This window comes from Nyctereutes procyonoides, unplaced genomic scaffold (assembly GCF_905146905.1).
Source record: "Nyctereutes procyonoides isolate TBG_1078 unplaced genomic scaffold, NYPRO_anot_genome, whole genome shotgun sequence".
Lineage (NCBI taxonomy): Eukaryota > Metazoa > Chordata > Mammalia > Carnivora > Canidae > Nyctereutes > Nyctereutes procyonoides.
Genome location: NW_026575158.1, coordinates 1682998 through 1755086, shown reverse-complemented (window position 1 = coordinate 1755086; position 72089 = coordinate 1682998).

The window sequence follows — 72089 nt, the reverse complement described above, 5'->3', positions numbered from 1 at the left end:
CACTGCTAGATATCTACCCAAAGATACGAATGTAGTGATCCAAAGCAGCACCTACACCCCAATGTTCATAGCAGCAAGGTTCATAATAGGCAAACTGTGGACATCATCAACAGATGAATGGATAAAGAAGACATGGTTTATATATATGATGGAATATTACTCAGCCATCAGAAAGGATGAATACTTACTATTTATATTGATGTTGATGGAACCAGAGGGTATTATGTTGAACAAAATAAATCAATCAGAGAAAGACAATTATCATAGTTTTACTCATATTTGAAATACCAAAAATAGTGCAGAGGATCATAGGGAAAGGGAGGGAAAACCGAATGGGAAGTCATCAGAGAGGGAAACAAACCATGAGAGACTCAACTATAGGAAACAAACTGAGGGTTGCTGGAGGGGACCAGGGGAGGGGGAGGGGGTAATTGGGTGATGGGCATTAAGGAAGGCACATGATGTAATAAGCACTAGGTATTATACACAACTGATAGATTACTTTATCTGAAACTAAAAACATACATAAACACACACAAAATGCACACACACAAACACAAAGCAAAAGGATTGGTTGTAAACAAATCTGTAAAACAGAAGGAAATAAATCATATTCCTACTAAAAAACAAGCAAAGAAACAAGTAAATGTGGAGAACAAGTTGACTTTGGCTTCTAATAACTATGGGTATTTCCACATGACTATAATCTGACTGCTTAACATGACTATGTCCCCAGGAATTCCTGCCTGAAAAATAATTACATTCAATCCTGTTGAAATAAATTTTTAGACCTAAGATGGAACCCCTCCTGGCCATGTGTCATGTCAGCAAACCAAATTTTCCAGTTGCTGTAAATGCTCCACTTGACCAGAAATGCAGTATAACCAGTCAGCCAATCTCTAAATGTTGAGTCATCTCTGGGTCCTGTACTTATTTCCTTGTTCCTTCTCATGATAAACAAGGTTGACTTGACTATGTGGCCCCAACAAGTCAAATATTTTCTATTTTTCTCTTCATTTCATTATTTATCTTATAAATGCTTCCTACCTTTTGTCCCATTTGTAGTTCTCCATATGTAGACTGTCCACTTCATAAAGTGTTGAACAAAGTAGTTTTCTTTTCTCTTCCTTAGTGTTTTTGTTTTGTTTTGTTTTGTTTGAGACCAAGAGAACAAGTGAGCCCCACGAGGGGGAGGGACAGAGAGAGAGAGAATCTTAAGCAGGCTTCACATCTAGCACAGAGCCCAATGCAGACTCCATCCCATGACCCTGAGATCATGATCTGAGCCAAAATCAAGAGTCAGACACTTAACTGACTGAGACACCCAGGGGCCCCTTAAATTGTTTTTCTTTAACCATTTTTTTAATAATACATAGATGTATCTTTTTCAATTTCAGAAACTGGTAAAATTTATTACATAGCAGATCCCTTGAAGATGAGGAAGACGATTCATCTCTAAGAGGCAGTAATATGTAATGGTAAAGAGCACAGGTAGTTGGCAGTGATGTGCAAAGACCACTCATAGTGGTTGCAAGAGCTAATTGGTAAACATTGAGGATTTTTATGAGCCAGTTGTTAAACCATGATTTAGTGCTTGAAGTTTGCTGTAGTGGAAGTGTATCTACACCACGGAAATGTGGAAATGTTACAAATACTTTTCTTAGAAAGCCCATTTACCAGGTATTTGATCAATTGGGAACTAGTCCTGGCTAACCCAGCTTTTATGGGGAAAATTAGGTAGCACTAATCATTGAAAAGCTACATAAGCCATTTGGACCTCAGTTTCATCAACTGAAAAATGGGTGATAATAATGATAGACCCAGTTTCAGAGTATTATTGGAAAAGTATATTGAAGGCCATCTGTTTTCTGCCTAGATCCTTCACTGACAAATATTTCTTCAAATTTCTGCTATTCCTTCAGAATATGATTATGTTCATGGGGGACAATAACCTTTACCTAATTACACTGATAATAACAGTATTTCAAATTGGATAACATTTTTAGAGGTTAATTACTCCTTCCTAATAACTCTCACATTATAGCCCATAACTGTCTCTCTACACAGGACAGCCTTGAATTTGAATATTAAAAATTGAAGACTCATATACAATTTAATTAGATAAGAATGGCTACAAAATTTATCAGTGGTATATATGTATAGAACACTAAGTTCCAACTAAGGGCACAATTATATTTTGCACAAAATATTTATATATAAGAAAATCTCAGTCCTATCTTTATGAAGCTTGGTCATGCGAGATTTGGAATCAGACAACTCCAGTTTTGGTCCTAACTGATCACTATATATTGTGACTTGTGGATAAATCATATAGTCTTCAACTTGAATTAAGTACCTGAAAAATAGCGCAAAAAAAAAAAAAGTTATTCAACCTTCAAGCATATCATGAAGACTGAATTAGAGAATATTTGCATAATCATATTCTAACTTGCAAATCAAAATTTAAAAGGGCATTATTATGATGAAGTTCACCACCAGTAATATGGGTATCTCTTCATTTTTTTAAAAATAAATGTCCTAGGCCGTCTATATGCATTAAGTCTCTGACAGAAGGGATAAGGAAAGCACAACAACCTTTCATATTCTTAGTTTTTAAATTGTAAGATCTTAAAATATCTATTCTTTGAACTGCAAACTGGCAGAATTCAGAGGAAAGAGTTTTAATTTATAAGATGTTGGTACTAAGAAGTAATTTGAGAGTTCCAAGTAAATCACATAGTGTATCGAATGAATCATGAACAATTAATTCCTTAGATTTTTTTAGGAACCAAAGTGCTCAACCCCAATGGAAAGATGTTTATATCCTAAAAGAGCACCTTATTTGGTGACAGTAGCTCTAACTCATTGTGAAATTCATCTTAATCTACTGGCCAAGAAACCGATAATGTAAAGGAAAGCTAATACAGGTAAATTAATAGTCTTACCCTGGTGACAAAAGCCACAAGTACTGTAGTTATATAATATTCTTAAAAGAAAAGCTGCTCTCTTAACGTTTTAAGTAGTTATTTTTGAGTGATGACGTTGCACAGTGGTTTATTTATCTTTTTTTTTTTTTAAGATTTTTATTTGTTTATTCATGAGAGACACAGAGAGAGAGAGGTAGAGACACAGGCAGAAGGAGAAGCAGGCTCCATGCAGGGAGTCTGATGTGGGATATCCCAGGTTTCCAGGATCAGGCTGTGGGCTGAAGGTGGCGTTAAACCGCTGAGCCACCTGGGCTGCCCTGCACAGGTTTAAAGCATAGTATCGCAGATTCTAGAGTCAGACTGTCCAGGTTCGTCATTGCTTCACCACTTGCTAGATGTGTGGCCTTAGGCAAAATGCTTATTAATCTTCTGTGCCTCAGTTTCCTTACCTATAGAATGAAGATAACAAGTATAATAATACCTTGTGCATAGTGCTATGAGGATTAAATGTGTTCAGTTATGCAAAGCACCTAGAACAGCATATGGCATTCATTGCATTATTTCTTGTATTATGTAATGAAATGCTAACACTACCTTTCTGCACTCTTCCGGCATGACCCCTAGCCCCATTCTCCAAAAAGCATACACTCATACAGTAGTCTAACACTCTGTATCCCCTGCCTTTACCCTTTTTGTTTCGTTGGTCTTTAGATTTACCCCTTACCTAAACAGTATACGCCTACCAAACCCTGTACTACTAGTTTATAAATATGAAGTAACAATCTTCACAAATATCTCTAATGCAGGTATGCTATTTTCCCTGTTCCAGAAAGAAGAAAAGGAGGCTGAGTTTAAATAACTTGCTCATAGTCATTATGTGTGGTGTGTGGGAAGCTGAAATTTGACCCCAGATTAGACAATTCCAAACCCATTGTCTTAAACTAAGCTATGGTGATGAAATCAGAACAGCGGTGGCCTGCAAGAGGTGGGAGAAGGACCAAATTGGCTGGAAAGCAGTAAGAGGAAACTTACGGTTAATGATGTAGGGGAAGAAAATTAATTTTCCCTGCCCCTTCTGAGACAAATTAACAGAAGAAAGACAGAAGTTTATTAGCATGTAAACCTCGTATATGCACATGAGTGATACTCAAGGAAAAGGAGTAACTCCCCAAGGTGGCTTGCAACTCACGTTCATTTTATTTTATTTTATTTTTAAAGATTGTATTTATTTATTCATGAGAGACACAGAGAGAGGCAGAGATATAGGCAGAGGGAGAAGCAGGCTCCCTGCAGGGAGCCCGATATGGAACTTGATCCTAGGACTCCGGAATCACAACCTGAGCCAAAGGCAGACACCCAACCCCTGAGCTACCCAGGGGTCCCACAATTCAGGTTTAAATGCTATCTTAACAGGAAATGAGGGGAGCAAATGATTTTTAGGAAAGATGAATGGGCCTTAAAAGAATAGGTAGGAAGTATGACAGCTTGTGACTGTTTATCTAAGGGTGTGGTATCAACTTCTTGTCTCCTCTCCTGTGATAAGAGTTAATTTTCCTACTCAATGAAATTCCCTAGGAGAGAATTTATGACCACTGAGTTCTTTTTGGAGAGTCTGTCTTTAGACAGAAAGTCCCTTTCCTCATTTGTTGCTTTTCAAATGCCCATAGCTAATAATAATCAGTATCCCAGAGTGGCGTATTTTGAGGTAGCATCCTAGATCCTACAGTCACAATTTGGGGTGGTGTATTCTACTACTTTTTAATGAAAACTGTCTGCATTTTGATTGGGGTGGTGGTTACATGGCATATATATTTGTCAAAATTTATCAAACTATACACTTAAAATTTCTGTACTTCTTTGTCAAATTGCACACTTCAAACTTGCATATTCCACTATATATAAAATATAAGACCCCCAAACTTTGTTCTTTATTCTACTTGGTTTGCTTACCCCAAGAAGTCTTGATAGTTATCCAAAATAATTGTTCTCAAAAACCTAATGATAATAATAATTGTTCTCTTACTATTTTATTACTGCAGTGACACTGATTTTGAGGTTAGTGTTTACTTATATTCTCAAGGTTTTTTCAATATGTATGGCTCTTTCTTCCAGAATGGACTTCTCAACAGCTGTTTACATTACTTTCTCCCTCATTCAGTGCATAGTTTTATATAAACTCATAAAGAAAGATGATATGTAAGGGAAGGAGGGAAAACATTTTATATTTTTGGCATCTTTTTATTCAAGTCTATTTTTAGGTGGTGAATAAAGTATTAGTGGGAAATATTTTTTCATATTTTCATAGGAACCAATGTCACTAATTTGGGGGGGAAATAGTTTGCAATAACTTATAAAGAACATTTTATTTTCTTCCTTACTGTGATTTTAACTGAAAATGCAAAGATCTCCCTAGATATGCACATGCACACACATACACACATACATGCACCCACATGTACAGATACACAACAGCAGGGGTTGCCTTGATGGGAGAATAATAGTTCCTCATATTGTTTTCCATTTACTTATGAAATAAGAGTCTGCAAAAGCCACTGCTTTTAGATGTGCCCTTGCCTTAAACATAGAAAAAATGGTCACTTTAAAGCCTGGAATAAGTCTTTGTTTAGCCAAAGGAAGACCATCAAAAAAGCAGATGGTCCTGCTGCTTGAAAACAAAGTGTAACATTGGGCCTTATTTTTCATGCACCTGTAGATTACTATGCATAGTTTAGAAATGGGAGAATAACAACAACATCAAAACGGTGGGAGGTGTTTCCAACATTTCCATTAAAATATGTATATATATAAAGCTTTATCCTCCATGCAGCAAGGGTATATAAGGATTACAAGGTATTTAAAAAAGGATTATGTTTAATTTGGGTCTATATTTTACTGTCTCTGGGATTTAAGGTTTGTTGTTGGGAGAGTTAGATTGTGTGCCTGTGTGTGTGTGTGTGTTTGCGTCCCAAACTATTAGAAGTAAAGAGGACTACAAGAAATTTGCATTGGCTAGAAAAAATTAATGGGGTCAGAACTCAAGAGTACTAAATTTCATCCTGGACCATGTTATAAAAAAAAGAAAAAAATGCCACCACCTGTACTCTATCTCACGTATCCTAGAATTAATAACTTAGACTTTGTCTTATATACCATTCATTTTGTTCAGAGATTTTTCAGGTGGAATAAGGAAGATTAAACCTAGAGCAAAACCAGCCCCTGTATATTCTCTTAAATCTTATAAAGGAGAGATGTAGGGCAGCCCCGGTGGCGCAGCGGTTCAGCGCCACCTGCAGCCCGGGGTGTGATCCTGGAGACCCGGGATCGAGTCCCACATCGGGCTTCCTGCATGGAGCCTGCTTCTCCCTCTGCCTGTGTCTCTGCCTCTCTCTTCGCTCTCTCTGAATGAATAAATAAATAAATCTTTAAAAAAAATTAAAAAAAAAGGAGAGATGTATATTTATACCACAGAAATGGAAGAAAGGGAGTGAGTGGACCTGGGCAAGGCAAGGATCTAGGATATGTGTCTTTGAAATGATCATTTCCAAAATGTTTAACTATTCTCCCTTGGGTTACAAAAGCAGACTCAATTGGTGTGCGATTATCTCCACTTTTTACATTGTCTTTCTGTCCAGCAACTCCCAATTCTTCAGTTGAGTCTGATGTGCTTGTATAGTCTTGTATAGTGGTGGTGTATATAATTAAGGGAAAAGACAGTGAAGACAAGTGTGGATTACACTTGCTTACCCACTGGGGAAATTAAAAAAAAAATTCTATAGTTTATTGATAGCAGAGAAGTCAGGAATAGCCTATTGTCGATTTGAAATTTCTGGAAGAATCCCACACAGAACAACGGTAGCCATGTGGCAAGTCAGAAATGGACTTTCAAAAGGCCTTTCCTTCCCAAATATACTAAAGAAAGATTATCTTTGAAAGTGATGGTAAAGATAATGCTAGGGTTGCAGGTCTGTCTGTCTCTTTAAAAAAAATCCTAAATCTTGTACGGTATTATGATCTCTACATGATGGAATCAAAGATAAACCTATTCAAAGAGGTTGGTCCATAATGTGTTACTCTCCTTAGGAATGTCTGGGTGAGCCAGGGTGGTCAACTATAAAGTACAGCCGAACCTTGGACAACATGGATTGGAACTGCACACGTCCACTTATACACAGATTTTTTTCAATAAATACAGTATAGTACTGTAGATGTGTTTTCTTTATGATTTTCTTAACAGCATTTTCTTTTCTCTAGCTTACTTTATGATACAAATGCAGTATATAATATGTATACAAAATATGTTAATCAACTGTTTATGTGATTGGTATGGCTCTGGTCAACAGGAGACCGTTAGTAGTTAAGTTTTGTGGGAGTCAAAAGACACATGCAAATTTTTGACTGTGTGAGGAGAGAAGGTGGTCAGTCACCCTAACCCCGTATTGTTTAAGGGTCAATCATAGTTGTATATATGGGATATTCAAACAGAAACTGGGCTCATGCTATTGTGCTTATTCAAAATATAAAGTGTCAGTATAGCTACCATTTTATTTTTATGACATGTCATCTGACAAGACAATCACATCTTTTCAACTCAAATGATGAATGAGCATTTGAGCCATACAAATGTATTTTCCAGTTGAACTTTTTATTTATTATTTCAAATGACTTTGGTTTTGCTGTCCTCCATATAGGCCCCATAGATTTTATTCAAGGGGAAAAATACTTCATATATTCACAGACAATTTGTATTGCAAAGGAACTAATAAACCTCTAAAAGCCTATTATCTTCATAAAGTCAAGAGCCTGTTGTATGCAGGACATTAAACATCTTTGCTCTCAACTTGCTGATAATCTAGTTAGGGAAGAAGAAAAAAATAAGATAAAGAACAGTGGAAGGTAGCATTTGTTAAATACATTAATTAAATTTAAAAACATCTTTCAAATAAATGCATTTCTCTTCTGTAGTAAATGAAGAAGCATGCTAGCCATTGTAGAAAGTTAAAAGATTTAAAGGTCCTTCTTTTTAAGGAGTGTCCAATTCAATGAGGGAAAGAAGTGGAGGATGTGAATGTGAACAATGATTTAGGAAAGAGAATATGAAGACTCACCAGTGACCCTCAGATTTAAAAAGTAAGCCATTGGTTTTATTGTGCTTCCTTGAAAATCCTTGTCAAATATTTTGTTAGGAAATCCTTCATATGTGTCTTGATATGGAGAACAAGCCATATGAATACTAATAATGACAGTTTATATTTATTGAGCATCATCTACATGCCAGGCACGACATTAGCACTTTCACTGCCTCTTGGACCTCTAAGTGCTACATGCTTCCAGCAATTATAATGCAGCCTGTCTAAAGAATCTCTTAATTGCTTCGGGAGAATAAAACCCTAGAACAACATTTTCCTTTTCTAAAGAATCTAAAAAGTGCCTCAGTGGATGAGAATAGTAATGAAAAATTAAATCAAAAGTGTTTGTCTTAAACTCCTTAAGGATAACACAAAATCCTATACAGGATAGAGGGATTTGGAGAGGGATGACCACAAAAAGCTTTAGGGAGGACACAGCTTTGAATGATGGGTTGGACTGAAGGGTGGGATCATGGGATTCATTCAAGAATGGCATTTGTAAAAGGCTTTGAGAGTTGAGAAGAGACAAGTCAAGAATATTCAGCAGTTTTTTATAAGAGTTTTGAATTCAATTTCTACTTTAATGTTTTCTTACACCTATAATCCCTCAATTTCTTCCTCTATAAAACATTGACAATAACATCTTTTACAAAATTAAATAAAATATTCAAAGAACCTTCCACATGCGAGGACTTTAAAAAATAAAAATAACAAATTAGTAAATTAACGTATTTCTAACAATCACACGGTGATGAGGAAATACAGGTGAGTATAACTTAGGTTGATAATGTTCCTCCAAGAGTGTGTCAACTAGTAATAACTTCATACCCTATAATTCTGTTACCTTTGTTTGTATCAATAGGTGTCTATACTACTTTATAAAAGTGCCATTATTTGGAGCACAGGGCAACTTGACTAGCCACTTGATACCTGTCAATTTTTGGCAAATAAAAATATGCCTATCATTCCTAGATGCTCAATAAATGTTATTTTACTACTTTACAATGGTTTGTTTATGTTGATTAGCATGGAGCCCATATATGAGTGGGAGATGTAGAAGATAGGATTAAAGAGGCTTTTAAACATAGTTTTAAATAATTTGTGTACAATAGTGGTGGATTTTTCCTTTCACAGCAACCTACTTGCTCACCCATCTTGGCCAATGAATATCTTCATCTTACAATCACCTCCTCTATGAAGTCCTCATTGTTTCAGGTAAAACTTATTCATTCCAGTCATGACATGGCTAAATTCTAAATGTTTTGTCATGGGATATATACTATTTTTTTCACTTTGTTTCCATTTTCTTCTCCTTACCCTGGATGGTGAGTTCTTTTGTACCTAGACTATACTTTATTAATGTTTTCATCTCTTAATATTTATAGTAAATGTCACATAATAGGTTCTCAAGAGGGGCACCTAGGTGGCTCAGTCAGTTGGGTATCTGCCTGGCTCAGGTCATGTTCTCAGGATCCTGGAATCGAACTCGATTCTAGGTCTCCAGGATCAGGCCCTGGGCTGAAGGCAGAGCTAAACTGCTGAGCCCCCCGGGCTGCCCTTTTAACAAGTTTCTTAAAGGTTAAACATAGGTAAGTGGACAAGTGATAAAGATGAAGCAAAGAAGAAACTTCTTAGCATACAGGTAGAGCTAAGCAGAGGAGGAGACCGTGTGCCTGTATCCAATGTCCTTGGAATGGGAAGATTCTAAGACAATGATATTCAAAGATGCAGAAGGGAGAAGTGGGGTTGAAAACATGAGAATAGTTGGAGGTCCACACAGGGAATAATTTTCTTTAATCTCCATCCCTGCCTGTCTCCCATATAATAGAAACTCAAATACAACCCCAAAATTGTACTGTTCTTTCCTAAGTAAATTGAACAAACATTCTGGGTAGAAGTAGGGCAACTAGAAGCAAAAGCTTCTTTATCTCAGCATTTAGATGTCATTCAGAATAATATCTGACACCTTACCAACTTCCCCTAAAGTAACTTGATAGGGTCTTCCCTGTCATATAGAACCCAAATAAACCTTTCTACTGACTTTATTCTTAAACATAAACAACAAGGGTAATCAGACTTTAGAGTAAAGCATGCAACATGATTTTGGAATAAACAGCTATACTTCACTCACAGAGAAATAAACATCGAACTGATGTCAGACTGCAGACTTCCAGGATATAATACTTTCAAAGACCATAAAGTAATATCTTCAAAGCTATAAGAGAAAATGTTTTTCAGTCTTAAATAATATATATAGCCAACCTAGCAGTAAAGAATAAGGCAGAATGATGACGTTTTCAGACTCTTAGGTCTCTGAAAACTTACAGCTTTTCTTACAAAGTTAAATAAGGGTTCTTAAGAAAACCAAGGTAGTAAGAAAAGAAAAAAAATGCGGAAAAAAAAAATCCCCAGGAGAGCAGTAAAAGAAAGGCCTTCACTCTGTTCTTATTCTCTCCTATTCCAATCAATCTCTTCTTCCTGAATGTAAGTCCTCTGACCCAAAGCCACCATAGTCCCACCATAAGATGCAGAAGCAGTTCCTTCCTCCCATAGACTTCTCTACTGGTTCACCTCTTGACACTCCCCTGCAACTTCCAGTTGCAGCACATGGTTGGCTTCCTAAATTCTTTGCAAGGTCCAATCTGTCCACTCATGCCAGTGCTATAGGTAGGCTAGTCAGGACTTTTGTTATAATCATCCTATTCTCCTTTCCCAACCCCACTCCCTTAGCATCTCTAACAGTTGTATAAATTCTAATTTCTGTAATGAATCCCTTATTAATAATAGCCATAGTAGATCTACTTCTCTAATTCAAACTAGATCGATACAGACCCCTTGGAAAGGAAATGTAAGCCTAGGACACTACGTGGCTGCACAGCAAACATTATTTAAAGTCTCATAATAAAGTAAATACTGATTGCTTTTCAAATTTTAGAATAAACTTGTAGAAAAATCATAAAGAATTGAACTATGGTACCACAACAGACATAGCTGTCAAGATTTTGGAGATAAAACAGAGGAAGGAAGGTACAGTGAAGATTGGAATCACTGACACCTTCAAAACTCATGATGAATAATAAGAAATTGAAGCATGCTGTATCCAGTTGCAGAGTGGATTAGTAAGAGAACTTAGAACAGTGATATAATTATTTGGTAAGAGAGAAAGGAGGAGAGCAGAGGGCAGTATAAATAAGCTAAGCCTCATAAGTCATGGTAGAAAATCAATATAAAAAGTCTAAAATTGATAAATCAAGAAACTGCAAGACAAGCATAGTATTTAGAAATATGGATTTGGTGGCTAAAAGACCAAATATAGAAATATGTAGAAGTGGCTGCCTCCACAGGATACATAATCATCTGATAAGATTGTTTCCTTTGGAAGAAAATCAGGAGACAGGGGTGTAAAGACTTTTCTTCTTCTCTATACACACTTTTGTAGTGATTGAATACTTTATCATATGTGTATTAGTTTGCTAGGGCTACCAGAACAAAATACCACATACTGAGTGGGTATGTTAAACAAATAGAAATTCATTCTATGCAGTTCTGGAGGCTGGAGGTCAAGATCAAGATACCAGCAGGGTTTGTTTCTTCTGAGGGTTCACTCATTGGCTTTCAAATCACTGCCTTCTCTGTGCAAACTCATTCATTCCTGGTGTCTCTTCTTATAAGGACACCAGTCGTATTGGATCAGGGCCCTACTCTTACACTCTCATTTAACATTAATTACATATTTAAAGGCTCTATTTTTCAGATACAGTTATATTGGGGTTTAGGGATTCAACATATGAATTTATTAGGGACAAAATTCACTCTATAACTATGTGGAAGATGAATTTATTTATAATAAATAAATTTTAAATTTGGTTAAAATAAAAATAATTTTAAAGATTTTATTTGTTTATTCATGAGAGACACACAGAGAGAGGGACAGAGACATAGGCAGAGGGAGAAGCAGGCTCTCCTTAGGGAGCCTAGTGTGGGTCTCAATCCTTGAACTCCAGGATTACATCCTGAGCCAAAAGCAGAGCTTAACCACTGAGCTACCCAGGCACCCCAGGTTAAAATAAAAATTTAAAAAACTGTACCTAGAGTGCAAAACTGGGTGTGATGAATGAGACAGGGAATGCCTCAAATATTATTTAATTATCATAATTAGGTATAGATGGTTTTATATATTAAATAAATAAACTGTAAAGAGAAAGAACTCATCAGCATTGCATTCCACGTAAAACACAAAAGGTTGCTATTAATAAACTCCATGAAAAGATTTCTTCCTTTGTTTACTGTCATGAGTTTGTTTTTATTTTTTCCCATCTTCTTTCCTTAAGTGTCCTTACACTGTGAGTTTTATGTAGATATTCTAATCTTTCTTAAAACAACAGAAACTCCTTAAGGACTGGAATGCTATGAATTTTCCTGTGTTCTTCACAAGAGTGTAGTGCTTTATACATAGGACAAATTCACAGTAAGTGAGAAATTGAAGAAGAAATTAGGAGGAGAGAAGTGACAATGCTAGTGCTAGTGAAGAAATTTGCCAAGGATATAATTCTACCTTCCAATTTTCTTTCCATGCTCTAAAAAAAAAAAAAAAAAAAACAAAAACAAAAACAAAAACAAAACCCACATATACCAAAACACAATATACTTGAGGTTAGGCAGTTGGGTCTGTGGAGTGAGCAAAGGACAATATGTTGTTAGGATTATCTAGAGACAAATAATAACAAAGCTAAAGTGCAGAATCTGAAATCAATCATTCAACATTCAGCTGATATAAATAAGCGAAGGAGAGTTACAACAGAAAAGCAGGATCAATGCTGCTAAAATGCAAAATGAAATCAACAATAAACCCTGGGGTCTAGTTAGACTTTAAACAAATCTGATGTTCATTTGATTGCTGGTCAGATGATTCTTGGAGAAGAGAGAAGGTTCTATGAGTCCTGAGGAGGGGCATAGAGAGATCAAAGGTCTGAACCGTTCAAGCCTATGGGAATTGCTCTGTTCCATCTGATGCCCTATTTATAATGTAGAAATGTCAACCCCATGCTTTTGGGTAAAGCTTAATGTCTATTTATTGTATTTGCATTCAACAAATTCTGACACTATGGTCTTAGTTGATATTGGTATCAATTTCATTTTAATTCTAAATTCAGAGGAGTCAAAGATGAATGCATACTTTATCAAGGGGAGGCTTTATTACATATTTAAATATTTATAGTATTTGTCAGTTCACTGTGCATCGAAGACATTGATCTAACTTCAAAAGTCTAGCACAGAAACTGAACTGACTGCTGAGAACATATTTATCCTTAATACAACACAAAGAATGATATCATGCTGTCATTGTTTGTTTTTTTTGTGCGTACAAACCACATTAATTCTATTTGAGTCAATGTCAAAACAATCCTTGTAGCTTCAAACTACTAATCAAATATTCAAGGTCATTTTTTTACAGTTTGTCACTTAAGAGATATTTATTGAGATCTGTACTAGGAACCGTAGGGAAAGAATCCACTACCCTCAATATGCTCATGATCTACAGACGCAAGACTTACATATATTTTAAAATAGTCCCAAGAACACTGCAAGTTAATTTAGGATAAAGTACCAACCAACCAGCTTTCTTGATTTCCCATGTCCCCCTTTTTATGACTCAAGAGGAATTTAGGAATAATATATTGGAAATAAAAAGGAATATTAAGAAAATTTAACTTTTTCCTTCAAACATATAGTTCACATGGTATTGCTATAGATCAAGCTTAAAGATGGTGCAACATGTTTTTCTCTACAATTCTGAAAGAAGATTTTTGGTATTTCTCTCTCTGTGTGTGTATGTGTGCACGTGTGCGTGATAATTAGCTATCCACAACCTGAGTTCACATGAGATCATGTGTCTAATAAGAGTAAACTTAAAAATAATAGCAATAGTGATACCTGGGTAGTTCAGTGGTTGAGAATCTGCCTTTGACTTAGGGCATGATCCTGGGGTTTCAAGATGGAGTCCCACATTGGGCTCCTGCCAGGGAGCTTGCTTCCCCCCTGCCTAAGTCTCTGCCTCTCTCTGTGTAGTATCTCATGAATAAATAGAGAGAATAAATGTGAAAATAGTTTTCATTTAAAAAAAAATAATGGCAACAAAAACAGGATCCCGAGTGGCACATACTAAAATATTTCTAAGCTAAGAAATGATTTGTATGCCAGGACTGCCCTCCCAAATTCTCCAGTTCTCTAAAACCCTGGGGGTTAAATAATCCCAAAGATTCAGGATCTTCTGATTTTCAACACCAAGCAGACAGGTCTCTGGGCTTGCTAAAGGTATCCACTGCCCTAAGATGGTGATGCTCCACCCAGAACCCCAGTTTTGTTTGCAGTGCTGCTTTGCTTGTCCAACTTCCTACACAGCCTGGGATCTTAAAAAGGAAGAACTTCCAGAGGCCTGGGTAGCTCAGCGGTTTAGCGCCTGCCTTGGGCCCAGCACGTGATCCTGGAGTCCTGGGGTGGAGTCCCACATCGGGATCCCTGCATGGAGCCTGCTTCTACCTCTGCCTGTATCTCTGCCTCTCTCTGTGTCTCTCATGAATAAATAAATAAAATCTTAAAAAAAAAAAAAAAAGAGGAAGAACTTATTACTCTCCCAGGGTCACACTTATTGGATACTTGGGTTTATTTGCCAAATTATTTTTAAAGATTTATCTATTTAAATAGATAAATCCCCAGAACCCCAGGATCACACCCTGAGAACCCCAGGATCACACCCTGAGCAGAAGGCAGAGGGAGAACCCCAGAACCCCAGGATCACACCCTGAGCAGAAGGCACTCAACCACTGAGCCACCCAGGTGTCCCTTATTTGCCAAATTACATGCCTATGGTCAACCACATTTTCCGTCAGAAAAGGATAATTAAGCACTGTACTTGGGCAGCTGTGTCTGGGGAGCTTCCAGCATTAGGCACACTGTAGGCCAAAGGTACACCTTATTTGGCCTTCTAAGCCTCCTGCCTTCATCTCTTGTCACCTGCTGATCAGCTCAGACTCCCAGAGGTTTTTTTTTTCTGAAGTAATTTTATTTCAAAGAGCTCACAGCCATTTTCTGAAGGCCTGGTGTATCTGAGAGGTTTCAATGATTTTTAACCCAAAAGAGAGACAGTTGGAATCTTGATTCCCCTTTGCCCAGAAACTGTTGTGTTCCTATGCAAATCTGATCCACTTTTCCACCATCTCTTATACACACACACACACACACATACACACACACCACATCTTACATACCAGGAGGCTCCATGGGTGAAACCTTGACTGAGTCACTAAAGATCTTTATGAGTAAGGCCTCTCTTTTTTAAAAGATTTATTTATTTATTTTTAGAGTATGTGTGGTGAGGGGAGGGACAGAGGGAGAAAGAAAATCGCAAGCAGACTCCCCGCTGAGTATAGAGCCCCAGAGCCTGACATAGGGCTCCATCTCATGACCCTGAGATCATGACCAGAGCTGAAATCAAGAGTCGGATGCTTAACCAACTGAGCTATCCAGGCACCCCTCACTTTGTCTTGTATGTGATTAAACTGAATGGGCACTCAAACTGACCTATAAAGATAAGGTTAAGTTAACTAGCTTAAAGTTAAAAAGCTATAGATATTGAAATGGCTACAAATATCAAATCTTATAAAAATTACCCAATCACATAAAATTAATTCCTCAAGTATCTGGTAAATTAGAAGAATGTTATGTTCTCGGGGGGGGGGGGGGGGAACTAAGTCCATCAACTATATTCAGTATTAAAATTCTCTCTACTCTCCCTCAATTCAGGTAGACAGACGTAACTGAAGATACTCAGTTAAACTTCCCAACACAAATCTAACTCTCCTGAAAACTTCCATTTACTTCAGAAATGCTGTTATTTTGTTCTGTTTTCTCATATTGGTCCCATTTTTTGTACCTCCTAGTCTTCTCCTTGGTACTTGTGTTAGATTGAAAACTATTCTGTTTTCTAGCCCTTTCATTGATAGATGGAGTCTATTCTACTCCCCTTTGGCCAGCCTTAATTGCTTGACCAACAAAATGTGATAGAAACACTTTTATTGTTTGTTTTTGTTTGTTTCAACTTCCAAGCTTTGGTCATAAGAAGCCTTCTGTCAATTGCTCTTGGAACGCTCACTATGGGGGAAGCCAACCACCATGTAAAAAGTCCCACCTCCATGAGACTGGCATGCTATGAGGAAATCAAACAAGGAGCAATCCACATGAAGAGTGAAAGATGTCCAGCCAGCCCCAGCTTTCAGCCACCAAGTCCAGAGTAAGACGTGCATGGAAGAACCTTCTTGGACCTCTAGCTCTAAGAAATGCAACCTGGAAAAACAAGGAGCCTGAGTGACAGAATCAAAGATTCATAATCTTACTACAAATATCTAATTTGAATCCATAGTGTATGAATTTCCTGTGGCTGCTACAATAAATTATCACAAACTTGGTGGTAAACTGAATGTATTCTCTCACAATTCTGGAGGCCATAAATGAGAACTTAGTATAACTGAGACAAAATCAGGGTGTCAGCAGGGCCAGACCTCTCCTCCATCCTTGCCTCTTCCTACTTCAGTTGGCAACCAGCATTCCTTGGCATATTGCCACATCACTCCAATGTCTGCTTCCATCTTCATAACACCTTCCCTCTACATGTGTCTGTGTGGAATCTCCTCAATCACATTAAGGGCCCACTCAGATAATCCAGAATATCCTTAACTTAATTATATATTTTGTCATATAAGGTAACATCTACAGGTTCCCAGGATGAGGGCCTGATATTTGGGGGGACATTTTTCATTCTACCGATAAGCACATTATGTTCTTTATTCTCATTTACATCATTCATCACAAAACCCCTCAGATTCGCAACTCACCCTTCCTCTCCTATGTTCTATAAGATTCTATATCTGCCCCCTCATTTCTGCTTCTTTCTTCCATCCTCCACAATTTCTACAAGACTTTCACATTGCCTTCTCGAATCCACAGATTGTTATTAGCAATTTCTTCTCTATATTTGGTCTTTGCTTTGAACATTCCATTTACCTTTTTGCTCTAATGGAAACATGGCTATCTATTAAGAGCACACAGATTTCCCATAGTCTTCTTGAGTGGTCACTAATCTGTCTCCTATTTTCATACCACAAAGCATTGAAATGTTCCTTTTTGCTACCTTTAGATCATGCTTCTTCCTTCTTCCTCAAAATTCATCCTTTAGGGACACCTGGGTGGCTCAGCGGTTGAGTATCTGCCTTCAGCTCAGGATGTGATCTCCTGCAGGGAGCCTGCTTCTCCCTCTGCCTATGTCACTGTCTCTGTCTCTCTCTGTGCCTCTCATGAATAATAAATAAATCTTTTAAAAAATTCATTCTTTAAATCATCACATCATATCACTATTTTTCATTTTTTGCTGACATCGACTGATCTGCAACTTATTTTTCTTAAATACTCCAATACTACTGCAGTCTTAAATCCTTACTATTTCAACATACACATGGTCTTCCAACACATTGACTTCTTAGTTTTGTGAACTTCATTTGTTCAATGACCTTGTCTTCCACTCTATATCAGGTAAAGGTTTTAATAGTCATATCCTTAATCTTGTTTTTACAAATAACCTCAACCTTTCCACAATCTCGATTTCATGAATCAAATCCTACTCTTTCAATATCATGCCTTCTCTTTGTGTTCATTCCCTCTAAAATACTCCAACACTAAGGATTTTTCAACTACACAGAGACCTCCAGATTATTGATCTGTAATGTTTTCACTGTCACTTACCCTTAATAACACTCATCTCCTCAACCAACTTACATTCTGGGATCTATCTCTTGAATATTTCCTCTACTTATTTGATCTTCCCCCTCTTCTTCATTCTTGCTTGGCCAAATTTTTCATTTTTTTCAGGCTTTCATGAAGGTCATTGTAGGGAAATTCACAACCACCCTGACCATTGTTTCTGTAAATTCATGATGATGGGGACGCCTGAGAGGCTCGGTTGAGCACCTGCCTTTGGCCCAGGATGTGATCCTGGAGTCCTAGGATTGAGTCCCAGGATCAAGTTCTGCATTGGGCTCCCTGCATGGAGGCTCTTTCTCTCTCTGCCTATGTCTCTGCCTCTCTCTCTCTCTCTCTCTCTCTGTATGTCTCATGAATAAATAAAATCTTAAAAAAAAATTCATGATGATGAACATCTTGTATACCATTACTGCTGACAAGCAATCAGTCTCCTATAATTTAAATAATTGTTTTATACCCTCCTTTTCTTTTCTTTTCTTTTTTTTAAGATTTTATTTATTTATCCATGAGAGACACACACACGGAGAGAGAGAGGCAGAGACATAGGCAGAGAGAGAAGAAAGCTCCACACAGGGAGCATAACTTTCTATATCACTCAGAAAATAAAAGGCATTAAGAGGACTTCTACAAATTGATATCAGCATGTCTACCCACCAAGCAATATCTATAACCACATACTATCTCTCATGGTGTTATTATGGATTTTGTATCCATGTCTCTAAAATAAGTCCCTTGACTTATGTTCTATGTCCCAACCCCCTCAAGTTACTCAAGGACTTTGGTTTAGTAATTTTCTCCTCTCTCTTCTAATTATCAATTTTTCTTCCTTTTTTGGATCATGTACCACACACAAACTTACTGTTAGTTCTCCCCCCTTAAAATATATATATATTTTTTTCTCTTGCTTCCCCAATAGCTGTAATTTGATTTCTTAAGTCACCATCTCAGAATACTTCCTCTAAAGAGTTGCCTAATTTTGTTGTCTCCAAATTGTCTCCTCCTCTTTTAAATGCACTTCAGTCATGTGTTCAATCCTGCTGCTCCACCAACACTACTCTTATTAACATCTTAAATGTCCTTCATATTGTTAAAGCCAGGAGTAACTTCTCAATCCTCTCCTTACTTGACCTATCAGTAGAATATCTAATGTGCACTGGAGAGTCCTGGTTTACATGTTTCTGGGGGGATTTTTCCCCCTTAGTGTAATCCGTAGTGTCTAATTTCATTCTCTAAGCATATTGATTTGGATGTTAATTGTATAGTCACCCTACCTGTTAGTAGTATCATACAGAGTTGATTGATCTTCTCATCTTCTAAACATTTTCTTCACTTTACTTCCATTCTTTTTGTAGTCCTCCTTTCTTAATAGCTACTCTCAGTCTCATTTATACAACTCCCCTCTTCTCCACAACCTCCTAATGGAGGAGTCTTGGGCTTAGTACTTGGATATTTTCTCTTCCAGCAGGTAACCACTGCTGAAATAATTAATGTATTTAATTGAAAATGAAAGGGTAAAGTATTTTAGACAATGATTTATTACTAAGGGAATCAATTCTCTATGGTGATTTTTCCTTTGTAAATAAAACTAAAGCAGAGATCTTTAAAATATTTCAAAGGATTTGTGAAACTGTCCAGAATTATTTTTGCTTTCTTTCCTCTCTTCCTTTTTTTTTTTTTTTTTAAGATTTTGTTTACTTATTTGAGAGAGAGCACATGTACATGAGTTGGGAGAGAGACAGAAAGGGGAGAGAGAGAATCCCAAGCAGACTTCCACTGAGCATGGAGCCCCACACGGGGCTCAATCCCATGACCCCAAGACCATGTCTCAGGCAAAAGCCAAGAATAAGAGGCTCAACCAACTAAGCCACCCAGATACTCCATCTTCTCTCTTGACCTATCTTCTCATTTATTTATTTCCTATCTTCCCTCTAGGTCCATCTTCCCATTGCCACTCATAAAAATAAAATATTTCTGATATTATTGTGATCAAAAACAAATAAAAAATAGGACACTCATTTCAATCAATGGAAATATAAGATCATGCCCTAACTTGACCAATCTCCCAAGAGCACAATTATTGATACTAAATTCCACTGCAAGTTTCTTCAGTATAATAAAGGATAAGCAAATGGCCTAAAGAGAAAAAAATTATATATGTATATGTAGAATGCAGATTGGTGCTTTGAATGTTATGTATAATCTGCAATCTCATTCTCTCTACCCAGTGCTTTTCATATGATGAAAAAAAAAACTCGTAGAGCTTTGATTGCTCCAATTCTAAAGCAAGTACTTTTTTTCTTTGTTTATTTTGTTGGTGAAAGGGTAAGGGAGCCTTTAAGAGAGAGGCATGTTGGAAAGCAACCCTTGATATAAATGTAAATTACAACATTCCCACAAACTGTAACATATCATTATCTCGCCCATTCTTTAAAGAGAGAAAAACAAGGCTAATAATCATCCAGTTACATATTGCAATAGAATAGTTTCAGGGTTTTTTATTGAACTATTATATTCACTCATTTATGAATCAAGATGTTTAGAACTGGAATGGCCCTTTCTGACCTTTTGGATGCCCTAACATGAAGGTTGTTTCTCATTATTGGACAACTCTGTTGTCAGTAGGCTACTACTTGTCTATATCTTTTATATTGCTGTTTCTGTGTATTTGGATAGTAAAAGTCTTGTTTTATTTCCTCAATGACTTCAATTAGTTTTTTCTATTCATATATTGAATAATTTCAACCAAAATTGGAAGATAGAAGTTTGATATTCATTCCTTCCATAAATGTCTCCATGATATATCAGGACACCATATGGATTAGATGTTTCTTAATTCACAACTGTGGTCCATTAGCACCAGGACTGAAATCTCTTTATATACATTAAATCTTTCTCCCTCAGTAGTACGTGATGTTTAGCCGATCTGTCAAAGTATTTCTTTTATCACATTCTCACTGTCTATTTTTTGTACAAGACCTCATTGTTGAACAGCTTTTTACTGATGCAAAGAAATCTTATATGCAATTTCCATCCCATTAGCTGTTTGAAAGAGATAATCCACATCCTAATGGTGCTGAAGAGTAAACCACAGCCAGTTCTGAGCTGCTGTCTGATCCTTTGTTCAGCTATCTTTTGACCCTTTCTGATATTTCAGCCATCTTTCTCCTTAGAGCTTCACTATTTGCCTAAAAAAATTCTTGACTAGTTGAAACTTGCTTGAATGGAGAGGTAGCTGCTGTGTTTCAAATCATATGTTATAAAAAGAGGTCATTTTAAATAGGATTTCAGTGGATAACTCAAGTATTATAAATGTAAAATATCTGCACATATCATCAAACTTCTAGACCAAGACTTTATAGATACCATTAAAAATATAGGGCCTGTGGTTCAATAGTCAATGTCTCAGCTTTGAAATCAGTCCTAGATTTATAATTTAACACTTCTAGGGTAGCCCCGGTGGCGCAGCTGTTTAGTGCTGCCTGCAGCCCAGGGTGTGATCCTGGAGACCCGGGATCGAGTCCCACATTGGGCTCCTTGCATGGAGCCTGCTTCTCCCTCTGCCTGTGTCTCTGCCTCCCTCTGTCTCTCTCTGTTTCTCATGAATGAATAAATAAATAAATAAATAAATATTTAAAAATAATAATAATAATAATAATTTAACACTTCTAAGTTATATGTGTGTGGCCAAACTACTTAACCACTCAGAGTTTCAGGTTCTTCATCTATCAGCTGATATCTACACTATAGAGTGATTATATGAGGAATATTAGTTAAGACATGTAAAGCTGAAAGCCTGGCACACAGTAGGACCATCTAGTGGCATTGTATTTATTATCAGTAATTTAAAAATTTAGGTCATGGAACCCTAATACTGTCCTTCAGAATTGCAGTGTGGACAGTATTTTAATTGCTTCAAGTATTACTCTTTGTCATTGTCCTTCCTATTTGACCAGTTTTTATGGTGGTATTGATTTATCCTGGGATGAATAGTGTTGTTAACATGAGGGTCTGGGCCACCCAGGCTGTGACTTTGTAATTTTCTTTGTCTAAACAGGGACTTCTTGTTTCTGCTACAATCTTCTCCATATGTATTTCTGGTCACATTTCTGATGTAAGAACACTTGTGTACATCTGCTTGCCAACATTTTATATTGTTCAGAGTAGATTTCCAATTATAATCTTATATTGTCATAAATATATAATATGCTTGATCATCCAAGTATATTTTTTCTCTTAAAAATAGAACTGAGAACCTCCCATCACATAATATGTTAGATCTCATCTAGGCAGTGCAAATATTCTGCTGACTTCAACTGCCACCATGTAATATCTAAATTCACATGCACATTGCCTTTATTTAATTTAATTTTTTTTTACAAAAGGTAAATTACAGGTTAAATGAGTCCATTTCTAAATAAATATATTTTATAGTTTTAGATCTCAAATTACCTGCCAAATATTAGTTTAGCAATTGCAAATATATTCAAGGTATATTAGAGAATTAGCTCTTTCTTTGTATTGCTGCCAAAATTTCAGTTTGTAGTTCATGACATCACTAACACCTAAAACTGTGTGGAACATATGGAGTCAGGATGTAGTTAGAAAGAACAGAAGCAAAATAAACCAATTACAAAGTGAGTCTTGAGCTCCATTTAGATTTGAAAAATTAAATCCTATACTAGCAGACTTCTGAAATCGCTGAGCGACCTTGTAGAGCTCAAGCTTTCAAAAAAGAAAATGAATAAGACAGAGAAGAAATATAAAAAGAATGAGAAAATGCTCAGGAAGCAATAGATGCAATAAAAGCCAAGAACAAAATGTGCCTTTAAAAACCATCTTGAGATTGAGAAGTTGTATATGAACAAAAAACAAATTATTAGACAGTTGGAGAATACTAAACATCTGACTTATTTCTTTTAATTTTCAATGTGTCTAATGCTGTTAAGACAAATAAAATTTATACTCAAAAGCAGCAAATTTCAGACCTCAAAGAAACTTACTAGTTTAGGCTCTTTTGACAAATGAGAAATTTAATTATTCAAAACTGAAGTTGAAGAAACCTCCCCCCCCCCCCTTGTAAGTAGGGCCAGCCCTAATCCAGAGGCAGCCCATCCAGGCTTCTTCCTGAAATTTTAGCAACTAAAAGCATTCTGTTTACAATAAGAAAACCGTTTCCCCCCCACACACCCTGATTGGAATGTCCCTGAATAGGTTCATGTTGACCCTCCCCGAAATCAACCTGGATGCCATGCGACTCCCGCGGTTCTTTTGTCTTTAGGCAGTTTCTTTCCTTTTGCCTTTTAAAAGATCCCTGTAATTGCTAATCGGGGCTCTTTTCCTCCTCGGAGGCGGAGAGCCCGTTTGCGCAAACGTTCAATAAACCCTCTTGCTAATTGCATCTGCCTGTCTGGGGTCTGGGTCTCTGGGGCGTCCACCGGGCCACGTTGGCACCCGTGAGCCAGGGTCCAACATTTGGGGGCTCGTCCGGGATCTGAGACGCCCCAGACTCAATCCTAAGACCGGTAGGAGGTAAGACCGAGCTCGCTAAATGTCATATCTGTCTCGTCCGTTTGTCTGACTGGCCGGGTCTGTTTTGCGCCGGGTCTGTATTGTGCCTGCAGGACGCCGTACTCTGTATTCTGTATTTGGACCAGCGGGGGAGGCAGACGTGCCCGAGACCCCTGGTCCCCCTCCGGAGTCGGACTCCGGAGTGGTCTGGAAGAGGAACGGAGCCCCGGCACTCCCTCCTCTTCGGGGAAGGTCGTGGTTCGCGACCGCTCCCATCTGAATCTGCCGCGCCAGTCCTGTCGTTCGTGTGCGTCTGTTCGTTCCGTGTTTTTCTTCCTTTCCTGTCCTCCTCCTCACCGCTCACCCCTTCTCTACACCCATGGGGCAGACTGTAACCACCCCTTTAAGCCTCACTCTAGATCACTGGAAAGAAGTCGCCGGCCGGGCACACAATCTCTCCGTCGAAGTCAGAAGACGAAGATGGGTCACCTTCTGCTCCTCAGAGTGGCCGGCTTTCAACGTCGGGTGGCCCAGGAACGGAGCTTTTAATATTGACATTATCTTGCAGGTGAAGGCCCTGGTCTTCCAGCCAGGACCCAATGGACACCTCGATCAGCCGACCTGGGATGACCGCCAACAGCTCCTGCAGACTCTCCTCACCACGGAGGAGAGATAGCGCGTCCCGGGGGCGGATGGGAGGCCGACACGGCTGCCTAATGAGATTGAGGATGTTTTCCCCTTGGTTCGCCCGACCTGGGACTACGACACTGTTGCTGGTAGGGAGCGGCTCCGTCTCTATCGCCAGGTACTCCTAGCGGGTCTCAAAGGGGCAGGGCGTCGCCCCACCAATTTGGCAAAGGTACGTGCTACAGTGCAGGGAAAAGATGAGACGCCGGCAGGTTTTCTGGAGAGGTTAACAGAAGGCTATACTGGCCACCGTAGTACAGGGCTCAGGGCAGAGTAAGTCAGGACAGAGTAGGGACCTGGGAGACAAAAGAGGACCACGGGTTGAATGAGACCAGTGTGCCTACTGCAAGGAAAAAGGACATTGGGTTAAAGATTGCCCAAGGAAGGGCCAAACGCAGAGACCTAAAAAGAAGCCCATTCCTGTTTTGTCCCTAGAAGATGAAGATTAGGGATGTCAGGGCCAGGAACCCCCCCCCCCGAGCTTCGGATAACCCTTAAAGTGGGGGGACAGCCGGTGACCTTCCTGGTCGATACGGGAGCTCAACATTCAGTTTTAACTGAGGCAAAAGGACCCTTGAGCTCTAAAACGTCTTGGGTTCAGGGGACAACTGGAGGCAAGTTATATCGATGGACAACCGAACGGAAGGTCCACCTGAGCACTGGGCAAGTAACGCATTCCTTCTTACTGGTCCCAGACTGCCCTTACCCTCTCCTAGGCAGAGACCTTCTTTCAAAAGTAGGGGCCCAGATACATTTTCAGCAAAAAGGGGCCACTATTACTGGTGCAGAAGGGCAGCCCCTCCAGGTACTGACCTTGCGCCTAGAGGATGAACACCGGCTGCACGAGGACTCTCCACCGGCCGTGCAGCCCCTAGATTCTGAATGGCTCACTAACTACCCTCAGGCCTGGGTGGAAACGGCCGGAATGGGACTAGCTGTAAACCAGCCGCCCATAATTATAAACTTAAAACCCTCGGCCACCCCCATATCGATCCGGCAATATTCAATGAGCAAAGAGGCCAAAGAAGGCATTCGGCCCCATATACAGAGACTATTACAATTGGGCATTTTAATACCTTGCCAGTCGCCCTGGAATACTCCTCTATTACCCGTAAAAAAAACCCGGCACAGGAGATTACCGGCCGGTACAAGATTTACGAGAGGTTAACTGGAGGACAGAGGACATACATCCCACGGTGCCAAATCCCTACAACTTGCTCAGCACCTTACCCCCAAGCCATGTCTGGTATACGGTGTTAGATCTAAAAGATGCATTATTTTGCCTAAGGTTAAGCTCTCAAAGCCAGCCTATTTTTGCTTTTGAATGGAAAGATCCTGAGACGGGATTCTCAGGACAACTCACTTGGACAAGGCTGCCGCAGGGATTCAAAAACTCCCCCACTTTGTTCGATGAGGCCTTGCATCGGGATTTGGCAGATTTCCGAGTTGGCCATCCGGACCTCGTCCTCCTGCAGTACGTGGATGATTTGCTCCTGGCAGCTAGGACAGAACAGGATTGTGTAAAAGGTACGGGGGCCCTGCTTGAGAGACTGAGAGAACTGGGGTATAGGGCCTCCGCCAAAAAGGCCCAAATAGGCCAGAGACAAGTGACCTATCTGGGATATCTCCTGGAAGGAGGCCAGAGGTGGCTGACGGAGAGCCGCAAAAAGGCTGTAGCCCTGATCCCAGCACCCACTAATGCCAAAGGACTACGAGAGTTCCTCGGCAGTGCTGGGTTCTGCCGCCTCTGGATACCCGGGTTTGCGGAGATGGCGGCTCCCCTATATCCTCTCACGAAATCCAACACCCCCTACCACTGGGGAAAGGAGCAGCAATTGGCTTTTGACAAAATAAAAAGGGCCTTATTGACCGCCCCTGCCCTGAGCCTCCCAGATGTAACCAAGCCTTTTACGCTATATGTTGATGAACATAATGGAATAGCCAAAGGGGTCCTAACTCAAAAACTGGGACCCTGGAAAAGGCCCGTGGCATACTTTTCAAAAAAATTAGACAGCGTGGCTGCAGGATGGCCCCCATGTCTTCGAATAATAGCGGCTGTGGCAGTCCTGGTAAAAGACTCAGACAAGTTGACTTTTGGCCAACCCCTCACTGTGGTGGCCCCCCACGCCGTAGAGACAGTCATCCGCCAGCCCCCTGATCGATGGCTCTCAAACGCCCGGGTCACCCATTATCAGGCCATGTTACTGAATTCTGAGCGGATACAGTTTGGAACGGCTACATCTCTAAACCCGGCCACCTTGCTTCCAGAAACCGAGTCCCCCTCCCTAGTAATGCATGATTGCCACCAGATCCTAGCTGAAGTCCATGGCACCAGAGGGGACTTGACGGACCAGCCTTTGCCAGATGCTGAAGCAACCTGGTACACCGATGGGAGTAGCTTTCTACGAAATGGTGAGCGTAAAGCCGGGGCAGCCGTGGTAGATGGGAAAGCTGTCATTTGGGCCAGTGCCTTAGAGCCTGGGACTTCAGCTCAAAGGGCAGAGCTTATAGCCCTAACTCAGGCCCTAAGAAAGGCTAAGGACAAAAAGGTCAACATTTATACTGACAGCAGATATGCTTTTGCAACTGCCCATGTTCATGGAGAAATATACCGTAGAAGGGGTCTCCTAACCTCAGCAGGTAAAAACATCAAAAACAGAGAAGAAATACAAGATCTTCTCCATTCCCTCTTTCTGCCGAGAAAACTGAGTATAATTCACTGTCCTGGGCATCAGCGAGGCAATGACCCAGTAGCAGAGGGGAACAGGATGGCCGATGAGACAGCACGGGCCGCTGCACTAGGCCCACAGGCCCTCTCCCTACAAGTACCAGAGGCTGTCCGGACACCGGGGCAACTCTCTCTCGAGTACTCAGACAGCGACCTAGATATCGTCCAGCAAATAGGGGCAGAATATGACGAGCAAATGAAGGTCTGGAAACACCAAGGGAAGACGGTCCTGCCCCAGAAAAGGGCCAAAGAACTGGTGACTCACCTCCACCGATGGACTCACCTCGGACACAAAAAATTAAAAGCACTCCTCCGGAGAGAAGGTCAGACCTATTACATTCCCAAACTCCCCTCCCTGATCCAACAGGTAACCGACGCTTGTGTACCTTGTGCTAAGGTAAATACCAAACACCTCAAGATGCCTGAGGGAACCAGGATGAGGGGAGAAAGACCCGGAACTAATTGGGAAGTAGACTTCACCGAAATCAAGCCAGGTAAATATGGTAACAAGTACCTCCTAGTGTTTATAGATACCTTTTCAGGCTGGACAGAAGCTTTCCCCACCAAGCGAGAAACCGCCCAGGTGGTTGTCAAGAAAATCCTGGAAGAAATTTTCCCCCGGTTTGGACTGCCCAAGGTAATAGGGTCGGACAACGGCCCCGCCTTCGTCTCCCAGGTAAGTCAGTTGGTGGCCAGATTACTGGGGATAAATTGGAAATTACATTGTGCATACAGACCCCAGAGCTCAGGTCAGGTAGAAAGAATGAATAGAACAATTAAAGAGACCCTAACTAAATTGACATTGGAGACTGGCACTAGAGACTGGGTCCAACTCCTCCCTATGGTTCTGTTCCGAGTCCGGAACACTCCCGCGCGCCATGGGCTAACTCCTTACGAGATTCTCTATGGAGGTCCCCCACCAGTAACGGACTTACTAGATTCTGCTATTGACCCTCTTGCTAACACTCCCGGTTTACAGGACAGGCTAAAGGCGCTCCAGATTATCCAGCACCAGATCTGGAAACCCCTTGCGGCTGTCTACCGCCCCGGAGACACAACCGGCCCACACCCGTTCCAGATCGGGGACTCCGTCTACGTCAGGAGACATCAGTCCAGGACGCTTGAGCCCCGCTGGAAGGGCCCATATACTGTCCTACTGACCACCCCAACCGCCTTAAAGGTAGACGGCATTGCTGCTTGGGTCCACGCCTCACACGTCCAGCGCGCCCCATCAACGAGCACCGCTGACGCCAGCCAGGACGGACCGGACGAGCCACTCCAATGGAAGCTCCACCGCACCCAAAACCCGCTCAAGATAAGACTTTCAAAAATTGTTCAATGACAGTTGTTATATTCCTACCTCTCCTAGCGCTCTTCACCTCCGCCAAAGGTGACCCTCATGCCCTCAAAAGGTTAACCTGGCAGGTACTAACGTCTGGGGGTGACGAGGTCTGGTCTATAACTAAGACCGCCCCCGTGGGAACCTGGTGGCCTGACCTATATCCTGACCTATGCAAGCTAACCATAGGGGCCCCTAGCCCATGGGACCTAGAGGGATACTTCGACACCTCTAGAGCCCCTAACCAAGAAAGCCCTCCAGGGCGACTGGGATTAGACCCATGGGGAGGATGTGGCACGCCTGACAGAAGGGCCATGCTAAGCACTCTTCCCTTTTATGTCTGTCCCGGGCACCACAGAGATCGCAGGCTAAATCCCACCTGTGGAGGAGGGGAATACTTCTATTGTAAAAATTGGGGGTGCGAAACTACGGGGGATACAGAATGGAGGCCCTCCTCCTCCTGGGATTATATCACTGTCAAGGCTAACTATACTCACCCGACATTTAGCAAATGGAAAACCCTTAATTATGGGCCCTGCCAAGGGTGGTGTCATCCCCTACGGATATCCTTCACGGAGCCCGGAAAAAGGGCTACTTACTGGGCCAATGGATATACGTGGGGACTCAGGTTATACAAAGAAAGAACAGATGATGGTTTTATATTCAGAATTAAACTAAAAATAGAATCCCCAGACCCCGTGGCGATCGGGCCTAACGCGGTCCTCGGGGAACAAAGAGCTGCCCCGGCCCTAGCCGCAGGGAGTGCCGCACCCACTAACTTCGCGGTCACTCCAACCCCTCGGTCGTCACCCGAGACGGGACAACGACTGTTTAATCTTATCATAGGGGCATTCCTGGCCCTTAATCGAACCAGCCCCGATGTAACTAAATCCTGCTGGCTCTGCCTTGCATCCCCCCCCCCCCTTATTATGAGGGAATTGCTACTTCAGGGACCTATAATAACATCACTAGCACTCAGGGATGCACACCCGACTCCCAACCACAATTCACCCTTACAGAAGTTTCAGGACAGGGAACCTGCATAGGAACCCCCCCCCCGGGGCTACCAGAGACTCTGCAACACTACCACCCCGATTTTGGGGACTGATTCTTACCTGGAGCCCCAGCCGGGAACTTGGTGGGCATGCAACAAAGGCCTCCCCCCCTGTGTGTCGGCTAAGGTTCTAAATAGCTCAAAAGACTTCTGTGTCATGGTGCAGATCATACCCAGGGTGTTCTATCACCCTGCTGAAACTCTAGAAAATCAGTGTGATAAACATCCCACTCGTTTTCGGCGCGAACCTGTCTCCCTAACCTTAGCCGATATGTTGGGACTAGGGGTCGCTGCTGGGGTGGGTCCTGGCGCAGCTGCTCTGATCCAGGGCTCACGACGTTCTATAGAGCTCCAAACAGCTGTAGATGAGGATCTACGGACACTAGCGCAGTCCGTTTCTAAGCTAGAACAGTCCCTCTCCTCACTCTCAGAAGTAGCACTTCACAACAGGAGAGGCTTGGATTGACTATTCCTGAAAGAGGGAGGACTGTGTGCGGCCCTGGGAGAGGAATGCTGTTTCTATGCAGACCATTCTGGAGTCATCAGAGACTCCATGGCCAAACTCAGGGAAAGGTTAAATAAAAGACAAAGGGACCGGGAGGCCCAGCAGGGCTGGTTTGAAAGCTGGTTTAATCAGTCTCCCTGGTTGACCACCCTAATCTCTACCATTCTGGGCCCTCTAGTTGTCCTGCTCCTGCTGCTAACTTTCGGCCCTTGCGTCCTCAACCGGCTGCTCCAGTTCATCCGAGAAAGATTGTCTATTACCCAAGCTCTGGTATTAACTCAGCAATGTCGGGCCCTCCAAACTGAAAAAATAAATGTTCCCTAAGATTTTAAGGTTAAAATCAGCCCAAACAAGAGGAGGGAATGAAGAAACCCCCCCCCTTGTAAGTAGGGCCAGCCCTAACCCAGAGGCAGCCCATCCAGTCTTCTTCCTGAAATTTTAGCAACTAAAAGCATTCTGTTTACAATAAGAAAACCGTTTCCCCCCCCACACCCTGATTGGACTGTCCCTGAATAGGTTCATGTTGACCCTCCCCAAAATCAACCTGGATGCCCTGCGACTCCCGCGGTTCTTTTGTCTTTAGGCAGTTTCTTTCCTTTTGCCTTTTAAAAGATCCCTGTAATTGCTAATCGGGGCTCTTTTCCTCCTCGGAGGCGGAGAGCCCGTTTGCGCAAACGTTCAATAAACCCTCTTGCTAATTGCATCTGCCTGTCTGGGGTCTGGGTCTCTGGGGCGTCCACCGGGCCACGTTGGCACCCGTGAGCCAGGGTCCAACAAAGTTACTTGCATAGAAAGGTTGTGGAAGCTGATGTTTGCTGGTTTTCAAACATTCCTCCTGACTTCTAATCCCGACCCCCATTTACAGCAATGCCACCTTTCCCTGGATGTAGCAATGGTCCAAATGACCCATGAAAATCAATGAGAACTTATTTGGGCTCTCACTTTGGACTTTGAAAGAAGGGTCTTTCCCCTTAGGTTAGAATCTTGGATCTGTCAGTATTCCTAAATCCCTAATTATAAAAGGTAACTTACTTGCAGTAAGGATAAGACTAAAACATTTTTTGTTAGTTTGTTTTCTGTTTTTTTTTTGTTTGTTTGTTTTTTGTCCTTAAATCCTGCTATGCTTAAAGTCAGATTCATTGTGAAACTTGCAAGTGTTAAAGTCCATTAGTTCTCTATTAATTTGTACAAATTTGTAATGTGTTTCTGTCGATTGTAACCAAAAGTGTCCTGTCTAAATGTGTGCCTATATTAGTATATGTCCTTCGGAAGTACAGTCTGGATGGCATTTTTATAGCTACAAATATAATTTCTTTGTCATCTTTCTTTTGACTCATTTTTATAATGGTATTGATCTATTCTGGGATGTCTGTGTGGCCACATAAGTGTTTCCAGAGCTAGGTTGAGAACCCAAGACTTCTAAAGCCATTATCCTTTTATTACAGAGCAAATAGGGAAGGATATCTTTCCTTCATGTGTAGGGAAGGATATCTTTCTTTTTTTTTAATAAATTATTTTTTTATTGGTGTTCAATTTACCAACATAAAGAATAACACCCAGTGCTCATCCCGTCAAGTGCCCCCCTCAGTGCCCATCACCCATTCACCCCCACCCCCCCGCCCTCCTCCCCTTCCACCACCCCTAGTTCATTTCCCAGAGTTAGAAGTCTTTATGTTCTGTCTCCCTTTCTGATATTTCCCACACATTTCTTCTCCCTTCCCTTATATTCCCTTTCACTATTATTTATATTCCCCAAATGAATGAGACCATACACTGTTTGTGAAGAATATCTTTCTCTATCCTTCTAGTTAACTGTCTGAACCCATGAATCCTACTAATAAAAGACATATTAACAACAGAAAAAAGTTAATTATACACACACATAGGGAAATTTTACAAAGAGAAATGAGATTCAAAGATATGGTAAAATGAATGAAGCTTATATATCATCTTAAGCTACATAAAGAAAAAGGGCTTGGGGGCTTCTGGGTCAGGGAGGAAAGTAATGGGAAAGTGAAGGAGGAAATGTAAGGTCAGTAAGGGTGTCTTAATTTGTAGATAAGAGTCTCTTAGGTGACCAGAGTGGTCTCAGGAGTATCTCTCTTCCAGGCAAGAAGGCAGCTTTACAAATGTAAATTTTTCTTTGTAAATGTAAATTTCCTTTACAAAAGAAAATTCATACTCTATTTTTAGGCAGTTATGGGGAAGATAAAGATATTTTCCTGTATCTGCTCATGCTCTATTGCCTTTAGCTCAAAATAATCCTTGTGCCAAAGTGATGTATTTTGTAGTGGCATATTCTGGTATCCTTTAATGTCTTAGATGCATGAATTTGTTAGGTATCCTTCTTAATTTCAAAAGTTGAAATTCTTCAAAGATACACAACCTTAGCTCTGTACTAAGTTTTGGAGGATAAATAATTTATGTGGGTTTTTTGGTTAATCATACCAACAGCCTTATTATATACATCATCTCCATTTTTTTTTTAAGATTTTATTTATATATTCACGAGAGTCCCAGAGAGAGAGGCAGAGACAGAGGGAGAAGCAGGCGCCCGGACTCCGGGATCACCCCTGAGCCAAAGGCAGATGCTCAACCTCTGCACCACGGAGGCATCCCTTTTTATGTCAGTCTTAATTCTAATTTGTTTAACTATTCTACCTTTAAAAATGGAGATGATCGGGACGCCTGGGGCGCTATAAATTAGAACAGCAAAGATTAACAAAAGAAAAACAGAAATTTATTTTACCAGTGTAGCATCATATATACACATGAGATCACCCAGTGATGAGTAAAGCAAAGGAATGGATAGAATTTGCACTTGCATATCACGTTAGATTAAACAAAGGAAAAGACTGTTCTTTGAGCTTCTGAGCATAAGAGGCACATTACAGAAAGGTGGCCAGGATAAGTATGGTAAACAAGGGTTATATATTAAGACTTGTTATATAGATTTAAGTCATTGACTTCTGCATTGATAAGAGTTGTTAAGAATTCTCCTCTTCCTGATATGGGAGAAGAAGCCATCTCTAGGAAGGGACATTCCTTTATAAATGGAAATTCAATTTACTTTACAAAAGGAAAGCTTATTTCCCCCGTTTTTAGAGATTTTCTTGTATCTTCTGTGGCCTTTAGCTCAAAATAATCACGTGTCAACCAAGGCATATTTGGAGTGGAATATTCTGGCATATTCTTGTATGATATGCAAATATGAACATGATATTACAGTTGAATCCAGATATCTATTTTCATCATCTGAAACACTGATTGTAATTGCATCTATACTTATTCTCTCCTTCCTGTCTACAAGATGCTTATAAATTCTACCACATTTTGTCTTCCTATTAAAAGTTAGGTAAAATAGTATTGGACTCTTTAAGTGTATTCCCTATATTCTAAATTAAAATCTCTTTTTCTGAAACTTGATTGTATTATCTAAATACCTTACCTATCTATCATATTCCACTGACATAGATTTAAGGGATATGCCAGATTAAAAACCATTTTTAGAGATCTGCTCTTAACTCAAATTCATCTCCCAGAGAGACCTTTTATTATACTAAATTTGCATATATTCCAATGATCTTAGAGGCCAAGAAAAATTAAGGCCATCCCACCTAAAGTTTAGCATTAGCACAAGTACAGCCATCTTAGGCCCCCGTGAATAAGAGCTGAAATTTATGGGAAAAACTGCAGAATGTCCTCAATGTTCTTGGCAGGTAATCCCATATCAGAAAGACAACAGAGCTCAGAATTGCCCTCAGCAGAGAATCCCATATCAGAAAGACAACAGAGCCCACACCCATGGTAAAAAGTCCCATATTAGAATGAGAACAGAGCTCAATGCCCTTGAAAGCCCCATATCAAAATGTAAACAGAACTTGAGAAATTCCTCCATCCCTTCTGAAAATCCCCTAGACCAGCATATAAAAAAACCAGCTGTAACCCACTTCGGGGTCCAAGTCCCTGCTCCTCTGTGTCAGGTATACTTGGACCCAAGCTTGAGCTTGTAAATAAACCCTCATGTGTTTGCATCGGTGTCGGCTCCTTGGTGGTTTCTCAGATTCGCAATCTTGGGCACAACATATATATAATTGTATGAGATACTTTTTACCTTGTAGAGATTTATTATATAAACAACAAGGTAAAAAGAATTTTCTATAAGATACAGATATCACTGTCTGTAAGCCCTCTTGCTCCACTATAGACCCAAATAATTATTACACTTTCATGAGTCATTGACAATGGCTAGAATATTCCAACTGCTAGGCCAGAAAAGCCCTGATAGCAGTGAAATGCCTAGAAGACCACACCCCACACATCACCCCCCCCAACCCCAATAATCATAAGATGAACACACATGGCTCCTGAACCATGATCACATGCTCTTTGCCTGTTCCCTTGCACACCCTCCCCTGAATTTCTCTCTACAAACTCTTGATATCCATCTTGCAGGCAGAAAGCTTGGTTGTTAGGGCTTCAGCCTGCCCCCTCCCCTGGCTGCTGGTATCTGAAATAAATTTCTTCCTTTCTCTTTTCCAAACCCGTCTTTCTTGAATTCTTGGCTTCTCTTACAATGAGTTTATGTGAGTTTGTTCAGTAACAGTGTTGATAGACTCAATCAGGAGCTATCCTTCCAATTTGTCCAGCCTCCTCTGGATTCCCTGGGATGAAGCAATTAGCAGGGGGAGTGTACCAGAACTCACCTGTTAATTAGTAGCTCACCCAAATTAGTAGCTGTGATAGATTGTTCAGTAATATCACTTCTTAGTTTTGTTCATCGGAAAATAATGGGTATTATTTAGCCATAGGCCATTATCATTCTTTAACAATTGATAGTTTGTATCAAGGAGGAAGGATTTCCTCTACCTCTCAAGGTTCTTCTAACTAGACAAAGAATCACATAGACAGTGAAGCAGAAGAGCAAGGTTCTTTATATATATATACATATATTATAAACGTGAGAAATAATGTGAAAGTCCACTATACTATATATATTATATACATATAATTTTTTAAAGGTTTTATTTATTTATTTGAGAGAGAGACTGGGAGTATAAAGGGTGGAGGGGCAGAAGGAGGGGGACAAGCAGACTCCACACTGAGCAGGGAGCTCAACATGGAGCTTGATCCCAGGACTCCAGGATCACAACCTGAACTGAAGGCAGATGCTTAACCAACTAAGCCACCCAGGTGCCCTGAGAGCAAGATTCTTGTCTTACAGAGTTGAAGAATGAGTCTTGAGGACAAAGGAGAGTGAATAAAGTGATAGAAGTTTATTAAGCAAGGATACAGAAAAAGCTCTTGTGAATGAGAGGGATCTAGTGACACTGAATGATTAATGTGAGATACATGAAGAGGTTCATTGTCTCTTTCCTGAATAAAATGTGTGCTCCATAAGGGTAGTAGCTAAGTCTGATTTATCCTTTATCACTAGAACAGTGCCTGGTACTTAGTAGATAAGAGATAAATAACTATTTAATAAATCAATCAGTGAAGGAACCAATTAAACAATCAAATAAATAAATAACAAGATAGGAGAGATGCAAGTTTGAAATTGTACCAGAAAGAACATAATATATATATATAATATATAATATATGGACAAATTTATAAACAATTAAAATTTAAAAAAGGAAAACATAACAGAAAGATTAAAGAAAAGATTGTACACCGTTGAAAAAGGAATTGATACCCTAATAGCTAAGCCTGAGGGAAATGATGTAGTTACATTGCAGAGAGATGGATAGATGAAAACATACAGATGAGAGTGAGAGGCAAAACTAATTGAAATTTCCAAATCATATAAAATAAATATTTTAGAGGAAGAACACAGACTGAAAGAGATGCAATATATAAACATACAATTTTTAAATTTTTCTCAAATTGGTCAAAGAAAATCTATAGATTTAGTACGTAGACTGAATTCTAAACAGTATAGAAAAATTTATTCCACAATGTAGATACATGGTAGCAGAACTGCAATATACTGAAAGAAAAAAGAGTAATTTTAAAAGAAATCAAAGAGAGAAGTAATAAGCCCAGAATCACCACCTAAAAAAGAAAACATAACTATAATGATAACAGATGTGTCAAAAACAACAATAGAAGTCAAGAAACAAAAGATTTCTAATTAAGATTTTCTAAGAATCAGAGAAATGCAAATTAAAACAAGATACCATCAGGCCTACATATTGGGAAAATTAGTGTGGCAATTTCAAGTTAAAAATAGAATGTGGGGGCTCCTGCGTGGCTCAGTTAGTTAAGTGGTTCACTCTTAATTTTGGCTCAGATCATCTCAGTTTCCTGGGATAGAGCCCCATGGGGCTCTATGCTCAGCAGGAAGTCAGCTTGAGGCTTCTCTCTCCCTCTCCCTCTGCCCTTCCCCTCATTCATGCTCTCTCTCACGCGCGCTCTCTCACTCTCTCTCTTTCAAATAAATTAATATAAATATATATACATATATATAGAGAATGTGGAGAAGGGTGCTTGGATGGGTCAGTCAGTTAAGCATCCAACACTTGATTTTGGCTCAGTTCATGATCTCGGGTCTGCATAGGGCTCTATGCTCATCAAAGAGTCTGCTTCTCTCTCTTTCTCCTTCTCCCTCTACCTCTCCCCCTACTTGTGCATACTTGTGTTTTCTCTCTCTCTCTCTCTCTCTCTGTAAAATAAATAAATAAATTATTTTAAAAAGTTGAATGTAGAGAAAAAATAGTATGTGAAGAAATTGAAATTATAAAAATATAACTTAATTGTATTAATAATTATATTACTCAGCAATCTAAGATTACCTTAACCTTAGAACTCAGTACATTTACATCTAGGTATATACTATATAGAAATTCATGCACAGGGATCCCTGGGTGGCGCAGCGGTTTGGCGCCTGCCTTTGGCCCAGGGCGCGATCCTGGAGACCCGGGCTCGAATCCCACGTCGGGCTCCCGGTGCATGGAGCCTGCTTCTCCATCTGCCTGTGTCTCTGCCTCTCTCTTCTTCTCTCTCTGTGACTGTCATAAATTTAAAAAAAAATATATATATATATATTAAAAAAATAAAAGAAATTCATGCACATGTACACAAAGATTTGTGGGCAAGTATCTGTTTTGCAAGAGCACTGTACTAAGGAAAGGAAACATGAGAAATAAAAGTCCACTAACATTCAACAGGAAAAATTAATATAAGGCTATTCATGCAATGGAATTACATTATGCAGTTAAAATGCATGAACTAAAGCAATATATATCAAAACAAAAATTCAAAAATATCATATGTAGATATATATGTTCTGTATTAGATCATTTAAAGTATTAAATTACAAAAAAGATTACATATTTCTTTTTTCAAATAGGTAGTATATGCATACAATAAGAGTATAGGAACATTCATAAGAATGACTCAGAATAATAGTTCTCTCAAGAGGTAGAGAAGAGAAGGAGGAAAGGATGCATACGACATTTTCATTCTGCTTGTAAAGATTTTTGTGAAGGAAAAGTCTGAAGCAAGTATGGCAAAACATAAAATAAGTCAGCAAAATAGGCTGATGAATGATTTATATGGTAGTTATACCACTTCCTATACTTTCTTAATGCTTGAAAATATTATTACTTTTGCTTAAGTTCTTCATTATGAAAATAATGTCACAACTACTTTAGGGAATCATATGCATCAATTTTTTGAACTAAGCTTCTCCATTGCAGTTCTTAGACCATGAAAAATGCATTGTTTGTTTTTATCTGCTGGCTATCAAGATTTCAATTAGATAAGGTGCTTCTAGATGGCAAAAATTACTCTCTTTTATCATTTAATCAACAATGGTCCATTTTTTTCTTCATTTTTTGGAGAGTGATATAGTTTAAAAAACACAGGTAAGTTCAGTGACTAATTTTGGTGTTGGATCAATCAATATATCATAAAGCATAGAAACTCCAATGACTTGCAATGCTGGATTCCTCTTTGAAAGTATCTATTTGAAATATGGACATTTGGGGCAGAGTACATATTAAGGGTAAGGGATTATTGAGACACATGCCTAAAGGCAAGAGATTATTTTATGGCATGTGACAATTTAGAAGTTATTTGGTGTTAAGGTTTGACGGCTCAGGCTTCATCTCTATGATGCACAACATGCTTTTAATTTGGGTTGAATAAAACTTAGTAGAGTCAGCAACAGGATCTTTGTCATATTTTTTGAAAAACAAAACAAACAAACAAAAATATATATTTTTTTAAAAGTATTTGAGTTCATTAGCTTATAGATTTTCAGAAGGGGAATCTCTAGACCTGATTCCAGAAGGATGACTCTTGAGACAATTAGAGCAGATGACAATAAAGAATTAATTAGCTGCATTACAATTGTGACAGTTAAAGTGACCAAATGACCTTCCCGGGAAGACCTGTCATCTCTCTATCACTAAGTCGCATTACTTACTGTCATCAATAATTTATAAATAAAACAGAATTCTTTCACTATTTTCTTCTCTATTTTTCCCTTTGCTTTCTCTCTAAATAATTTTCATTTCTTTTGTCATTCTATCTCCTTAAAATAAATGAAGTTATGTGATCTATGTTATTATACAAGTTTTTATAGGCATAGATATACTTATTTTAAGATTTATATGGGAATGTACATGCCCTTCATAAAGAATAAAATGGGAGAAATCAGTCAACCTGACATATTAAGGCCTACTATAAAAACTAAAGTACACAAATTTGCATATGTGATAAAATTGCATAGAACTAAATATACACAGAACACAAATGAGTACTTTGACCCTTGAACAGTGTGAGGATGAGAGGCACCAACTCCTAGGCAGTCAAAAATCTGCATATAACTTTTGACTTCCACAAAAATTAACTAATAATCGCCTAATATTGACTGGAAGCCTTATCTATAACATATACAGTTGATTGACATATATTTTGTATGTTATATGTATTATATGCTGTATTTGTATCATAAAGTAAGCTAGAGAAAAAATGTTATTAAGAAAATCATATGGATGAGAAAATACATTTATAGTACTATACTTACATTAACTGTACATATATTTATTGAAAAATATCTGTGTATAAGTGAACTCATGCAGTTCAAAGCCATGTTGTTCAAGGGTCAACTGTACAGGTAAAATTGGGGAAACCCTACAAACATGCGTGGATTTTATCAATATCAATATTCTGGTTGTGATATTGTACTAGAGTTTTACAGGATGTTATTATTGAGAGGAACTGGGTAAGAAGTACACAGAATCTCCCTGTATTATTCCTCACAACTGCACATAAATTTACAATGATCTCAAAAAAAGGTTTTTTAAAAAATGTCTAGAGGTGCCTGGGTGGCTTACTTAGTTAAGTGATCAATTCTTGACTTAGGCTCAGGTCATGATCTCAAGGTCATGAGATGGATCCCTAAGTTGGAGTGAGCTCTGGCCCAGAGGGAAGTCTCCTAGAGAATCTTTCTTTTCTTCCTCTCCCTTTACCTCTCTCTACTCGGCCCACATGCACGTATTCTCTAATAAATAAACCTTTTTAAAAATAAATAAAATAAATAGACGTCTAATGCCATAATTATAACAGTCATTTTTCTTTCATAACCAAGATTTGCCAACTGTGGGGACAATATTATGATGACTACTTAAGATGTTTAAGAACACTGCTGCCTTTTTTTTTATAAAATCTTTTTTATTTTTATTTTTTTAAGATTTTATTTATTATTCATGACAGACAGAGAGAGAGGCAGAGACACAGGCAGAGGGAGAAGCAGGCTCCATGCAGGGAGGCTGACGTGGGACTCAATCCTGAGACTCCAGGATCACACCCTGGGCCAAAGGAAGGTGCTAAACCAGTGAGCCACCCAGGGATCCCAAGAACACTGCCTTATGTCGCTCACTTCTATGAGGTCAAATACAAATGATATGGGAGAGCTTGTTCCTTGTCTCATGGAGTCGAGGAATAAATCTTGCAGACACAGGAGACTGAGTAGAGGGATAGAAGTTTATTAAGTAAAGATACAGAGAAAGCTCTCAGGAGTGAGAGGGGTCCCAACAGTGTTGCGCCTGAGGGCCTGTAGGGTTGGTCTTTTATTGAGATTATAATCAGGGAACCTAAATCCTCTTAACATGATCTATTGACATCACCTTTGAGTAAGGACTATTGACAACATCTCTAATGGCTTACTTTTCTTTGGTGTCTGGTTATTCTTTGTTGGTCACAAGTAGCAGTTATTACAAAACACACTCCCCACCCACACCATAGGACAGGGTAGTCTGGCTTTTTCCTTTATCTCTGGTTTCCTTACATCACAGTATTTTGGGGATTTTTGTGAGCCTGCTTCCATGGCCCCCTACCTAGCCTTGCCTAGTCCTGTTTGTCCCTAACTCAGAAAAACAGCAGAATCCCTGTGAATGCACTCAGTGAAAGAGAGCCAGGATTTGACTGTATTGACAAGATTGAAATAAACTTGAACTAAGAGGGCAACCCGGGTGGCTCAGCAGTTTAGTGCCACCTTCAGCGCAGGGCGTGATCCTGGAGACCTGGGATCGAGTCCCATGTCGGGCTTCCTGCATGGAGCCTGCTTCTCTCTCTGCCTCTCCCTCTCTCTTCTGTCTGTGTTTCTCATGAATAAATAAATAAAATTAAAAAAAAAACACACAACTTGAAATAAGATTGAATGGAATCACCTCAGAATACTGTGTTCCTTTGAGAAGACAATCTATGCAAACCCAGGCTATAATGTCTCCAATTTGGGGGTGCTACCAGCAACTTTTGATAGTAAAGGGAGTTGATGAAAGGGAAATTAGAATTGATGAAAGTTGCTAGAGGTTGTCCAAAAGTCAAGACTCTTTTATTAGTTTTAAACTATTGAGACTTCTTCCTCACTTCCAATTTACAAAGGAATTAAAGTGTTGTGGAGGCCGAGAAAAATCAAGGCCATCCCACCTAAAGTTTAGCATTAGCACAAGTACAGCCATCTTAGGCCCCTGTGAGCTGAACTTTATGGGAAACTCTGCAGAATGTCCTCAATGTCCTCGGCAGGTAATCCCATAACAGAAAGACAACAGAGCCCACACCCATGGTAGAAAGTCCCATATTAGAATGAGAACAGAGCTCAATGCCCTTGAAAGCCCCATATCAGAATGTAAACAGAACTTGAGAATTTCCTCCACCCCTTCTGAAAATCCCCTAGACCAGCCTATAAAAAACCCAGCTGTAACCCACTTCGGGGTCCAAGTCCCTGCTCCTCTGTGTCGGGTATACTTGGACCCAAGCTCGGGCTTGCTAATAAACCCTCGTGCGCTTGCATCAGTGTTGGCTCCTTGGTGGTTTCTCGGATTCGCAATCTTGGGCACAACAGTGTCTCCAAAGACAAAGTTGCTTCTGTGATTACCAGTGATTCCTCCAGAGCTATGGATCATCTGTCCTCAAAAAGAGCAGTATCTTCCACAGGAAGCCAAGAATTGCAGATTTGTGTGATTGCAGTCAACATTCATGTAAAAAGACCCAAAGATCATTGTCCAAATGATCTGATGCCAATTATGAGACTGAAAAAGGCACTAATTTTACTTTTTATATCCAGTGGTGGCTTTCCTAGGAATGCCAAAGGGTACTCCCATTGATTTCAGAGCATTCACAGGCATGCCCAAATCCTGTGGTATGGTGATGTCTGGCTTCAATTAAGATAACAAAAACACATTTACACGTAATCATATGTATGATTTCATGTCAGTGTCTCTAGATCATATACAGTGGATGAGGACTGAAATCATAGCGTGGACTTACTCTTATAATTTATTTCATGATAGGGAGCTGAATTTCATTTGTAATTGTTTCCTACATTTTTTAAAGATCTTATTATTTATTCATGAGAGACACACAGAGAGAGAAAGAGAGAGAGGAGAGAGAGAGAGAGAGAGAGAGAGAGGCAGAGACACAGGCAGAGGGAGAAGAAGCAGGTTCCATGCAGGGAGGCTGACGTGGGACTCGATCTGAAGACTCTAGGGCCATGCCCTTGGGCCAAAGGCAGATGACAAACCACTGAGCCATCCAGGGATCCCCTGTTTCCTACATTTTAAAAAAGAATTGTTCTTTGTCCTAACTTTATAAATGAAATAGTTTATAGGTCCTTTTTTTTTTAAAGATTTATTTCAGAGAGTAGGGGGAAGGGTGGAGATAGAGAAGCCTCAAGCAGACTCACCACAGCATGGAGCCCAATGCCAGGCTCAATCCCACAACCTATTAGATTGTGGAGGCCGAGAAAATTAAGGCCATTCCACCTCAAATTCAGCATTAGCACAAGCACAGCCATCTCAGGCCCCTGTGCTTAATGCCCATGGCAGGAAGTCCCATATCAGAATGAGAACAGAGCTTAACGCCCTTGAAAGTCCCATATCGGAATGAAAACAGAGCTTAAGAAATTCCTCCACCCCTTCTAAAATCCCCTAGACCAGCCCATAAAAACCCAGTTGAAACCCACCTCGGGGTCCAAGTCCCTGCTCCACTGTGTCGGGTATACTTGGACCCAAGCTCGAGCTTGCTAATAAACCTTTGTGTGCATGCATCCGTGTCGGCTCCTTGGTGGTTTCTCAGATTTGCAATCTCGGGCACAACAAGATCATGACCTGAGGTGAAATCAAGAGCCAGTTTCTTAGCTGACTGAGCCATCAAGTGCCCCTTATGGATCAATTTTAAACAAAGAAAATGTCATCACTTTTTTCTTACTTATATGATGCCTTAATAACTTTCCATCCAATAAGTCAGTGTTTCTTTATTATCAAAATTATATTTCTACCTTTAGAATACACATTTCCAAATAATAAATTAATATTTGCATGTAATTTAATGAGAACTGTATAAGTGGAACCTTTATTTTAAAATACTTTTGCTGGGATCCCTGGGTGGCGCAGCGGTTTAGCGCCTGCCTTTGGCCCAGGGCGTGATGCTGGAGACCCGGGATCCAATCCCACTTTGGGCTCCCGGTGCATGGAGCCTGCTTCTCCCTCTGCCTGTGTCACTGCCTTTCTCTCTCTGTGTGTGACTATCATAAATAAATAAAAATAAAAAAAATACTTTTGCTATATTCTGGGTATGTCGCATGAACTACTTTTTTTTTTTTTAAATCTGAAATCATGCAAATGCCTTTCTTTAAAATACCAGAGATTTTACTCTCCTATAAAATCTGCATTGTTAGGAATATATAGCACAAAAAGAATCCAAATGCTATTAAGCTTTTTAAGCTGTCAACTGAATTCTGCACACTACACTTATTCTGTTCCCATTTGCTACGAAGGAAAAGTGCAAAGTCAAACATGTTCTTACAAAAAGCACTATAAGCTGCATGTAAATGAGCCCACTTTTCCTGAGGGTCTATCTTCAATTTGATAGTGAATTTAAGTGCTTGCTTTCACTTAGAATAGACTGAAATACACAAATAGAAATTGAGAGCAGTGAAAATGCCATTTAGCCAACATTTTCCCCAGAAATGAAAGAATCAAAACAGATTATGCCATCTCTTTACAGCAGCTACTTGATTAATTAAACAATTACTTTCTATCAAGAAATACAAACATTACAAAAAAAAAAGAAATACAAACATTAAATGTAAAAACAAATGCTGCAGGCAATAATTGACCAAAAGGAAATACTAAATTGGTAATTTTATTGAATAATTTTGCTGTTAAATGGTTCAATGTCTTTTCTTTTTTTTTTTTTTTTCTTGGTCAAAAAATGATACTGATAACTACAGGTGGGTTGAATATATAGCTATGCTTATGTATCTTAAATTTGCAATTTTCCAGATAGTAACTGCTCTGTAGATATATAAGCCTACTAATTTGAACCAAAAATTCCACTCATTTTTTTCTTCATTTCATAATTTGTAGACACATTCTAGGATTGTAATATTAGTTGTCATGTGTATTTTATTACCCATATCATAGCTATTCCTGCAGTGACTTCTCAACTGAAACCCATTTTGTATGAGAGTGATTTTGACAGACATGGTTAGGTAGTGGTTAAAACGCATAATTTCTGTTGTCAAAACACACCTAGGTTTAGATCCTCAGTCTCCCCCTCACTAGCTATGCCTCCGAAGGTAAATCATTAAACACTCTGATCTTGTTTCCTTTTCTTTTTTTTTTAAGACTTTATTTATTTACTCATGAGAAACGGGGGGGGGGGGCAGAGACACAGGCAGAGGGAGAAGCAGGCTCCATGCGGGGAGCCCGACGTGGGATTCGATCCCGGGTCTCCAGGATCGTGCCCTGGGCCAAAGGCAGGCGCCAAACCGCTGAGCCACTCAGGGATCCCCTAGTTTCCTTTTCTATACAATAGGTATATTCTTACCTAACTCAGTAAATCAACGTTAATAAATTTCTCAGATAGTCCTGAAAGTCAGAAAACATAATTAAGTATTAGCTCTTATTGCTAGGGTTTTTTCCCAAATGAACGGCAGAGAAATAAAAAAGAAAACGGCAGAGCCAGGCAGTAGGTTGGAGTGTGCTTCAATGGGGAGCGCTCCCTTGGGCAGCCCCGGTGGCGCAGCGGTTTAGCGCCGCCTGCAGCCCAGGGCGTGATCCTGGAGACCCTGGATCGAGTCCCACGTTGGGCTCCCAGTATGGAGCCTGCTTCTCCCTCTGCCTGTGTCTCTGTCTCTCTCTCTGTCTCTATAAATAAATTTAAAAAAAAAATTAAAAAAAAAAGAGAGGCTCCGGGACTTGAAGAGGAGACCCCAGCCAGGGAAGTCGAGCAGGGACTGGGAAGTGTGGGGTTTTCAAGCCTTATTCTGGGCCCGGATCCAGGTGGGTCCTTTGCCAAATTAGGCAAGGGAGCAACGTGTCCGTGGGTGATTGACTGGGGGTGGGATAGTGCAGACGATGGGGGGTGGTCCACGGCTGGAAAGTCCTGGGTGGAAAGTTTCAGTGTCCTGCCTAGGCTTCGATTTACTGGAGATGAGGTGGTGGTCATGGCTGCTTTGGCTGGAAGATAAGCCATTTTGACCCAATTTGAGATGTCTGCCGTTTTGGGTGCCCCTGTCTCTCAGCCAGCCCAACACTTATTATTTTAATTTGCCTTAACTGTCTATGGCATTGAATGATCTCTGAAGAGTAATTCTGTCTGTGATGGAAATAATTTTAAGTGGTATTAAACAGAGCAGGTCAACTTAGTTGTGTATCAAATTCTATATGGCTTGAAAAAATTCACTTGCCTCTTTAGGAGAATTTGTTGAATTTGAGTTAGGTCTCTTGACATACTGAGCCCAATGAATATGAGCAGAAAAGGATTAAACTACTTTCCAGCAAAAGCTTGAAGAGAGGTCAAAGTTACCACAAACTCTCTTGATCTTTCCTTCAGACAGGAGAACCGGGGTGTCCCCCTTACAGGGATTTCCTCAGCCTGAGCAAAGCAGAGCCAGAGATAAGCAGCAACTAAAGTATAGCAGTCAGCACACAATTTATGTGAATGAAAAATAAATGTTTGCATTATAAGCCACTGAGATTTTGGGTTTATTTGTTATTTCAGGATAACTGACTACTGTGGAAGCTAATACCTAAAAGTAAGGGACATATCAAAACTCTATGCGGCTTTGGTTTTGGGTGTCTGTCTTGAGAAAATCTTTATTGGAGTCTGGAAAAATACTAACTTGGAATGTGCAATGACAAAACAACTGAGATGGGAAATGATATGGTAAAAAATCTGTGGCTTTAGGCAAGAAGTTTGCAATATTGCTAATATCTCTTGGTTGCTATTGGTCGCATTTCAGAAAGCATGACAAGAAAAACATTTTAAAGTACAAGCCCGGGTTTTAGAAGAAAATACATGGAGTATAGTTGCATGGTCTAGAGTATCACCTCGGCCTGCGTGCAACATTAGTATGAAATAAAATTTGTTCTTAAGTACCACTGAGATTTGGAGTCATTTACTACTATAGCAAAGTGATTATGGTTTGTCTCAAAACTCTCTTTTTCAAATTTCAAATTTTGCTTTATTTTCACAGACAAAGGAAACCATAAAATGTTTGTTTCTTTCCCTACCAAAAAAAAAGTGTAACCTTTCTTCCAAAGATGAATTTGTTAGACACCCATCAATATAGGGAAATGGGGGAAAAAAAAAACTGCTGGCCATCTTTACAAAGCTTAACTGTTGTTCAAAGTTTTAGCAACTATAGAGCCTTGTTGAAGAGCAGTTTCAGTACCCACAACAAGTCTTGTATTTTAAGAATATATTAGGTGCTTTACATATATCTTTTCTAATCTTTACAGCAATGATAGTGATGGGGAACTGGGCTAGCTGAGAACAAAACACAGCTGATATTCCACAAATGACCCCTGTCAGGGTGGGATATGTGTGACATTCCTCAGGAGGCTTCCAATTGTCTTAATGTTAATGCCTTGCTAGAGAGAAAAACAATCTTTAACTTGACAATGGCAAGGCCTCCAGTATCTGGTAGGTCCTCCTTAGCATTTGAAAATCCTTTTGAAATCTCCCTTTTCCTTACCTCCCCCAACTCCCAAGTATATAATCACCACCCCTTACAACCCCTGTTTCAGCAACTCTTCCTGCCAAAGGGTCTTGTCCCTGGGCTTTAATAAAAACCACCATTGTTCTTGGTCGTTGGCTCTGGACCTCGCCTATATTACAAAACTTCATAAGTAGGATATAAAGATTGCTAGCCACGTTTTACATAGCAGAAGACAAATACTCAAACAAGTAAGAAATGTCCTTGAAATCACAGTGTCAAGAGTTTACCCAAGCTACTCCATTTTTTATTGCTACCTTGGCATCCATTTTGTTTGGCCAACCAACCTGTACGACCTTACACTGAAACCAGCATCGTGCAAGCACACGATCTAGAAAGTAGCCACAGAACCACAAACACATATATGTATCCCTTGTTGTGCCCAAGATTGCGAATCCGAGAAACCGCCAAGGAGCCGACACAGATGCAAACACACAAGGGTTTATTAGCAAGCTCGAGCTTGGGTCCAAGTGTACCCGACACAGCAGAGCAGGGACTTGGACCCCGAGGTGGGTTACAGCTGGGTCTTTATGGGCTGATCTAGGGGATCTTCAGAAGGGGGGGGGATTTTTTCCATTCCAATATGGGGGAAAGGGTGGGGGAGTTTCTTAAGATCTGATACAGGATTCTCAGCCGAGGGCATTCTGAGCTTTCTTGTCTTTCCGATATGGGATTCCCTGCCTAGGACATTCTGCAGTTTTTCCTGTAAAGTTCAGCTCTTATTCCCAGGAACCTAAGATGGCTGTACTTGTGCTAATGCTAAACTTGAGGTGGAATGGCCTTAATTTTTCTCGCCTCCACACCCTGATAGGACTCCCCAACAGTCCTTGTGATCAAGTCTCCACTATGATCTAGTGCCTGTATTGTCTATGTGCTCCTTAGTAGCGATTCATATGACGCTGACCAGAACCCTGCTTTTTGGTTTGAATTGACTCATCTGGCCTTAGCCCAGGAGCGCCAAAGCACTCTACCTACTGGACTCTAATAAAAACATGTACACTTGGTCTGCCTTTCTCTGTATTTGACTTGACCTCTCCATGTGGCCCTTCAAGGCATGCTGCATCCTTCCTCCAGGACTTAGGAGCAAACTTCTCTATTTCAGTTTCTCTTGTGGTCTGGTCTGTTGCTCAACCAGCTTACCATGAAGTACCCTGTACTCCACTTAAATGTGAATTTACCTGAGAGGTAACATAAAGCAAGCAACAGGGAAAACCAAAAGTGCATCCAAGCCTTGTCTCATCCTGTAGTACAGTCAATGCTCTTTCCATTAATCTAAAATAATTGACTATTACATTTTCCCATGTGACATTGTGACAAAAATCACAGAAACTTTTAAAAGGTCCTATTTTGGCTTATTTATTTACATCTTGCATAATTGCAAAAGGAGTAAAGCTGGAGCCGTCGATGCAATATTGTCTCCATTATTGGTTGAGCCAATCAGAATTACAGAAAGTGGAATTAGAGAGGTCATAAAATGGACCTTAAAAAAATCTAGAAACACTATTAGACCTGAAAAGTACAAGTGCAGGTATTTGTCTACATGTATAGTGTTTTTTCCTCCATCAACTAGAATGGAAGGTTTATGAAGACAGGGTCCTTGTCTTACTCACTTTCTTATTTGCAGTGCCTAGAGCAGTGTTTGGAATATAAGAGACACTCAAATATCTGTGGTGGAAATTTTTCCATGGCAAATGCATCCTGTGTTAAATTTACAAATTCTCTAAGTGCAAATAATGAGGAAACAATTACTCATTCCCTAAACCTCTGAGTTTATTAATCTCTTGACACAGTATTTACAGCACTGTTGGCTATAAATACACCTGCTGGGAAACAGAATAGCTCAAAATAATAGAGAAACTGCTGCCTATGTTAGTTTCTTTACTCAAGATATATATTTAATGACTAACAATTTTATTAATTCTCAATTTCAGTTAGTATTCAGTAAGTATTCCAAGAGATGAAAATACAGTAGTAGCAGATTTTATTTTATTTAATCCATACAAATAGAATGTCTTATCATACTATTTAAATATTCTTTAAAAAAAAAGATTTTATTTCTTTATTTATGCATGAGAGACACACACAGAGAGAGAGAGAGAGGCAGAGAAACAGGCAGAGGGAGAAGCAGGCTCCATGCAGGAAGCCTGATGTGGGACTTGCTCCAGGGACTCCAGGATCACTCCCTGAGCCAAAGGCAGATGCTCAGCTGCTGAGTCACCCAGGAGTCCCTCTTAATATTTTTTTTTAATGGAAGATAAATGAAGAAAAATTCTACTAAATGCCAAATTGTTAATATGTATCTTTAACAAAAGCTACTCAACTCATCAAAACAGGAAAAGAGAAGATAAGGGTAGAAAAGGTAATTAAAAATTACAAAACAATTATATAATTTCCCTGAAACTACAAATTATATATGCAAAGAAATGATGAAAATATTTTGTTTAATGTAAGGCTTATAAGAATATTTTAAAGTATGATGATATCATAATCTTATTGATGTTAATCTATTAACCTTTATGCCTCGACAGAAATTTTTAGTGTTTCTTGCATTTGACCTCTGAGAAAGGCCCAAGGTCATAGCTGAATGGGAAAAACTATGATGAAATCAATTTTGACTTTCCCATCGTACAGCATCAAGCACATGGCTTCCTTATATATTATAGCTGCTCAGTAAATATTCTTTGAATTAAGGGCAAATGAATGGCTAATGAATTATCTAAAAACCTCATTTCAGGAATTCATTTTACCCTCTTCATCTATGAAATTGTTGAACTAGACAGTTAAAAAGTAGCAGAGAGTGTGTTTTTCCTTTCACAACAAAGCTAAGAAGTGGGAAAAGAAATCCACGTGTACTATCACTTATAGATTCAGGTTCAAAGTCTCTCATATGAATCTAATCTGACACTAAGTAGTTTTCATCTTTCCGTCTTTTTCCCCCCATGACTCTTGTGCATAATTCTTTTTTTTTTTTTTTTTTCTGATTACTTTTTCAACTCACAGTACTCTAAACACATTTCTTTGGGGTTTAGGCCATCTGTGCAGACCCTTTCTCACTGCTAGTACCCAGCAAACTTCTGTTCTCTCCTTTTCCTTCATTGAAGGCTTTGGAATGAACTCACAGCCTGCTAAATCTTTTCTACTATCTCGCAGAGAGATTTCTATTTCCATGTATACAAAATCTGATAAACTCACCTTGATATTTCTGGGCCTTATTAAATTCAATGACCTCATCTGCTTTCTCCATCAATCACATCAATCCCCTGAGCTGCCTTCATGTAGGAAGCTGCTCTAATATAAAATCTGAAACTCCAGTAGCTGACTCCCTGGCTGCTATCCATTTGTCTTCCTGTTCCCCACCTGAGTTCCTCTACTCAAGCTTCCACTTCATAGGGACCTTTAGTGTTTTCACTCCTCCATATTAACCTCCTTTGTGATCCCTCTATGAATTTATGATTTCTCATGTTTATTTTAGCCCTTGTTCCATCCCTTATAAGGATGTCTACTGTTTTGGTGGTGGTGATAGTGGTGGTTTAGTTTGATTTTTTTTATGCCTTCCTACATCTTTTTTTTTTCTTTTCTTTTTTTTTTTTTTTTTCCCATCCTCTCAGAATAACTAACCAAGGTTAACTTGGACTAACACTGCTGAGAAATCATGCAGCTCTGGAGATAGGGACCTATATACATTCTTGGCCTCTAATCCAACCTCAGTGAGGCCATGATGTTTTTTTTTAATGGTTAATCCTAGATATATTGTACTAATCTTATCTTCCTGAGTCTTCTTCCCTCCTTTGACTTTTCAAATTTTCTATTCTATGGACATTTGATACTTTATTCTTCAGATTTTCTCTGTGCCTTCCAAATCTTCCTACTTTTCTGTTTGACAGACTTCTATAATTTTATCCACACCCCTAATGTGGCATTTATTTTTGAGTTCACTGTTCTACTAATTGTATAGGTTTTTCCTGAGCAAACTCATTCATTTTTTACATAATGGTAAATCAAAGATCTGGATTTCCAACTGAGATTTGCCCTGAGTTTCAGATTCATGCATCTAAGAGCATACCGGATATCTAGTTCCAACCAGAAAGTCTGTAGTGTCTGAAACTAATCATACTTTATCTAGTTACTACTCCTATATCTGTTCAATATTCCTATCTGGTAACATGTAGACATTTATAATTCTTTCTTCTCCCTCACCTCCTATATCCAAGAAATCAATAAATACTGTTGAATCATTCCCATAAATATTCCCCTAATCTTTGTCTTGTCTATTTCTACTGCATCCATACTGTCTTGGGCCTTCTTCTCCTCTGGCTTAGCAAACTGTGACTGCTTCTCTTTGTTCAGAATTGTCAAAATGACATATGAAAAGAATAGTCTCTCCCATTTACCTCCCCTCCTAATACATTCCCTATGGGGTAAAGTGCCACACCACATTTCCCTCCTGGCTAACTTTGCAGACCCTTTTCTCTCTTGCTTTCACCTTCTACACTACACAGATCTATGTCGGGAGTATGACTATATATAACTACACATCCTCTCCAGTCCAGTTCTTCTGGCAAATTCTGATTTAGTCTTTCTAACTCGCCTGAGAAATCATCTCCTTCAAGAAGTCTTCCTTGACTTCTCTATGGCTTTGTCTCTGCCTCAGGGATTAGGTGCCCAACTGGTACTCTCAGTGTCCTAAGTATATGTTTATTTCTGCATTTACCACATTGTGCTATAAATATCTGTTTATATCTAAATATCTAAATAGAAAATTCATACTTAAAGGTACGTACTGTTTCTTATTCATCTTTGTAATCTCAGCACTTAGTATAAAATCTGGCAAAAGTTGAAGTTTTTAAAATATTTATTGAACTATTTTATACTTCTAAACAATCCAATATTTTATCTGAACAGTCTAACTTTTCTCTTTCTTTGAATATCCTACACATTTTGGTAGATTTGGGACTTCTTGGTATGTTTTATCTGTAATTTTATCTCTTCTGTTCCCAAGGTTGAATGTGATTCCAGCCTGCCTAGTCATGGAGCCCATTGCTTTGGATACAATATTGAGTTCAAAGACGGATACTGGGCAAAGTAAGGCCAATCTGATTTTTTTTTTCTCTAGGCCTGAGAGATGAAAGTAAGAGTAAGGCATTCTTTTCCATATGAGTTGCTAAGTTGGAGGAATGTCAATTTGTGGCTGATGGTAGTTGCTATCACCACTGGTCATATGGAGAAAATCTGTTTGCAGAAGGAGATGTGAAACCAAAAAGCAGGGATGCCTGGGTTGCTCAGCAGTTTAGTGCCTGCCTTTGGCCCAGGGCGTGATCCTGGAGTCCCTGGATCGAGTCCCACATCGGGCTCCCTGTGTGGAGCCTGCTTCTCCCTCTGCCTGTGTCTCTGCCTCTCTCTCTTTTTGTGTGTCTCTCATGAATAAATAAATAAAATCTTAAAAAAAGAAAAGAAAAGAAACCAAAAGGCAGAAGCTGAGAAGTGATGAGAGTCCTGGTGATCTTATATGACCCTTAAAACCAGCTGTCTCTGAAATTGTATCCCATCCTGGCACCTCTTTGTTATATAAGCCAATAAAATTTCTTAAGCTAATTGAGTTTGTCATTGATACTTTAAAGTGAGAGTGACATCTCCAGCATCATTCAAACATGCCTTGATTCCAGGCTCTTCTTTAAACTTACTAGCCCATGATATATAACCTACCTCAGCTTCTCTCAATCTGTTTTCCTCTTTTTGGCATTCATATATAACTAAGGCTCTCTCTCTCTCTTTTTCTTTCTCTCTCTCTCTCTCCCCCCTTCCTTTCTTCCAAACATCACTCATAGTATATACATATGTTTATACTTTACTTCAGTTGAGTTACATTCTTTTTAAAGTCATGTTTTACTCTTTTGGCCTGTCCCAAAGTACTAGTTTATGTATTTGTTTATTTTATTTTTTTTAAAGATTTTATTTATTTATTCATGACAGAGAGAAGGGAACAGACACAGGTAGAGAGAAGCAGGCTCCATGCAGGGAGCCTGATGTGGGACTCAATCCTGAGTCTCCAGGATCACACCATGGGCTGAAGATGGCGCTAAACCGCCGAGCCACCTGGGCTGCCCTATGTGTTTGTTTAAAAGTCAAAAAGCTGTTTACTTCTATTTAGTTAGCAACATTTATTGAATATCTACTATGCTTAAATCAGTGTTAGAGTTGCTAACAGTTTGAGGTAGATTTTATGTTTAATGTTTCTATGTCCAACATCCTTTCTTTTGGAAAACCACACAGCCCTTATTTCATCATTCAGAATCAATTTGCCTAGAATACATGATTCAACTGGAAGCAACCCTAGTGGAAGTGAACCTAGAGCAAATGATAGGCAAGTCGTCATGACTTAGGAAATAGTCAATGACATGAAACCTCCTTCCAAGCTCTCAGAATGCCATCTTTTTGCCCGACTGGTATTGCTAGGTGTATGTTTAGCACATGGAGGTACCAATGTGAAAGTGAACCCAGGTAGATACAAGTCAAGTTAGGAAAATATAGAATCTTGTAATCTCTCAAACACTTAATTCTATCTATACCAGAAGCAGTTGATACCTTTGTCTTTACCTTAAGTGAGGAAAACTTGCTAATTTCTTCTATTCTTTCTTAAAATAATTTGAATCGCATTTTGGCTTTTTACTTCCAACTGAACAAGCCCTGATTAATATGCATGGGATTTCAAAAGCCAGAGCCCTGCTCTCAAGGCAATTTTAGACTACTGGCAATGGAGAAGAAGGGCATATACAACGTACTGTAGTGGAATATACAAAGCAGGACATAAAATGGATTGAGAGTCCAGGAGAAGAATTGATTATTTAGAATAGAGGAACTATAGACCTATGGATTAAAGTTAAGATTTAAACATGAAGAAACGCATGACATGTATAAGTAATAGTTGTTGAATTAATAAACGAAACCTGGAAACTTTATTTAAGAGCAAATTATCTGGTTTTCTTTCAAAATCACTAGATTGTTTTCATGGAGAGAAAATAATATAGAGAAAGAAACTTCCATTATAGAAGTGCTATTCACAATATCGAGTGAGCTTGTTTAGGTCAGTGTTGTAGGTGCTAAGGAAATGTGCTATAAAGATATCAAAGTCAAGTAAATATCTCATCATGAGTTATTGTTTTAGGAGTGACCATTCTTGCCCTACATAAAGTTCTTTTGGGAAAATAAAAGGCATAATGAATAGTTTATCTTGGATAACCTTGCTATTTTTCTAAGTTCAAGGAGCAGATAGCTTCATAAAATGCACATAAGCAGATTACCTCAAGGAACAAAGCTCTGGGCATAGAGGGGGGGGGTCAAGGACAGTTCTCCCAAGTGGGTTTCTTTTGCAGTTTTTCTATCTTAAAAAATAACAATGCTACTGCAGAAAATGTTTCTATCTTAAAAAATAATGCTACTGCAGTAAATGTTCTTGGTACATTTGGTGACAGGGACAGTTGTAGCTGAGGGGGAAGACTATGCAAGCCTATCTATTCTCATAGGTCAAACCTAAACTAACCATCTTCCCCCTCCTAAGTCTGTTCTTCCTTCTGTATTCCCAGTCTCAGAAAATGGCAATGTGGTATAGTAGGCACTGGAGCTAGAATTCTGGAAGCTATTAAATCCTTCCATTTCCCTCCTGCCTCACACCTGTTTTCTAAGTGTGGTTTATCCATCTCAGCACATTATCGTGGAAGCAGCAACATCTTCACGAACCTTTTTTTTTTTTTTCCCCATTCTACCTCTATTGCCTCAATTCTGCTGTCATCATTTCTCTTTGTCTAATTCTACCACTAGAGACAGAAGCTTACAGGAGCAATACAGATGTTTGCAAGCTAGACTAGAGGGTAAATGACAAAAATAAATAAATAAAAATAAAAATAAATAAATAAACAAACAAACAAATAAATAAATAAATAAATGCATTTATTTAGAAAGAAAATGCCTGGGTCAAGTCAGAAAAACAAAACAAAACAAATTAAGGAGATACCATATTTTTAGTTTGGAGTTAAACTTGGAGGAGTATAAAAGGAAGATTATAGATTTAGGGAAGAAGGAAATAGGAAGTGGGTAGCCCCTACAGAAGGCACATGTGAGGTGGCCTGGATTAATTCTGAAGCAGGTGGCATCACCTTAGGGACTTTTATATGATCCATGTGCACATGTATAATTGAATCATGTCATTAGAGTGGCCTGGGTAATAGGACTTTTATGATCTCCCCACCTCCACTGAATTTTCCACATTACTGAAAGTCTTTTTCCTCAGTGATCTTTTCAAATTTCTTTCCTGCTTAATACCTTCCAGTGGCTTTCTAATGGCGCTCAGCATGAGAGCCATGGTAATGACCATCAACTGATCTGGATACTTTGATGCCAGTGAAATAGAAAAGAAAGCATCAGCAATGTCCAAGATGGTAAGTCTATGAAACATCATCAGAGTATGCAACAGTTTCAGTCACAATCACTATGTTTAGAAAAGCCAAGTCTATAGGAGAAACAATTGAATTCCATTTACCATAATCTTCCAGCTTCCTTTTACTGGCCATGAAGGGTGGTTGTGTTAACACATTGAATCTCTTACTACTCCTACTACTTTTTCTTTTTTCCTTTCTTTTCTGTCCTATTTCTTTTTCTTTTCTCTTCTTCCTTCCTTTTTCCTCTCCTTTCCTCCCTTCCTTTCCTTCTTTTCTTACTTCCATGTCTGGTAGTAGATGCAAAACCTCTGCCACTTTTACATTCTTAGTCAAAGCTCTAATTTTCTTGTCTCTTCCTGGGATTCTACGTAGTTCTACTCTACCACTTAGGAAAGGACTGAAAGATGGGTTGGGAAATGATGTATGTTCAACTACCACTTCCTATATGGAGCTCCTTGAGATTGGGAGAATCATTATTCATTCAGCAGTGGAAGCCATATGGATACACTAAATAAGCCAAATGGGTGTGGCCACAGGTCTCTTTAACCTTCCTTCTGCATCAGTTGAGAGGGTACTCCCCCACAGGGCATGGTTGGATGGTGACTTTGGCACTTCTATCCAAAAGAATCATAAAAGTTTGAGTCCCTCCCCCATTTAAGTCCTCCAACATGTTTGGATAAGTGATTATGGCCTGTGTTGCCCTTTTGGAACAGGGAGATCTTGGCCTCACTCCAACTGTCTTCCTCCTTAAAGCAGCTAAAATTGGAGTAGAGAGCTAAGGAAGGAGAAAGTGGTCTTGCTAGCAAGTGCTATTGTCTGAATGTTTGTGTCCTCCTCAAGTTCCTATGTTGAAATCCCAATGGCCAATATGAAGGTATTAAGAAGTATGAGAAGTTATTGGTGTTTTAAATCATTGAGAAGGAACTTCATGAATGGTGCTCTTTTAGGAGACCCCACAGAGCTGCCTCACCTCTCTCACTGTGTGGAGATACATCAAAAAATCTGCAACCAAAAGAGGCCCTCATCTAGCCACACTGGCACCTGACCTTATAACTCCAGCTTCCAGAACTGTGAAAAACAAATTTCTGTTGTTATGAGTCTGTGGTATTTTATTATCTCTTCCCAAATGGACTAGGACAATAAGAAACATGTTTTGGTTTCAAGCTGAGCTGGGACAGCTTGTGGCTCAATCCAAAAACTCTCCATATTGTCTATCCACCCAAAGCCCATGGTCCACCCTTTGTGTCAGCCCTGAGGACTCTGACTCAACAGCTGCAGCCACACTACTTTCTGTTGGAGCTGCAGCATTTGCCCCTTTTAGCTGACTCAAGCTTGACTCATACGTTTTCTAGGAAGTCCATCTTATTTAAGGGTATTTGCTGCCACATCATCACAATAACATCTCTTTGATCTCACCTGCTTTTCATGTAAAATCTGGTGTAATTTTCCAGGGTGGCAATGTTGACCACAATAATTTATCTAGATATATTTAGGTCATTTCTCATCTTCTAGTGAGTGACTTTTAGCGACAATATAGACCCAACTCTCCCGGTAGCCTCCAAATACCAGGTAGAATGTCATTTATGGATGAAACGTTCTGTCTCAGGAAAACCTCTCTCAAGGAAGCCAAAGCGGCCTTAGAGCATGCAGGACCCACTGCAGAAAACTCTGAAACATGATTTCAGATAGAGAGGTCATGGAAGGCTTGACCAAGGAGTTGATAATTTAGAAGGATCTGATTAAAGTGGAAAAATGAGCCATTTAGGTATTTGGGGGAAACGTAGCTCAGTAAAGAAACACCAAGTTTAAAGGTCCTGAGGCAAGAGCCTGATGGCTATATTAGAGGAACACTAAAGAAACCATCAGGACTGGAATAGGGTGAAGGTGGTAGGAAGTTGTTATTTCTAATACAGTGTTTAAAGGAAGAACTATTAAATTTAAATAATCTTATACTTCATGATTACACTTCAATATTCATCCATCAAGAAGTCTTAATATTATGTTTCCCCATACTTCCCCACATATATTCCCTCATTTTTACTTACATGTTTTGTCCTCTCTGCTTCTTGTTGTTGCTGTTAGTGTTGGTCAAATCTCTCTTGTAAATTACATTGGTAGGGTATCATGCTTTATGAAGCTGAATATTTATGGAGCATTTGGGCCCATGTTTGCTCACAGGCTGCTAAATACCTTTCGTCCTAATAGTGAAGCCAGAAGGAAAATGTCCACTTCCTTTTGAGAATGTGGAAGATGTCAGGTAAAGCAAGGGTTAACCATATATATGAAATCGGGGATGATTATATTGGCCTCTGAGTAAACAAAGAGAAGGAGACAGCTCTGCTCTCTTATTGTAATTGCAAATTTATTTTTTTATAGTTTCTACAGTTTCTATTTTCCTTTAAACTGCCTTAATCTGTCTTCCTGCTGTGACCTATTTCCAGTAATGCATATTCAGTATAAAAATAGTAGATCAAATCATATCCGAATTCAAGCTACTCCTTGTTGAGCAGAAACATGTACTTTTATATAACACTGAAATCAATTCCCCTCATACTAATTATTTAATTTCCATAATATGCTGACAGTCTTCTGCCATTAAGTGTTCACATTTAAAACTTGTTTTGTAATGTTTTAATAGTTCTTTCTTTAAACAACACAGTGAGGAAATATAGTTGCTATTTTATAGATCAAGCAGTGGGGCTGTCAGAAAGCTGAAATATTGATCTAAGACCTTACAAAGAGGTTATGCTTATGCTTATAACCAGAGTGTCATTTGATTTAACTTATCTTTCAGTTCAAATGTGTTGATTGAATGAAAAATTAATCAGTCAAACTGACATGTGATCAAACTGACCAGTTGTTAGGATTGATCATTCCAGGCTGGTGTTTTCTCAAACTGTGGCCCACAAACTGTCTGCACTGGAATTTCCACAATTCTGATTAAAACTCCATATTCTGCTTCTAATCCTAAGTCTGCTCTATGAGAATTTCTTGGGCTAGGGCATTATAAACAAGTATCCCAGATGTTTCTCATGCATGGTAAAGTTTGAAAACTATAGTTGATGGTAGGTAATGTTAGGAAAGTACAATTGAGGTGCTTCCCGAACTTCACGTAATAAGACCTGAAGTCTAGCATCTAGACAAGTGGAAATCCTTGATGCTCACTAAGCCATGGAAGAGTGGAGTGGAGCTTGCTAAAGGTTGAATAATTCTAGATGATCTTTCAGTCATTAACTGAAAGAGCATCTGAACTGAAATTATAACCATATGCCTGGTTATAAGCATAAGCATAACCTCTTTGTAAATGCAGCCCTGCATGCATTTACCTGAAGAAGTCTGAAAATGTTCTTTATTTTGATTTTATATATGTAAAAAGTCATCCCCAAGTAGTCAAACAGTGGTGTACATGTATGTATATATGTATAAGGAAAAAGAAAAACATCCTGTTGTTTGTGATTCAACTATTTAATAACATCACAAAATGTACAAATCAAAAATGAGTTCACTTGTTCCTTAAGGAACATCCAATCTAATTTCCCCAGTAATTCAAGAATATCTTTGACAACATGTGACTCTTAGTAAAAGCTAGTAACCACAATAGCAAAAGTAACACTAATGTGTAACCTGGTCTTATATGAAGAATGCCTATGATACTTCAGAATGCAGCCCATTCCACTGTTTTACAGTTCAAGTGATTAGGAAATGTTTTGTTATATTAACCTAAATCTGATTGTTTATGGTTTCCATGGTACTTTGGTGGGAAATAAAAACATGGTAATTTCCCTATCACTCCTCAACTGAAGTATTTCCACCATGGGCTCATTCCCCCCCAACTCTCTACCCTATTTCCCAGAAAATACTGACCAAGATTCAGGAATGATACTAACAGCCACAATCCCCACCAGAGGTCTAACATGAGTCTTGGAGCTATGGCTGTGAGAATGGAATGAGTGCAAGATACCCAAGGTCACTCATTCAAACCCTTTGAGCTCACCATCCTTTTTATCTTCACTGAAGTTTCTTGCACCTGCAAATAACAGATGTCTATCACATTGACACCTTATCCTCTCTGTCACCCTCTCTTTTATTCTTCCTCCTGAGTTTATTTCTTTTCTTATCCAAACAGGACCCATACAGTGCACCAATTCTTTTTCTTGCTGGGATATTAATGATTCCCTACTTTGAATCAATCTTCCTTCTAACTCAGCTAAGCAATCAATGCTAATTAGAATTCTACCAATGCAAAAATTGTTACCATTTCCATTCACCATAAAAACCTCTTTTATTCACTCATTCAGTAAGTCTTTACTGACTACCTACTTAGACCTAATGTGTCTGGTCCAGACCTCTATGCATTGTCAGATTCTCTTGTCCATCACTTTCCTTTCCAGCAGATGAGATAGATCTTTGAAAAGAGCATTGATGATAGCAGGAATTGTAATTCTATCTACCTCTTGCCATAAATTTTAATACAGTTATTTCTGTTTTTAAAATGGGAATTTGTTTCAGGGCACCTGCGTGGCTCAGTCAGTTAAGTATCTGACTCTTGATTTTGGCTCAGGTCATGATCTCAGGGCTGTGAGGTCAAGTCCTGCGTTGGGCTCCATACTGGCCGTGGAGTCTAAGATTTTTTTCTCTCTCCTTCTCCCTCTTTCATCTCCCTCTCTAAAAAAAATAATAAAATAAAAAATAAAAAAATAAAATGGGAATTTGTTTCAACATAATTGATACAATAAGAAATAATTTAAGCATAACTCAAATTTGATATTGGATTAGCCATGCTTTCAACTGTGGGAAACACTAGGTAAATGCAGAAAGCTACACTAAATTGAACTGAGCTGCTCAGAAATAAACAAAATGCACCCACCAACAACTACCAGCTCAGCTCTCCATGTGTGTTATAAGCCACACCCATCAACACCTGGCATTGCTATTTTCTGGCCATTTTTAGCTAACCCTTCTTCCACTACTTCCTAGTAACTCACAAACTACAATCTGTTCAATATCCACTACCACAAGTAAACCTCTGCTTTTTCAAGTAAAGTGTCATCTTTATTGTAGTATTTAAATATTACCCATTTCAGGAATGTATAAAACTGGGCTAGCTTTTAATAAATATGGCATCAACTTAAACATACACACACACACACACACACACACACACACACACATAAATTGTGTGTGCGTCACTGATAAAATTTTGAATGTGGTCTTCCGAATCCCACTCTTTCCATAACTTGTGTCCTCTTGAATGCATGATTTTGCATGCCAGGTGGGATGGTTAATTTTATGTGTCTACTTGATTAGGCCATCGTATCCAGATATTTTTTAAGATTTTATTTATTTATTCATGAGAGATACACACACACACACAGAGAGAGAGAGAGAGAGGCAGAGACACAGGCAGAGAGAGAGAGAGAGAGAGAGGCAGGTTCCATGCAGGGAGCCAGGTGTGGGACTTGATCCTGAGACTCCAGGATCATGCCTTGAGCGGAAGGTAGACACTCAACTGCTGAGCCACTGAGGCATCCCACACAGTATCCAGATATTTGTCAAACACCAGTCTCAATGTTGCTGTAAAGATGTATTTTATGAGAATAATATTTAAATCTGAAACAAGAGAATCACCCTCCATAATGTAAGTGGGTGTCAAGCAATCAGTAGAAGGCCTTAGAAGAAAACAGACTGATTTGCTGAGGAAGAGGGAATTCAGCCTCCAGGCTGTCTGGATTCAAACTGCTGTATCAGCGTTTTCCCTGGGTCTCCAGCTTACTGACCTGCCTTGCAAATTATGGACTTGATAGCCTTCATAATTATGTAAGCCATTTACTTAAAATCTCTCTCTCTCACTTTTTTCGTTAGATGGATAAAAGAGAAAGAGATCCTGTTGGTTCTGTTTCTCTGGAGAATCTGGACTAAAACAGCTGATGATTTTTAGGAACATATATGTCATATTATAGTGACAAGACTATACCTCTGAACTCAACAGTTTTCCAGTCATTTCAAAGAATAGGGCACTTCTGAATCAGACAAATTTGTTCACTTCTGTTCTGCTTTCCATTTCTTCCTATTTGCCCTGCAATCTTGCTATTTTACTTTTTTCTTATCCTGTCACTTCTTTCCTTGATGGTTCCTTTCCTTCATCACATAAACTTAGATCACAAGGGCCAGAAATTTTATGTTTTATGGAAAAAGGGAGAGGAATCATTTTGGACATAATTTTAATTTTTTATTTGGTCTTCAAATGTCTTCATGAATATGCTCCAACTGACTTCATTCCTCATCAATTCTCCAAACTACTCTTTCTCTCTCTCTCTCTCTCTCTCTCTCTAAACTACTCTTGACATCCTTTCTAATGACTCCTTCTTGGGGGGTTACTCTCTGCCTCAATTATTGGTCTGATTTGTTTACAGAATAATGTCTAGATCATCTTTAGGTTGTAAATCAGTGTCACATTTCAGTGAAATAACTCCTGACTTTGATATGATTTTTCTTATACTAGGTACACTGTAATTGTTAACCTGTTTTTCCTATAATCTCCTTGAGAAGGAAATCATGTATGACTAGCAACTGACATAGTGGTTGGCACATATTAATTACTCAATGAAACTAAGGGAATTTTTGAGCCAGCTAATATGATTGTGTTCTGCCTTTACCTCCCCACTAAATCCGAATTCCAGAATGAAACTCCAGCATGGATGGCAGGGATCTATTGGCTGCAGTTTTAAAAAATTCTTTAGCTCTTGTTCCCAAGGATATGTCCTCTGAACACTCAGAAAATTATAAACTAAATATGATAGAGTCAATTTCTTTCAAACAGTAGGATGAAAAAGTCTGCTTTCTTGATACATCAACACTTCTACTTCACAGAACAATAAGGATGCCATCTGGGCACAATGTGTAGCACAACAGATCCTGATAATGCCAATGACCTCTTCATGGATTTTTAACATAGTCCACTGGGTTTGTGGAATCGGCAAATCAGAAAATTACTGTAACATTTAGCTGCATTAATTTCCTTGGGGCTGAATCAGTGGCATATATAGCAAGATGAGTTTTCTGTGTGACACAGTTAAGAGCCACAATGAATGGAATAAATTAAATATCAGAATTTACCCTGGATCTTAAAACTTCTTAAATTGATTACTACCTTCCTCAACCATAGTATATTTCTATAATTTGAATAATGAATACTGCTTAGCTACCAAATTCACAAAAAAACTTTCATTTCTAGATGAGCAAATTTCCTTAAAGAAGAGGTAGTTACAATATTGACCAACAGTAACAAAAACTTGATTTGAATCCTGGATTTACTTTTTATTAGCTGTGTGACCTGGCAAGTTACTTAAATGCTCTGACTTTATATTTCTTTATTGATAAAAGAAGAAAAGAATACCTAATTTTAGAATGGCATGGAGCAAATGTAAATGTATATTTTAAGTGCCTACTACAGAGCCTGGTATTTATTATACACACAATAAAATAGCAGTGTCTTTATAATTTGCTCAATATGTAAATACATACTGTATTTGCCTGTGTAATCAATTTGTTTTTCAAATGAAAACACTAATTTTCTCATAAAATTAATATATGCATTTTATAAAATTTTTACACAATTCAGAAGTGAGTATGAATAATAAAAGAAAGTCCCACATATCATTCTGAAGATGACAACTATTATTAACTATTTGCTGTAAATGCTGTCAGATATTTTTATGAGTATATTTTTTTTTTCTACCAAAAACGTAGTTTCAGGGATCCCCGGGTGGCTCAGTGGTTTGAGCTGCCTTTCGCACAGGGCGTGATCCTGGAATCCCAGGATCGAGTCTTATATCGGGCTCCCAGCATGGAAGCATGGAGCCTGCTTCTCCCTCTGCCTGTGTCTTTGCCTCTCTCTCTCTCTCTCTCTCTGTCTCTGTCTCTCATGAATAAATAAAAACTTTTTTAAAAAGGTAGTTTCATTATATATTGTCCTATAACTATTTTTCACTTAATTTATAATTAAAAATTTTTCCCTAGTCACTCAGCCATCTTTAATAATAGCAACCGAGCACTTGTTTATGTTTATAATCTAATTTAGGGATTCTTTTTTTTTTTTTATAAGAAGTGCAAGAATCCTAGGACAAGAGAGAGAAGACAGCCTTTGTTAAGAAAATGCTATGATAACCTCACTGTAAGATGGAGAGTGGCACCCTAAGTGTCAGGCTGCAATCGGAAGTCCAAAGGAAGTAGGTAACTCCTCTCCCTGAAAAAAGAAAAGAATATGGATGCTCTTAAGAGAAGAAGATTGGAAAAGGCCAGAAGCCAAGAGGAAGGAGCTAGAAGAGCTAAGGTGTGTGTGTGTGTGTGTGTGTGTGTGTGTGTGTGTATGTGTGTGTGTGTTAGGAGGGGTAGTGTACAGAGAAGACCTCTCCTCCAAAGTGGAGACGTGGCAGAAAAGAAAGAAGAGACATGTCTAATGGAACTTTGCGGTAAGTCATAGGTCTTGTGAAGTGAAACTGAAAATGAGATGAGATGCTTTAAGTGGCTAATTTGTTACAGAAGCTGGTAGAGGGACTGGTGAAGTGCAGGAAAAATGAGTCATGGGTATGGATGGGGGACTGATATCTGGATAATGAATAGAGATAGAATAATTTATTTATGTGATATTAAATATATGATAAGCCTATCCAGAAAAGTCTGTAAAGAGGATGTTTGTAAATATATATATTTACATTCATTTTTCCCATTATTTTATTAATTTATTGTAATTTAAATATCTTAGCATCTTGACACGTTATTGCCTAGTATGTTCCTCTCCTACCATCCAAGAACTCCGAAAGGTATTCATTCAACTTCTAATAAGAACTTCATTCTAAGTGAAAAGTCCATTCTTTGTTCCATCATGAATCTAAATTTTTGATTCTTATGAAATACTCTGAGTTTAAATTCTATCCTTTCTTAAAAGTTAAGTTTATGGCTTACCATCTCCATGAATCCATAATGGATTTATTTCCTTTCTGATTCTTTATCACTTATCACTTGCTGCTCTTTGATTTGGGATGTTTCTCATGCTCATACATTTCCTGTCTGCAAAACTGGACCATAATGTCTGATGGAAGGAATGCCATCTTGTCTATAAGGACTTATAGAACTCAGCAAAGAGCTACCATAAATATTTATCTTAAAATGCTCATATTTTGAATTTCATATTTAATAATTTCATATTTAAAGAATGTCATAGAGAAACCATAAATTCAGCCTGCTAAAGCATTATAATTGCTCTCAGAGGAAAATTTCTGAATTTAATGATAGTTTTTATTTTGCTCCATACAACTCCTGTTATGTATTCAGGTTCTGAAAATAATGATAAAGGGACAGTTAAAAATAACTATATATTGAGTGCTTACTGTGTTGCCAGATCTTTATATAGTTATCTTACTTAATCCTTATAACAATCAATGAGATAGGTATTATTATTTACTGGAATTTACTGTTGAGTATACTATGGACTAGAATAGTGTAAATAACATACGTAAGGACAGAGAGCTAGTAGTAGTAAAGTTGGGAATTAAATTCAGGACTGTTTGACTCTAAATTTAAACCACTACTGCAGATCCCAATTCATGCTTAAATTAAACTACATTTCTTGAAGAGCTTGTGTTGAGTCACTCTTCAAATAATTTTTTTAGATTAATTCATCCTAATAAAATAAGAGGCTGAAGTTAGCTTTGCTTTGTGAGTTAATTTAATGAAGCAATAGCCTCTTGAAAATCCTCTAGGATTTTAAATAAACTCTAGGTCAAAAGCAGACAAATTAGCATAACATTCATATTAATGCCTCTCAAAGTGTGTTACACAAGAAGTCAATGCTTTGAAATCTATGCAACACCAGATATATTATTTTCAAAGGGGCTTTGGTTACTCATTATGGTGATGGATGACTATGATGAAAATATCAACATACATCCAACTTTTTTCTTCAATGTTTCCCCCATAAATATACCATAGTGTTATAGAAAGAAGATTATTTAATGAGACAAGCAAAGGGATTATTTGCAATGGGTGCAAGTAAATTTGATTTTCAAATCATACCGTATGACATTCCTCATCATATCACCTACCGATTTTATTTGACCTTGCCATTGTTAGAATTAAGACATGTCTGAACAGACAACAACCAGTTCAATAGTTTTCAATAAATTGACTATACCTCATTATAAAATAAATGTACACACCCAAGGGAGAACAATTTTTTTTTCAAGGGAAGACAATTTTTTAAATCCATATGACTAATGGATTAGATTTAGCAGGCCTCCAGTACACTGCCTTGCAGATATATACAATTTGTGATCGCCACAGCTGGGGTCCAGTTGACCTGGACATTATGGATAAGTGAGTTGAACTTGAGGGTGTTTAAGAGGACAAGTTGAACTATCCACCCTTGCAGTTAGTAAGGTTGTACACATTTTATATTTTACATGAATAAGTATTATGCTTCTAAGTAATACCTAACTGTTTTCAATTCAAAAGGAGATTAAACAAGAGCCAGAATGTGGCAGAACCGGCATTTGCCTATGGCTTCCAGGTGCATACTTGTGAATACACTCTGACACTGCCTGTCTTGCATAATTTAGCCAGTCACTGCTTGCAGGGTTAGACCAGCCTACAACTCTCAATCCATTAGCCCCTCTGTTCATCAGAATCAGTATTCTACCTTTCTGGACTTCAGTTGTCAGCAAATTCCTGATTCCAAATACTATGTTCAGCTTCTCTTTTCGTACAGCAAATATTTTGGGATCCTAGAAGGTGAAAAAAAAGCAGATCATCTCTAAATGAGATTCTTGATCACAACCTTTATCAGATTGAAGGCTGCTCAGAGATTCACGACTCCCAGTTAATCTGGAGTAATCAGAATGTGAGATGTGGTTGAGATGAGAGCTATCTCATGCTTGAGCTGCAATTGTGGGATCCTGAAGAACTTACATTTTCTCCCTTGGCCTCAGCCATATGTAAAGCATATGGTCCAATATCTGATACAAGTGACAGCTTCTGTTTCTAAGAGTTTCTGTGCTAACAGGGCTGCCCTAGGACCAAATTAAGATTCACCCTGAGTCCTTATCATCTTCAAGTGTTTGATAATTTGAGTTTGGTTGAAAAACCATGAAAATATGCTTGGTTGAGTTTGGTTGAAAATATATTTTTATATTTTTATTCTTTTTATAGAAAAACAAGAACAAGGTAAGAAATGATTCCCAGTAGAATTATGATTCTATAATATTAATTTTTTGAACAAAGGAATTTATAAAAGGAATGCTTGCTCTTATAGGCATAAAAGACTATAATTCAAGTCTGTGAAATGTCCAAGTTTAATTGAAGAACCACTACTGAGCACATTTCTCTTTGACAATTGAATCCACATTAAAATGGACTTTATCTCTAAGCAGGAAGCAGTTGTGAACCAGATTTTCCACTATATATATATATATATATATATATATATATATATATATTCACAAAATACCCCAGAAATAGAAACAGTTTCTTCTTTGTGGAAGGATATGTTAAATATAGTTACCAAGATGAGTACTGGATCAATACATCAATATAGCTCAGGTTCCTGATTTCCAGAAAGATGTGAAGCCTGAAGCAAACTAATACGTAATTGAAGTTATAAAAAGAATCCATCATTACTTAGGGGTATTTTCCTCAAGAAATATTGTTTCCTTTCCCCCAAATTATGCCTACTCTGTAGTTCTGAGAAGGAGTTTTACCAGAGTAGCCTGCCTGGTGATCAATTCCTCTCTATAAAGATCCTTCCTCACCTTTCACTCCTATTAGTAAGTGTGATGGTTAATTTTATGTGTCAGCTTGACTGGACCACTAGTATACAGATATTTGTTCAAATATTATTCTAGATATGTCCATAGGGTATTTTTTATGAAATTAACATTTAGATTAGGAGACTGAGAAACCATATCACCTCTCCTTCCTGTCCCATATGGGTGGTCCTCATTCAATCATTTGAAGGCCTGAATAGAACAATAAGGCTGACCCACGTGCAAGTTAAAGGGAACTTCTGTTGCCTAACTACTAAGCTGACACCTGAGTCTTCTGCTTTTGGACTTGAAATGAAATATCAGATCTTCTCAGCTCTCAAGGTCTGTTATCTTTCTTTCTTTCTTTCTTTCTTTCTCTTTCTTTCTTCTTTCTTTTTTTTTAGATATTCTTTTTTTTAAATTATTTATTTATTTATTTATTTATGATAGTCACAGAGAGAGAGAGAGGCAGAGACACAGGCAGAGAGAGAAGCAGGCTCCATGCACCGGGAGCCCAACGTGGGATTCGATCCCGGGTCTCCAGGATTGCGCCCCGGGCCAAAGGCAGGCGCCAAACTGCTGTGCCACCCAGGGATCCCTTTTTTAGATATTCTTTTTATTTTTTTGAAAGAAAGCAAGAGAGAGAGCACAAGCAGGGGAAAGGGTAGAGGGGGAGGAAAAAGCAGGCTCCTTGCTTAGTAGAGGCTGGATCCCAGGACCCCAGGACCCTGAGATCATGACCTGTGCCAAAGGCAGACACTTACCCGACTGAGCCCCACAAGTGTGTTATCTTTCAGAGTAGCAATATCATTAGCTCTCCTGGTTCTCAACATTTAGATTCAGATTGGAACTACATTATTGACTCTCCTGGTTCTCTCACTGGCCAATTGCAGATTTGGGGATTTCTCAGCCTCCACAATGAGATGAACCAATTCCTTATAACATATATTTATATCTTATCATATATATTTCTTTATATAATAAGGAAATAGTAATTCAATAGTATAATTATAATTTATACTTATATAACATATATTTTATTCTTTCAAAATATGTATCTTGTTGATTCTTTTTCTTTAAAGAATGCTAACTGGTAGGTTATAGACGCATTTAAATAAATGTGTTACATAGAAGGATTTTCCTTTATCAAGTAATTTGAGGTAAAACAGCTTCATGTTTCCAAATGTAAGCTTAATTCATTTGGATTTTAACTGATAAAAAGATTTTATTGGGGAAAGCACGTTATGGTTTAGAAAACATTGTAGATTACTTCTATGTAAAGATTTTATTGAATATTTAGCTTCTTTTTGGTATTCCACTTCCATCAGATTTTCTCCCTTTTTCCTATCAAACTCAAGGGTCTTTAGGAAGTGCAAAAATAGTGTTTGCTATTAACTCAAGGTAAACATACTGAGAGTCTTGCTCTAATGTACTTAAGAGCTTTCGGAATTATTGGTTGTCTATTAATTATCTGCCCTACCTATATGATTGCAGATTGTTAACTACAGGTTAATACATAATTATGGAGCTCTCCTTCCATGCACATTCTATGCTAGGAAATAGGACAATAAAGGGCAATAAGAGAATATCTATCTAACAAATATATTCAGATTTTTATATCTAAAAGAAGCTTTATTATAAGGAAATGGCGCACGTGATTTTTGTGGCTGAGAACTCCCACCATCTGTGTTTGCAGTTGGAGAAATAGGAAATCTAATGGTGTAGGTCAATATGAGTCTGCAAATCTGAGAACCAGGGGAACTGATGGCATAAGTCCCAGTCTGAGGGCAGAAGATAAAATGAGATATCCCAGGTCAAGAGCAAAGCAGAAAAAAGGAGGTGAATTCCACTTTCCTCTGCCTTTTGTTTTATTCAGTCTACCAATGAATTGGATGAGGCTTAGCCACATTGGAGAAGAAAATCTACTTTACTGAGTCCACTGGCTCATATGCTAGTCTCATCTGGAAACATACTCACAAACACACCCAGAAATAATGTTTAACCTGGGTACCCTATGGTCAGTAAAGTTGACATATAAAACTATCACAGGAACTTAAGTAATTTATTCCATAGTTTCCCTCTCCTTTCCCCTGTTTGAATTAATTCATTTGCTTTCTTTACTGTGATAAGTGTAGTAAATGAGTTTACCAGCTTCCAAATTCATAATAAGTAGAGAGAACCCTTCTTGATACTATCTGTAAAGAAAGGTTGATTCATATGGGCAAAGGAAGAGAGCCAAGACTTTGTTCCTGAATTGACCTTGCCCCTGCCATGTATAGAATATGCCTGCAATGATGTGGGACAAATGTACGCACCTAATAAGGTCAGGGGCAGCACGAGTTTCTCCTAGTAGCTTCTTTATCAGTAGGAATGGGCAAGTGGAAAAGAAAACCTAGAGAAGAGGCTCTAAGCTGAATTTGTCTTTAAAACATAAAGATTTATATTTCCCCTTTTCTTTTATCACCTTGCTTTTGTTTCCTGACTCTTGGCTCTTTATATTGTTTTGGTACCTGTTACAAAATTTATGTGTTATTTCTAAAAGCATTAAGAGTAAGGTTGTAGGTTTTAAAGGATGGATGTGAGTTGCATGGTAGAGTGGTTAAGTGCAAAGTCTTTCTAGTCAAATGGACATGTATTTGAGAGATCATTTTATGTTTTTACAGGCAGATTTCTTAACTTCTTTATACCTAGGTTTCTAAACCTCAAATGGGAATAAAAACAATCCTAGCCTCTTAGGATCATGTCAAGAATTATTCACTGATATAAAAAAAAAAAGGTGTGGGTAGCCATAGTCCAATGAGTCTCAGATGGTAGAAGGAATAGGATGTGACTCCCTAAGAGAGGGTTCAGAAGGTAGGAAGAGGAGATGGGGACATTATGTAACTTTAAAATGCCTCTCCTGTCTTTGAAATGTCATACCTTAGACTCTGATTTCTGTCTTATACCAAGACAAACATATGGTGTCAGATAAACACCATAAATAAATGACACAGATTTACTCATTTTGGGGGTAAAATTGAAAATAAATTTAGAGAAAAAAATTTAACTTAATCCTTAAAAACATGGGTAAACATTTTTTTAAAGCTTTACTAAATATAATGCCTTAAAAACAATCTCACAGGCAAATTAGCATAAACAAACTACAATTTTTTTCCCCAAAAATATATTTTGATTAAGGGTAATAGTAAAAAAAGACATCTTCATCAAGTTTAACAATACACAGGAGGCCTAAAATCAACCACTAAAATGAGCAAAAAGAAACGGCCCTGAATAAAGGCTTACATGTTCTCTATATCAGAGAGAATCCTACAATGGAGGAATTAAATGGTGTCAGGGAGCCAAAATTCCTGTCCCTTTCAAGGGTCCTTCTAGCCGAACTAACAATCAAACTGTTGTGAGACAGGCCAACAGGAGAAAATGAAATTTAATAGTGTTGCTTCTCTCTCTGCCTGTATCTCTCTACCTCTGTGTGTGTGTGTGTGTGTCTCATGATATATGAAATCTTTTTTAAAAATAAAAGAAAATTAATAGTGTATGTACAAGGAATCCACATAGACATGAAAACTCCAAAGACGGGCCAAATGAGGCATCCTGAACTAAGAAGGGGGCAAGGGTCTGGGACTTCAGAGGAAAGGAATGTATTTCACAGGGCAATAAGAAGAGTAGATGTTTGGAACTGAGATGTTTGTCCTGCCATACAGATAGGTCACTTAGATAAAATTTATCTCTGCTAATAACCCTTATTCTGGAACACACTACCCCCTTCCCATTTAGATTCTTCTATGTACTTAAGGGTAGGGCAAAATTTTCTCTTGAGACCATAGAGTCTCAATTGACTTTAGCTCAGATAGTCTTCATGCCAAAGTGGCCCAACTTGGGGTAGCCTGCTTTCAGCTCCTACAATGGAAATCCAGGGAGAAATTGGGAAGGAATAGGAATTTTACTCCTATCTAAAATCTGACTCCTAGAATGTAATGAAGAGGAGATGATTCACTTGTTGTCTGATTGATAATTTGTCAATACCATACCCAAATTTGGCAGCTGTGGCTTGGGAACAGAGGTTTTTGGTGGTGTGGGGAGTGTGAGGAAATCCCCTTAGAAGAAAGCTTTTCTTCTCTGAGAAGACTGCCCTGAATTTTCTAGATGTTGTATTGCAATTACAGAGAGTTTTAGAGCACAAGGTCTCTGCTACCACAATTAGGTGGGATAGGGAAAATCCAGAGTAGCATTCTCAAGAGAAGCTATGGAAAAGAATAATGGGAAGACATGTGGCATATGGCAAATGAGGTAGCCAAATTAAAACCAGACAAGATAGACACGTGCAAAGACAAGAGCTGTTTTAAAAGTTTGCATAATTGGCTTTTTCAGGTCCAAGTGTTATGTAAGTATAACCAAAATAATCTATCATGATGAATAAACAAATGTTGGTGAGGATGCGGAGAAAAAGGAAACCTTGTGCCCTGCTAGTGAGAATGCAAACTGGTGTAGCCATGATGGAAGACAGTATGGAGATTCCTCAAAAGATTAAAAATAGAACCACCCTATGATCCAATAATCACACTACTGGGTATTTACCCAAATAATTTGAAAATACTAATTCAAAGGGATATATGCACCCCTATGTTTATTACAGCACTATTTACAATAGCTAAACTATGGAAGAAGCTCAAGTGTCCATTGATTGATAAATGCATAAAGAAGAAATGTATATACATACATATACATATATATACACACAATGGAATATTATTCAGCTATAAAAAAGAATGAAATCTAGCCATTTGCGACAACACAGATGGAGACAGAATATAAGCCAGTCCGAGAAAAACATGATTTCACTCATATGTAGAATTTAAAAAACAAATGAACAAAGAAAAAAAAAAGAGAGAGAGAAACCAAAAAACAGACTTTTAAAAAAAGATTTTATTTATTTGAAAGAGAGAGAGAGCACAAGTGGGGAGGACGACAGGGAGGTGCAGAGGAAAAGGGAAAAGCAGACTCTCCTGCTGAGCAGGGACCCCGATGCGTATGGGGGTTCTATCTCAGGACCCTGGGATTATGACCTGAGCTGAAGACAGATGTTTAACCAACTGAGTCACTCAAGTGCCCCCACAAAACAAACTTTTAACTATACAGAACAACCAGGTGGTTATGGGGGGGCATGGGTGACATAGGTAAAGGGGATAAGGAGTACACTTATCTTGGGACACCTAGATGTCACAGTCAGTTAAGCATCCAACTCATGGTTTTGACTGAGGTCATGATCTCATGGTTGTGAGATCAAGCCTTGAGCCCCACCTCGGGCTCCATGCTTAGGGCAGAGGAGTATTTCTCTCTCTCTCCCTCTGCCCCTCTCACTTGTTCTCTCTCTCTCAAAATAAATTAATAAAATTTTTAAAAAAATACATTTATTTGGATGAGCACAGAGTAATATATGGAACTGTTTAATCACCAAATTGTATTCATGAAACTAATAAAACACTTTATGTTAACTATACTGGTATTAAAATTTTAAAAATAATTAAAAATAAAACAACACAAAGTAATCTATCATGAGAATTACTTTTCTTCTTTCACTCATGCTATATGTCCATTTATACTGGTGCTCTGGCTGTTTAATCCTAAGAGGTAGAAAACCGATTGTGTGGATACAAATACC